This window comes from Lasioglossum baleicum, unplaced genomic scaffold (genome assembly GCF_051020765.1).
Source record: "Lasioglossum baleicum unplaced genomic scaffold, iyLasBale1 scaffold0023, whole genome shotgun sequence".
Taxonomy (NCBI): domain Eukaryota; kingdom Metazoa; phylum Arthropoda; class Insecta; order Hymenoptera; family Halictidae; genus Lasioglossum; species Lasioglossum baleicum.
In genome coordinates, this window is record NW_027469083.1 from 88,996 (window position 1) to 161,084 (window position 72,089).

Here is a 72,089-nt window from a genome sequence, read left to right on the forward strand (position 1 = left end):
GCCGTTAAGGCGCCCCCGAGGTGGACAGGTCGCGGGGGGCGAGGTGGAGCAATAATCCCCTTCCCCCCCTCTCTACAAAGATGCGACCTGCCGGTCGACCCCCCCCTTTTATTGTATAATATTTCATTTTACTCTATATTATAAATTTTATCTTTATCTTTTATTCCCCTTTATTTTGCCACCCTTCTTATTTTTGTTGTGTTTTGTCCATTGTATTTATTTACTTATTATTATTTATTTATTTAATGACTTTTATTTTATCTACACACCTTTTCATTTACTGATTTTATCTTGTATTTTATCATATTTTTAAGTTTTATGCGGGTTGACCAGGGGGCGGGACGGGGGGAGGGGACAGACGCGAGCCGGAACTCGCCTCTGTCCCTTCCTTGTCGCGTGCGGAAAAAAATACAATGCAGCGTGTACGAGTATATGCACATGTATAAAAATCGGATGGCGCGGTAACAAAAATTCTAAATTATACAGCACAAGTTGCAGCAATGCATGCGCATAAGTTAAATTACCTGCATACCTCCGTTTCCTCAAACTGTGTGTTCATAACTGGCACTAGGAGGATCGCAGTGCCACCACTGCGAGGAGGCCCAGGACTCTGCGCGGCATACGCTGGAAGAATGTCCAGCCTGGTCGGCACCGCGTAGAGACCTAAGGGGAGTTATTGGGATGGACCTGCCGTTGCCGGTCGTGGTCGACCACATGATCGGCAGCGAGAGGTCAAGAGCAGCGATTGCCTCCTTCTGCTAGATTGTGATAACGCAGAAGGAGGCAGGGGAGAGGGAGAGGGAAGCCGACCCGCTCTCCGCCAGAAGGCTAGCATCGGCGGGGCAACCCCGACGAGGCCGACGGCCCCCGTAAGGGGCCGCAGACGTAATGGCGGCGGTGGCACTACTTAGTACTTCCACCGCCGCCAAGGGGGGCTGGCCGTTAAGGCGCCCCCGAGGTGGACAGGTCGCGGGGGGGGAGGTGGCGCAATAATCCCCTCCCCCCCTCTCTACAAAGATGCGACCTGCCGGTCCACCCCCCTCCTTTCATTTTATAATATTTCATTTTACTCTATATTATAAATTTTATCTTTATCTTTTATTCCCCTTTATTTTGCCACCCTTCTTATGTTTGTTGTGTTTTGTCCATTGTATTTATTTACTTATTATTATTTATTTATTTATTGACTTTTATTTTATCTATTTTATCTATACACCTTTTCATTTACTGATTTTATCTTTTATTTTATCATATTTTTAAGTTTTATGCGGGTTGACCAGGGTGGTGGGACGGGGGGAGGGGACAGACGCGAGCCGGAACTCGCCTCTGTCCCCTCCTTGTCGCGTGCGGAAAAAAGTACAATGCTGCGTGTACGAGTATTTGCACATGTATAAAAATCGGATGGCGCGGTAACAAAAATTCTAAATTATACAGCACAGGTTGCAGCAATGCATGCGCATAAGTTAAATTACCTGCATACCTCCGTTTCCTCAAACTGTGTGTTCATAACTGGCATTGGGAGGATCGCAGTGCCACCACTGCGAGGAGGCCCAGGACTCTGCGCGGCATACGCTGGAAGAATGTCCAGCCTGGTCGGCACTGCGTAGAGACCTAAGGGGAGTTATTGGGATGGACCTCCCGTTGCCGGTCGTGGTCGACCACATGATCGGCAGCGAGAGGTCAAGAGCAGCGATTGCCTCCTTCTGTGAGATTGTGATAACGCAGAAGGAGGCAGCGGAGAGGGAGAGGGAAGCCGACCCGCTCTCCGCCAGAAGGCTAGCATCGGCGGGGCAACCCCGACGAGGCCGACGGCCCCCGTAAGGGGCCGCAGGCGTAATGGCGGCGGTGGTACTACTTAGTACTTCCACCGCCGCCAAGGGGGGCTGGCCGTTAAGGCGCCCCCGAGGTGGACAGGTCGCGGGAGGCGAGGTGGAGCAATAATCCCCTTACCCCCCTCTCTACAAAGATGCGACCTGCCGGTCGACCCCCCTCCTTTTATTGTATAATATTTCATTTTACTCTATATTATAAATTTTATCTTTATCTTTTATTCCCCTTTATTTTGCCCCCCTTCTTATGTTTGTTGTGTTTTGTCCATTGTATTTATTTACTTATTATTATTTATTTATTTAATGACTTTTATTTTATCTACACACCTTTTCATTTACTGATTTTATCTTGTATTTTATCATATTTTTAAGTTTTATGCGGGTTGACCAGGGGGCGGGACGGGGGGAGGGGACAGACGCGAGCCGGAACTCGCCTCTGTCCCTTCCTTGTCGCGTGCGGAAAAAAATACAATGCAGCGTGTACGAGTATATGCACATGTATAAAAATCGGATGGCGCGGTAACAAAAATTCTAAATTATACAGCACAAGTTGCAGCAATGCATGCGCATAAGTTAAATTACCTGCATACCTCCGTTTCCTCAAACTGTGTGTTCATAACTGGCATTGGGAGGATCGCAGTGCCACCACTGCGAGGAGGCCCAGGACTCTGCGCGGCATACGCTGGAAGAATGTCCAGCGTGGTCGGCACCGCGCAGAGACCTAAGGGGTGTTATTGGGATGGACCTCCCGTTGCCGGTCGTGGTCGACCACATGATCGGCAGCGAGAGGTCAAGAGCAGCGATTGCCTCCTTCTGTGAGATTGTGATAACGCAGAAGGAGGCAGCGGAGAGGGAGAGGGAAGCCGACCCGCTCTCCGCCAGAAGGCTAGCATCGGCGGGGCAACCCCGACGAGGCCGACGGCCCCCGTAAGGGGCCGCAGGCGTAATGGCGGCGGTGGTACTACTTAGTACTTCCACCGCCGCCAAGGGGGACTGGCCGTTAAGGCGCCCCCGAGGTGGACAGGTCGCGGGGGGCGAGGTGGAGCAATAATCCCCTTCCCCCCCTCTCTACAAAGATGCGACCTGCCGGTCGACCCCCCCCCTTTTATTGTATAATATTTCATTTTACTCTATATTATAAATTTTATCTTTATCTTTTATTCCCCTTTATTTTGCCACCCTTCTTATTTTTGTTGTGTTTTGTCCATTGTATTTATTTACTTATTATTATTTATTTATTTATTGACTTTTATTTTATCTATTTTATCTATACACCTTTTCATTTACTGATTTTATCTTGTATTTTATCATATTTTTAAGTTTTATGCGGGTTGACCAGGGGGTGGGACGGGGGGAGGGGACAGACGCGAGCCGGAACTCGCCTCTGTCCCTTCCTTGTCGCGTGCGGAAAAAAATACAATGCAGCGTGTACGAGTATATGCACATGTATAAAAATCGGATGGCGCGGTAACAAAAATTCTAAATTATACAGCACAAGTTGCAGCAATGCATGCGCATAAGTTAAATTACCTGCATACCTCCGTTTCCTCAAACTGTGTGTTCATAACTGGCACTAGGAGGATCGCAGTGCCACCACTGCGAGGAGGCCCAGGACTCTGCGCGGCATACGCTGGAAGAATGTCCAGCCTGGTCGGCACCGCGTAGAGACCTAAGGGGAGTTATTGGGATGGACCTGCCGTTGCCGGTCGTGGTCGACCACATGATCGGCAGCGAGAGGTCAAGAGCAGCGATTGCCTCCTTCTGCTAGATTGTGATAACGCAGAAGGAGGCAGGGGAGAGGGAGAGGGAAGCCGACCCGCTCTCCGCCAGAAGGCTAGCATCGGCGGGGCAACCCCGACGAGGCCGACGGCCCCCGTAAGGGGCCGCAGGCGTAATGGCGGCGGTGGTACTACTTAGTACTTCCACCGCCGCCAAGGGGGGCGGGCCGTTAAGGCGCCCCCGAGGTGGACAGGTCGCGGGGGGCGAGGTGGAGCAATAATCCCCTTCCCCCCCTCTCTACAAAGATGCGACCTGCCGGTCGACCCCCTCCTTTTATTGTATAATATTTCATTTTACTCTATATTATAAATTTTATCTTTATCTTTTATTCCCCTTTATTTTGCCCCCCTTCTTATGTTTGTTGTGTTTTGTCCATTGTATTTATTTACTTATTATTATTTATTTATTTAATGACTTTTATTTTATCTATACACCTTTTCATTTACTGATTTTATCTTTTATTTTATCATATTTTTAAGTTTTCTGCGGGTTGACAGGGGAGCGGGACGGGGGGAGGGGACAGACGCGAGCCGGAACTCGCCTCTGTCCCCTCCTTGTCGCGTGCGGAAAAAAATACAATGCAGCGTGTACGAGTATTTGCACATGTATAAAAATCGGATGGCGCAGGAACAAAAATTCTAAATTATACAGCACAAGTTGCAGCAATGCATGCGCATAAGTTAAATTACCTGCATACCTCCGTTTCCTCAAACTGTGTGTTCATAACTGGCATTGGGAGGATCGCAGTGCCACCACTGCGAGGAGGCCCAGGACTCTGCGCGGCATACGCTGGAAGAATGTCCAGCGTGGTCGGCACCGCGCAGAGACCTAAGGGGCATTATTGGGATGGACCTCCCGTTGCCGGTCGTGGTCGACCACATGATCGGCAGCGAGAGGTCAAGAGCAGCGATTGCCTCCTTCTGCTAGATTGTGATAACGCAGAAGGAGGCAGGGGAGAGGGAGAGGGAAGCCGACCCGCTCCCCGCCAGGAGGCTAGCATCGGCGGGGCAACCCCGACGAGGCCGACGGCCCCCGTAAGGGGCCGCAGACGTAATGGCGGCGGTGGCACTACTTAGTACTTCCACCGCCGCCAAGGGGGGCTGGCCGTTAAGGCGCCCCCGAGGTGGACAGGTCGCGGGGGGGGGGAGGTGGCGCAATAATCCCCTCCCCCCCCTCTCTACAAAGATGCGACCTGCCGGTCCACCCCCCTCCTTTCATTTTATAATATTTCATTTTACTCTATATTATAAATTTTATCTTTATCTTTTATTCCCCTTTATTTTGCCACCCTTCTTATGTTTGTTGTGTTTTGTCCATTGTATTTATTTACTTATTATTATTTATTTATTTATTGACTTTTATTTTATCTATTTTATCTACACACCTTTTCATTTACTGATTTTATCTTGTATTTTATCATATTTTTAAGTTTTATGCGGGTTGACCAGGGGGCGGGACGGGGGGAGGGGACAGACGCGAGCCGGAACTCGCCTCTGTCCCTTCCTTGTCGCGTGCGGAAAAAAATACAATGCAGCGTGTACGAGTATATGCACATGTATAAAAATCGGATGGCGCGGTAACAAAAATTCTAAATTATACAGCACAAGTTGCAGCAATGCATGCGCATAAGTTAAATTACCTGCATACCTCCGTTTCCTCAAACTGTGTGTTCATAACTGGCATTGGGAGGATCGCAGTGCCACCACTGCGAGGAGGCCCAGGACTCTGCGCGGCATACGCTGGAAGAATGTCCAGCGTGGTCGGCACCGCGCAGAGACCTAAGGGGTGTTATTGGGATGGACCTCCCGTTGCCGGTCGTGGTCGACCACATGATCGGCAGCGAGAGGTCAAGAGCAGCGATTGCCTCCTTCTGTGAGATTGTGATAACGCAGAAGGAGGCAGCGGAGAGGGAGAGGGAAGCCGACCCGCTCTCCGCCAGAAGGCTAGCATCGGCGGGGCAACCCCGACGAGGCCGACGGCCCCCGTAAGGGGCCGCAGGCGTAATGGCGGCGGTGGTACTACTTAGTACTTCCACCGCCGCCAAGGGGGACTGGCCGTTAAGGCGCCCCCGAGGTGGACAGGTCGCGGGGGGCGAGGTGGAGCAATAATCCCCTTCCCCCCCTCTCTACAAAGATGCGACCTGCCGGTCGACCCCCCCCCTTTTATTGTATAATATTTCATTTTACTCTATATTATAAATTTTATCTTTATCTTTTATTCCCCTTTATTTTGCCACCCTTCTTATTTTTGTTGTGTTTTGTCCATTGTATTTATTTACTTATTATTATTTATTTATTTATTGACTTTTATTTTATCTATTTTATCTATACACCTTTTCATTTACTGATTTTATCTTGTATTTTATCATATTTTTAAGTTTTATGCGGGTTGACCAGGGGGTGGGACGGGGGGAGGGGACAGACGCGAGCCGGAACTCGCCTCTGTCCCTTCCTTGTCGCGTGCGGAAAAAAATACAATGCAGCGTGTACGAGTATATGCACATGTATAAAAATCGGATGGCGCGGTAACAAAAATTCTAAATTATACAGCACAAGTTGCAGCAATGCATGCGCATAAGTTAAATTACCTGCATACCTCCGTTTCCTCAAACTGTGTGTTCATAACTGGCACTAGGAGGATCGCAGTGCCACCACTGCGAGGAGGCCCAGGACTCTGCGCGGCATACGCTGGAAGAATGTCCAGCCTGGTCGGCACCGCGTAGAGACCTAAGGGGAGTTATTGGGATGGACCTGCCGTTGCCGGTCGTGGTCGACCACATGATCGGCAGCGAGAGGTCAAGAGCAGCGATTGCCTCCTTCTGCTAGATTGTGATAACGCAGAAGGAGGCAGGGGAGAGGGAGAGGGAAGCCGACCCGCTCTCCGCCAGAAGGCTAGCATCGGCGGGGCAACCCCGACGAGGCCGACGGCCCCCGTAAGGGGCCGCAGGCGTAATGGCGGCGGTGGTACTACTTAGTACTTCCACCGCCGCCAAGGGGGGCGGGCCGTTAAGGCGCCCCCGAGGTGGACAGGTCGCGGGGGGCGAGGTGGAGCAATAATCCCCTTCCCCCCCTCTCTACAAAGATGCGACCTGCCGGTCGACCCCCTCCTTTTATTGTATAATATTTCATTTTACTCTATATTATAAATTTTATCTTTATCTTTTATTCCCCTTTATTTTGCCCCCCTTCTTATGTTTGTTGTGTTTTGTCCATTGTATTTATTTACTTATTATTATTTATTTATTTAATGACTTTTATTTTATCTATACACCTTTTCATTTACTGATTTTATCTTTTATTTTATCATATTTTTAAGTTTTCTGCGGGTTGACAGGGGAGCGGGACGGGGGGAGGGGACAGACGCGAGCCGGAACTCGCCTCTGTCCCCTCCTTGTCGCGTGCGGAAAAAAATACAATGCAGCGTGTACGAGTATTTGCACATGTATAAAAATCGGATGGCGCAGGAACAAAAATTCTAAATTATACAGCACAAGTTGCAGCAATGCATGCGCATAAGTTAAATTACCTGCATACCTCCGTTTCCTCAAACTGTGTGTTCATAACTGGCATTGGGAGGATCGCAGTGCCACCACTGCGAGGAGGCCCAGGACTCTGCGCGGCATACGCTGGAAGAATGTCCAGCGTGGTCGGCACCGCGCAGAGACCTAAGGGGCATTATTGGGATGGACCTCCCGTTGCCGGTCGTGGTCGACCACATGATCGGCAGCGAGAGGTCAAGAGCAGCGATTGCCTCCTTCTGCTAGATTGTGATAACGCAGAAGGAGGCAGGGGAGAGGGAGAGGGAAGCCGACCCGCTCCCCGCCAGGAGGCTAGCATCGGCGGGGCAACCCCGACGAGGCCGACGGCCCCCGTAAGGGGCCGCAGACGTAATGGCGGCGGTGGCACTACTTAGTACTTCCACCGCCGCCAAGGGGGGCTGGCCGTTAAGGCGCCCCCGAGGTGGACAGGTCGCGGGGGGGGGAGGTGGCGCAATAATCCCCTCCCCCCCCTCTCTACAAAGATGCGACCTGCCGGTCCACCCCCCTCCTTTCATTTTATAATATTTCATTTTACTCTATATTATAAATTTTATCTTTATCTTTTATTCCCCTTTATTTTGCCACCCTTCTTATGTTTGTTGTGTTTTGTCCATTGTATTTATTTACTTATTATTATTTATTTATTTATTGACTTTTATTTTATCTATTTTATCTACACACCTTTTCATTTACTGATTTTATCTTGTATTTTATCATATTTTTAAGTTTTATGCGGGTTGACCAGGGGGCGGGACGGGGGGAGGGGACAGACGCGAGCCGGAACTCGCCTCTGTCCCTTCCTTGTCGCGTGCGGAAAAAAATACAATGCAGCGTGTACGAGTATATGCACATGTATAAAAATCGGATGGCGCGGTAACAAAAATTCTAAATTATACAGCACAAGTTGCAGCAATGCATGCGCATAAGTTAAATTACCTGCATACCTCCGTTTCCTCAAACTGTGTGTTCATAACTGGCATTGGGAGGATCGCAGTGCCACCACTGCGAGGAGGCCCAGGACTCTGCGCGGCATACGCTGGAAGAATGTCCAGCGTGGTCGGCACCGCGCAGAGACCTAAGGGGTGTTATTGGGATGGACCTCCCGTTGCCGGTCGTGGTCGACCACATGATCGGCAGCGAGAGGTCAAGAGCAGCGATTGCCTCCTTCTGTGAGATTGTGATAACGCAGAAGGAGGCAGCGGAGAGGGAGAGGGAAGCCGACCCGCTCTCCGCCAGAAGGCTAGCATCGGCGGGGCAACCCCGACGAGGCCGACGGCCCCCGTAAGGGGCCGCAGGCGTAATGGCGGCGGTGGTACTACTTAGTACTTCCACCGCCGCCAAGGGGGGCTGGCCGTTAAGGCGCCCCCGAGGTGGACAGGTCGCGGGGGGCGAGGTGGAGCAATAATCCCCTTCCCCCCTCTCTACAAAGATGCGACCTGCCGGTCGACCCCCCCCCTTTTATTGTATAATATTTCATTTTACTCTATATTATAAATTTTATCTTTATCTTTTATTCCCCTTTATTTTGCCACCCTTCTTATTTTTGTTGTGTTTTGTCCATTGTATTTATTTACTTATTATTATTTATTTATTTATTGACTTTTATTTTATCTACACACCTTTTCATTTACTGATTTTATCTTTTATTTTATCATATTTTTAAGTTTTATGCGGGTTGACAGGGGGGCGGGACGGGGGGAGGGGACAGACGCGAGCCGGAACTCGCCTCTGTCCCTTCCTTGTCGCGTGCGGAAAAAATACAATGCAGCGTGTACGAGTATTTGCACATGTATAAAAATCGGATGGCGCAGTAACAAAAATTCTAAATTATACAGCACAAGTTGCAGCAATGCATGCGCATAAGTTAAATTACCTGCATACCTCCGTTTCCTCAAACTGTGTGTTCATAACTGGCATTGGGAGGATCGCAGTGCCACCACTGCGAGGAGGCCCAGGACTCTGCGCGGCATACGCTGGAAGAATGTCCAGCGTGGTCGGCACCGCGCAGAGACCTAAGGGGCGTTATTGGGATGGACCTCCCGTTGCCGGTCGTGGTCGACCACATGATCGGCAGCGAGAGGTCAAGAGCAGCGATTGCCTCCTTCTGTGAGATTGTGATAACGCAGAAGGAGGCAGCGGAGAGGGAGAGGGAAGCCGACCCGCTCTCCGCCAGAAGGCTAGCATCGGCGGGGCAACCCCGACGAGGCCGACGGCCCCCGTAAGGGGCCGCAGGCGTAATGGCGGCGGTGGTACTACTTAGTACTTCCACCGCCGCCAAGGGGGGCTGGCCGTTAAGGCGCCCCCGAGGTGGACAGGTCGCGGGGGGCGAGGTGGAGCAATAATCCCCTTCCCCCCCTCTCTACAAAGATGCGACCTGCCGGTCGACCCCCCTCCTTTTATTGTATAATATTTCATTTTACTCTATATTATAAATTCTATCTTTATCTTTTATTCCCCTTTATTTTGCCCCCCTTCTTATGTTTGTTGTGTTTTGTCCATTGTATTTATTTACTTATTATTATTTATTTATTTAATGACTTTTATTTTATCTATACACCTTTTCATTTACTGATTTTATCTTTTATTTTATCATATTTTTAAGTTTTCTGCGGGTTGACAGGGGGGCGGGACGGGGGGAGGGGACAGACGCGAGCCGGAACTCGCCTCTGTCCCCTCCTTGTCGCGTGCGGAAAAAAATACAATGCAGCGTGTACGAGTATTTGCACATGTATAAAAATCGGATGGCGCGGTAACAAAAATTCTAAATTATACAGCACAGGTTGCAGCAATGCATGCGCATAAGTTAAATTACCTGCATACCTCCGTTTCCTCAAACTGTGTGTTCATAACTGGCATTGGGAGGATCGCAGTGCCACCACTGCGAGGAGGCCCAGGACTCTGCGCGGCATACGCTGGCAGAATGTCCAGCGTGGTCGGCACCGCGCAGAGACCTAAGGGGTGTTATTGGGATGGACCTCCCGTTGCCGGTCGTGGTCGACCACATGATCGGCAGCGAGAGGTCAAGTGCAGCGATTGCCTCCTTCTGTGAGATTGTGATAACGCAGAAGGAGGCAGCGGAGAGGGAGAGGGAAGCCGACCCGCTCTCCGCCAGAAGGCTAGCATCGGCGGGGCAACCCCGACGAGGCCGACGGCCCCCGTAAGGGGCCGCAGGCGTAATGGCGGCGGTGGTACTACTTAGTACTTCCACCGCCGCCAAGGGGGGCTGGCCGTTAAGGCGCCCCCGAGGTGGACAGGTCGCGGGGGGCGAGGTGGAGCAATAATCCCCTTCCCCCCCTCTCTACAAAGATGCGACCTGCCGGTCGACCCCCCCCCCTTTTATTGTATAATATTTCATTTTACTCTATATTATAAATTTTATCTTTATCTTTTATTCCCCTTTATTTTGCCACCCTTCTTATTTTTGTTGTGTTTTGTCCATTGTATTTATTTACTTATTATTATTTATTTATTTATTGACTTTTATTTTATCTATTTTATCTATACACCTTTTCATTTACTGATTTTATCTTGTATTTTATCATATTTTTAAGTTTTATGCGGGTTGACCAGGGGGTGGGACGGGGGGAGGGGACAGACGCGAGCCGGAACTCGCCTCTGTCCCTTCCTTGTCGCGTGCGGAAAAAAATACAATGCAGCGTGTACGAGTATATGCTGTCACGGCGTTTATTTCCCGGCGAACCGAGAGATAACCGCCTTCGAGAAATTATGGCCTTGCGACCGGGCCACGCTCGGTCGCGCGACACGTGGTCCTCTCGAGACAAAAGATCTTCGCAGATTCGAACGGAACGACAAATTTGGACACGAAGTGAACGGGCGCCAGGTACTATACCGTACCACGCGAAACTCTCGAACGATTCGATCGGTTCTCAAAACGACGTCGAATCTGCGAACATCGTTTAGGCCGGTGACGGCCGCGAATGGGTCCAGGGAACCACGTGAGGAAAGGAACGGGGCATTCCCCGCGACGAGAACGTTTCTCACGGTAAATGAAGCTACTCGGTAGATCTCGGGCAAAATATAGTCGTTTATTAAAACGAGATGGTCAGACAATCCGCCGGCCGTTGCCGGCGGTAGTCAATACCTTTGCCGGCGCGAACACGACAGTAACGGCGGCTGTTCGGCCGATCGCGCGGAATAACTTCTATCGCGTCGAGCTCGGTCGTCACAGGACTTCGCGTGAATTTACAAGCCACGAGGGCACGAATTCGACCGAGCTCCGGTGACGTACGCGTTCCTAATTCGAGACTGGGCGAAATGTGCGAACGGTGAACGACACGAAACGAATACGGCGCGTTATCCTCCCGTGGAACGATCCGAGGGTAACCCGAAGAATTACCGGGCGAATATCGTGGGTCCCGAATAGCTCGTGCACGAGGATTCGGCGACACACGATCCGCGGCCTCGCGAGCCTCCCAGGAGAGCGACTCCTGGTCAGCGGTAAACGCGGGGAAACACGCGGTACACCGCGGTACGAACTTTTCGCGAACTCAAATAACGTCCCCGAACCAACACGAACTGGTCACAAAAGATATCGAAATAAAGCCTGACCGGCACTTACCAATATCGCTGGGATGGCGGCTGTCGCAAAATTACTTTGTTATATCGCGGTCTAAAGGTTCGCACGTGTTACCCGTAAGTAGTCCTTCGACCCAGTGGCCCAGTTCGAGATGGTTCGGAACGCGGAAGCGAGTTTTCCCCCCACTCTCGTCTTCGGTGACGCTCGGGCCAATCACGTTGTTTCTTGGCGCAGGGACGACTCGATGACATGTCGGCCCGGGCCTTCGGTATTTTCTATTTTCCGAAGCCCGGCCGATATAAGGCGGTTAGTCGGCATCCATGGATCCGAGCCGTTCCGGTGTAGCTCTCATGGCATTTTCCGGATGAGACGTCGACTAGGGTGGACTGCTGATCGTCCTTATGTTTAACAGCCTCGTCGCTTTCTCCGGGTTGACAGATCCGGGCTCGGTCCAATCCTCGCCGTCTTCCTCGCCAGCGGCGCCCTGTGATTGGTGTTCCGAGCGTCTCCGCTTGCGGCCTTCCGCCAATCGGCGGCCGGAGACAGGTATCGGGCTCCTCGCCGATTTCGGTGGTTTCTGAAAACTCTTGTCGCGCCCGGCGGCGCGACATTCAAATGCGATAATTCTATTCTTTTGGGCGTTCGGATGTCCCAGGGAGAGCGCTCGTTATAACCGTTTCGTTATTATGCCGCTTTCCAGTGACCCGGTCTTTCGTCTAAGGTTCGGAGTGACGTAGGCTAAATCTGCCACGTCACAACTCCTCCCCCCCCGAAAGAGACCGGGGCACCGGTGGCAGTTACCAGCCAGGCTTGTTCGCGAGTTCGGGGACGAACGCTCTTCCTCGGATCCTCCATTACATAGGGACGGACACTGCAGAGACATACACGATTTTTCCCATCACCAATCCAGACGAATATATCCTTAAAATCGTTGTTTTTCCCTGATGTGGGCGGAGCCTGATGACCCGACCGGTACCTAAGGGAGAAAACCGGATTCGCTGACGTTGGGTTCCGCTGAACCCTGAGGGACGTAGGGATCAGGGTCAAAATAACAAAACTACCATTGAGGGCGACAATCGTTTATTTGCGCCCCTCTAGCGCCTATTAATACTGGTGTCCCTCCCACCCTCCGAAACTTCAGTCTTGGAACTAAAATAAACGATATTGCTATCGAAGGGGGGGAGGGACCGATAAACAAAATAATCAGTCTTTTACCTCTTGTTGAGCAAGTAATCACGGGAAGAACAAAAAATATATATATATATATAACACAAAAATGTTTATCTTCGGCCTCGCCACGATCAGGACTGCTGGCGATATTTGGCCGGTACTTTGGTGCTTGGTCGACCTTTAATATCGCCCGTACCGAGTGCCACTGCACTCGGGACAGGTTTCGACCGTGTAAAAAGGGCGACCGCATCTGTAGCAATACGGCCACTTCTGCGCTGCCAGACACTCAGAATGGCAGTGTCCCACTACTCTATAGCGCCAGCAGCCCTCCTCGACCTCTGCTCCCCGCCGCCCCACTTTTCCGCGCCTTTTCGCGGTACCCCTCTGTTGTGGTCTTCCTGTCGGTATTTCCTGCCGTCTCGGGGTCGGCATGGCTCCTTTCTTCGGCGGGACTTGGACGGACACCGAGGTGCCGTTCATAGTCTGGGCCTGTATGTTCAGACCCGCCTTCTTTATTGGCTGGTTGCAAATGTCATTAGATAGGGCCCTCCTTATGCCCCTCTCCAGGGCCTCCGTTGAGGCGCGGTGCTCCTCGCGGATCCGCTGCATCCGTTCCTCGAAGGTTTCGGTATTTAATTGCGGTGGCCGCTTCGGTATCTCCGGTCCTCCTGCTAGTATCTGGGTCGGGATTGCTTTTTCTACCGGTGCCACTGATGGCTCTGTTTTCGGGCCCGGTTTTGCGTTTTCCTCCTGTTCCCTCTCCGACGGTAGTTTACTCCCGCGCCCTACCGTATACCACCTTCCGTCGTTCCCGAGGAGCAGCTCCCTCACTAGGTGGCTTGGTATTTTTAGCGGTTTTGCCGGTATCTTTGCCGGTTTCGCTGTTTCCGGCGTAACCTCCTGCTCTTCTTTCGCCTCGGCAGCGGGGTCGGCCTTCTGCTCCGTTGGTTGGTCTTCTTCCGGCGTTTGTAATTTCGGTTCCGACTCAGCCTGTTTATTCTCTATCTCCTCTTCTATTTTTCCCAACTGGATTGTGGCCGTAGCCACGTACCGAATCTTTGTGGAGGGTGTGCTGGAAAGTTCCCCCCACGGTAGCTCTCCGGTGAACTCCTCTCGTACTTGGACGTACTGCTGTTCCGGGGGTCCGTGCGGCCGGCACGTTATGGACGCCGTTGCCGCGCGGGTGCCCCTCGGTAACGGGTGCAGCCTCTGTAGTCTCTCCACTAACGATTCCATTGTTGATTTCGAGGAATCCATTTTTCCGTTGGCTTCGGTAGTCTGTTGAGAAAAGAAAGGCTCTGGTGTTAGTCCTTGTCAGTCGGCGTATAAGTGGGGAAGTATGGTTTGAGGTCCGATATATGCGCTTTGCCGAGGTTCTTTCCCTCCTTGGTGGCCAAGTTATAGACTCCCGGTGACAGTTTTTTCGTTATTATTACCGGACCAGTGAATTTCGGTGATAGTTTCGCCGCAAAATGGTTGGCGGCCGACGAGAGCACTCTCTGTCGCTTCATAACCCTGTCCCCTACGTTAAATTCTCGGTTTCTCCGACGCAAATTATAATGATGCGATTGTTTCCGATATGCGTCCTCGAGGTTTTCTAACATCCAATGCCGTAGCGTCGGTAATTGCGATACTCGTTTTTTCCAGGTCTCATTGGATGTCACCTCGAGGTCGATCGGAGGCTCGACGTTAGCCCTCGCACATTTTGCCGGTCGCGGCTCTCGCCCGAAATTGAGAAACGCTGGGGAGGCTTGTAGAACGGAATGGTGCGCGGTATTATACGCAAAACGAAACTGTGGTAAATTCAAGTCCCAATCTCGGTGGTCCCTCTCTATATAAGCGACGATCATCGTCTTCAGGATCCTATTCACTCGCTCTACTGGGTTCGCTTGTGGGTGGTACGGGGGGGTGGTACTTAATCGAATGCCGTATTCGTCGGCAAGTTCCCTCAGAGTCTTGTTCGCGAACTCGGTACCATTGTCCGTCAACAAGACATCCGGGGTCCCCCATCGCGAAAAAATTAACCCTTCTAGGGCGTCCGCTATTTTCGGACCGGTTGCACGTCGAAGCGGGGTGCACTCTATCCATTTTGTGAACAGATCCTGTATAACGAGAAGGTACGAGTTGCCGGACCTGCTCGGAGGGAACGGACCCATAATGTCGGCAGCTACTACTGTCCAGGGCATGTCGACTCTGCGCCGACCCATCAACCCCGGTGGGAGTGTTTGTTCCACCTTCGTGAGCTGACAGGTATTACAGCGTCTTACGTATTCTACTGCCGTTCTATACATGCCTGGCCAGTAGTAGCGGGTGGCGATACGATGATAGGTCTTTTCGACCCCTAAATGCCCTGCCTGTGGGTTGTCGTGCGCCTCCTGCAGGATCTCGGTTCTCCGTTCCTCTGGGATTACGAGTTTCCACTCGTTCCCGTCGGAACCCAGCGTTTCCGCGATCAACGGATCCGTTCTTCGACAAAACAGCTCCCCGCCTCGAATTGCCCAGTCCGGAAATTTCTCGGGGTTTTTCTCGACTTCCGCAAATTTTCCCTCGTACCACTTTGGGCGAACCGCGGCCGCGATATGAGTTTCCCTTTCGGTATCCCCCTCCCTCTCGTAAATACGCGAAAGTGCATCTGGCACTTTATTAAGGGCTCCCTGCCGATATACTACTTGGAAATCGTATTCCTGCAGCTGCAGGGCCCAACGCGCTAACCGACCCGTGGGGTTTTTCAAAGTTCTAAGCCACCGTAAACTGTTGTGGTCCGTAATTACCGTAAATGCGTACCCTTCTAAGTATGGTCGAAATTTTTGTACTGCCCAGACAATCGCGAGACATTCGAGCTCTGTAGCGGAATATTTTCGCTCCGGTAATGTGAGTGATCTGCTCGCGAATGCTATTACGCGTTCGACCTCATCGACCTCTTGCGTTAATACCGCGCCTAAACCTACCGTGCTCGCATCCGTCTGCAGGGTAAATGGGGTTTCGAAATTTGGGCACGAGAGGGTAGGTGCCGAAGCGATCGCGTCCCGTAAGGATTCGAAGGCGCTTTGTTGGGCGTCCTTCCACTCCCATTCGCGATCTTTACGTAATAGACGGTTCAGTGGTTCGGCAAGTGTGGCGAATCCCGGAATGAATCTCCTGTACCAGGAGGCCATCCCGAGAAAACGCCGCACCTGCTTCACCGTTTTCGGCGGAGGATACGATAAAACGGGTTGGATTTTCTCCGCGTCCACCTTTAATCCCTCTCGGCTCACCACGAAACCCAAATACCGAACTTCTTGACAGCAGAACTCGCACTTATCAGGATTTATCATTAGACCGGCTCCTTTGATCCTATCTAATACGCGCTTGAGCCATTCGAGATGTTCTTTGAATGTTTTAGTGACGATAATTATATCGTCCAAATACGAAAACGCGTGAGGCTCCATTTCTGGGCCTATTAACCGGTCCAATAATCGCTGAAAGGTTGCGGGTGCTCCTGTCAGACCATACGGCATGCGGCGGAAATGGAAAAGACCTTTTCCCGGTACCGTAAAAGCTGTTATTTCGCGGCTTCCTTCCTCTAACGGAATTTGGAAATACGCTTGACTGAGGTCGATGGTCGAGATATATTTCGCGGCCCGTAACTTGTCTAGGATTTGCGTCATGAGCGGTAACGGATACGCATCTTTCTTCGAGACCTCGTTAACTTTTCGGAAATCGAGACAAAAACGGTATTTACCGTTGGGTTTCTTGACCATCACGATCGGACTTGACCAACCACTTTGCGATGGCTCTATTATGCCGTCGGCCAGTAGCTTATCTACTTCCTTATATATGGCCTCCTGTACTTTCGGGGAGACGGCATAGTATCGCTGTTTAATCGGAGGATGGTCGCCCACATCGATTCTGTGGCTAGTCAAGTTCGTCATTCCGGTCATATCGTTAAATTCCGGTAACGTGGTCTCGAGAAACTCTTTTAATTGCCGTTTTTCGGCTTCCTCCATCGTTTGTAGACCACAACATACGGTGTCGGGGTTAGTATTCTCGAAAGGGAATTTCTCATTTGGCCGTTTCGCAAAATACCACACTGAATTGTGGTATTCGGCTACTATGCCGAACTTCGCGATTGAATCGGTTCCTAATAGCAGGGGTGTCACCAGATTGTCCAGGACTCGCGCAAATATATCGCGTTTCTCTCTGCCTATTCTTAACGAAAAACGTGCCTCCTCGATTGCTCGATCTACTGCGCCGGTGGCGAGGAGGAAATAGCAAGGTTTATCTGTTGTTCTAATTTCGATGATTCTATCCTCGACGTTCTCGAGGGTTTCTCGGCTCACAAAGGTCAGCGATGAGCCCGAGTCTATTAAAGCGCGGGTCGCGAAATTGCTGATGTACGCGTCGACGGTCAGTAGCGGCGGCCGGTATACATCCCCATTTACCATTACGCGGGCCGATATTAATTCGGGTGAAGTCTCTCCTGACCCCTTGATCGACTTCCCCCCTCGTTTCCCGACCGTTTACTGCACCTTCGGCAGCGATTTATCGTAACCCCCTCCGCTCCGCATCCGTAGCAGTGCAGCCGCAGTTCTTCGCGGCAGTCTCGGGACAGGTGGCCAGTCTTACGACAATTCCAACATTGATGCTGGTACCTCCCGGTAGCACGCGGTTTATCGCGTCGCGGCCATTGATGCACCGCCACGGCTGCAGTTTCCTTCGGTGTACGAGCTGGGGTTTCGCGGGATGAGCTACGTGATCTGTTCCCGGGTCGGCATCTGTCGCGTCCCCCCGGCGTCGACGACAGTTGTTTACCTGCCCCCGACTCTCGAGGTTTGCGAAGTGCTGATCCGGTTCGAGATTCTCTACGGAAGGGTCGGGAGAGTCGACCGCCCGACTCGTCACTTTCTCCCCCGCTAGCGGAGGATACCGCGTTCGCGTACCCAAAAGTGACAGACTTACCCCTTCCGGGTGCTTTTACGCGTGAATGTCTACTGGGATCGAATGCTAACCCGGGGTGCACCATTTCCGATGGTTTGGGATTCCCCCGTTTTCTACGCTCTTCGACCCGGTCCGCCTCCACTAACCTATCTGACGCGTCATCGACCGTGCTTAACGACTCTCTTGCTATCGCTTGTCGTAACGATAATTTCGCGCCTTCATACAATATCCTTGCCATTCTCTCCTCTGACCACCGCGGCTGTAATTTATCGAACATCGTGGTCATGGCCATTATGTACTCGCGGACGGGCTCTGTCTCATCCTGGAATCGTTCTCTAATGTTCCGTTCCAGGTTGAATTGGTATTCGGGGTCCCCGAAAAATTCTCGAAACGCGGTCGCGAATTCCGCCCAACTCCCACAACGACTTCCCTTGCGTTTGTGCCAACGCTTTGCTGTGCCCCCGAAACAAACTGCTACGCAGTCGATCAATTCTATATCGTCGATGCCGTGATACTGTTTCTGGTGTTCGAGGTCCTCCAGAAATTCTTCTGGGTCCTCTCCCTCTTCACCGGAGAATTTTAGCCTCCATCGCCTAATTATTTCGGCGATGGGGGTTCCTCTATAATTTAACTCTCGGGGTCTCGCTCCGCGTGGCACTTCCGCGTCGGGGTCGTCGCGTGATTCGGGATTCGCACGGGATTCGGGGTTCGTGCTCGGCATTCTTGGTACCGGACTACGGTGACGCTCGGGAGACCACGGTCTCCACCTTTGATTCTGCGGAACTCTCAAATTAAATTCGCGGGGCGGTGATCTGCCGCCGCTTTCATTTTTCCCTTGCTGATTAATGCGCAAGGCCGCTATATGATCTAACGCGTCCCCGTAGTCCGATTCTCCGCCGTCGTCCCCATGTTCCTTTTTCGGTAAATTTAACGAACTTCTCATTTTGATTCGTGAACCTCGACACCCAATTCGAAACAGAGTTCCCGTAACCGCGGCCGTATGACCCGAAATGGAATTATTCCCGATATATCACGTTTTAGACAGAGAGGGTGCGTTTTCTTTTTCGTATCGCTAATTTTTCTCGTATTTATTACGACGCAAATTTTCCTTTTACCGACACGAATTCCGACTTTACCTCTACTTACTGCCTTTCCCCCAGCCCTTTCTCGTTCTCTCTATCGCGCCAAAAAGGGAAAACAACAACCCAATCCAAACACTAAATCGGACCCTTTTCGTCAATTTCCCACGCACCTGCCCGTCGACAGTATTACTGCGCGGTCGCTAAGATACTACCGGTAGATTTTCGCAAATTATTCGCCAAATTTCCACAAGAAACTCGCTAAGAGGTGACCATTATTTTTCCGCAAATTGTTCGCTAATTTCCGAAAAACAAAGCTCGCAAAGTATCTACTACTAGGATCCCGCAAATCTCTTTATTTCCGACTAGCGCTAGTCGTTTCACCAAAATATTTCATAAAAGGGGTCCGAAAATTTTAATTACTTGTTAAACTCTCTAGAGTTCAATCGCAAATGGGTTATATTCGTCTAGACTACGGACGATATACGGACAACAAACCAACTTCCTCCACCACATGTATAACACAAAAAAAAATTTTATATAAAAAAAAAACCGTTTGCATGTGGGATTAATTTTTGGGAAACAGCATGAACATAATCAAAATATAACAACGAGGTGAAATTATGCGAGAATATCGCAGCCGCGGGTGGATTACGCTATATGCGGTACCTTCCCCGCGACCGAGAGTTTTCTCTCTATTATCAATTCCCAATAATTGCAATTAAACAACCGTGTGCCATTCCAAGAAAAAAAAGAAACAATTTGCATAAATTATGACAATAAGTTCAATGTTTAAATATTAGGAGTTGGTGATTATTGAGGAAAGTGGAATGGTATACAAGAGGAGAATAATATGAGAAAAATGTATCGGTATTGTGGACCTTTACGGGCGGACTACCTCTAGGGGCGATCCTAGTCTCGTAACGGTATTACCCACAATAAACAAATATAAATTGTCCCTCGTATTGGGGATTATTGGGGCGAAACTCAAGATTCCTGGGCGGGTCACACTCGGTGGTGTGTCCCTCTCCCGCGAAATCAAGTGTTACCCCTCCGCCAATAACGAGGTCCAAACACAATTAAATAAACACAGTAAATATGCACAGTATATAATAAAAATTTTTCCAATGAAATACTAAAAAAAAAATCAGACTGCGGAGGAGGCGTGATCGGTATTGATTAACTAACGTAAATTTTCTATTAGTTTTTTGATTTTGTTTAGTCTTGTATAAACTTTAATTATTTTATCTGTACTATGGCCAACGTCGACTAATGCCAATTTGTCAACCTAGAGTTACACTACTAATATCAGCAACAGATTACCCGAAGGTCCGTTAATATTTATTAAATAATGGATTGAAATTGGAATCAATAATGTTATCCAGACGGAACAAAATGAAATTTCCGAAATTATTACTATTATTATTAATACACTGTGTGCAATTGCGTCGAGAGTACGCGCGATCACGTTTCCTTTTCTGACCCTGAATCCTGAAAATAAATTTTGTACACCCGGTATATTGTAACGGCGGAATGGCACACGAAATTCGAAAATATAATGAACAAAGACCCTCGTAGAAGACCTTGAACAGGGAACAGGCTGTTGTAAATACGACGTGACACCGTAATATCTTTTCAACAGCCCGTTGCTGTGTTTACGAGGTGCTGGTTCGTTGGTTCGAGCGAGACAAAGAAAGTACCGCTCAAGGACGGGTCGTGCTTCTCTACTACGCGACCGTTTCGTTCGCCCGATTCAAATTCACACGTTTCGCCTTCGAAATTAGAATTTTCCCGTGAGAGCCTTGAACTTCCTCACGCGTCTCTTTTTTAAAAAGCCTATCTCAAATCGCTTTTTACGGCGAGATTTCCGCAATGTTCGGGCGCCAATTTGCCACGGCGTTTATTTCCCGGCGAACCGAGAGATAACCGCCTTCGAGAAATTATGGCCTTGCGACCGGGCCACGCTCGGTCGCGCGACACGTGGTCCTCTCGAGACAAAAGATCTTCGCAGATTCGAACGGAACGACAAATTTGGACACGAAGTGAACGGGCGCCAGGTACTATACCGTACCACGCGAAACTCTCGAACGATTCGATCGGTTCTCAAAACGACGTCGAATCTGCGAACATCGTTTAGGCCGGTGACGGCCGCGAATGGGTCCAGGGAACCACGTGAGGAAAGGAACGGGGCATTCCCCGCGACGAGAACGTTTCTCACGGTAAATGAAGCTACTCGGTAGATCTCGGGCAAAATATAGTCGTTTATTAAAACGAGATGGTCAGACAATCCGCCGGCCGTTGCCGGCGGTAGTCAATACCTTTGCCGGCGCGAACACGACAGTAACGGCGGCTGTTCGGCCGATCGCGCGGAATAACTTCTATCGCGTCGAGCTCGGTCGTCACAGGACTTCGCGTGAATTTACAAGCCACGAGGGCACGAATTCGACCGAGCTCCGGTGACGTACGCGTTCCTAATTCGAGACTGGGCGAAATGTGCGAACGGTGAACGACACGAAACGAATACGGCGCGTTATCCTCCCGTGGAACGATCCGAGGGTAACCCGAAGAATTACCGGGCGAATATCGTGGGTCCCGAATAGCTCGTGCACGAGGATTCGGCGACACACGATCCGCGGCCTCGCGAGCCTCCCAGGAGAGCGACTCCTGGTCAGCGGTAAACGCGGGGAAACACGCGGTACACCGCGGTACGAACTTTTCGCGAACTCAAATAACGTCCCCGAACCAACACGAACTGGTCACAAAAGATATCGAAATAAAGCCTGACCGGCACTTACCAATATCGCTGGGATGGCGGCTGTCGCAAAATTACTTTGTTATATCGCGGTCTAAAGGTTCGCACGTGTTACCCGTAAGTAGTCCTTCGACCCAGTGGCCCAGTTCGAGATGGTTCGGAACGCGGAAGCGAGTTTTCCCCCCACTCTCGTCTTCGGTGACGCTCGGGCCAATCACGTTGTTTCTTGGCGCAGGGACGACTCGATGACATGTCGGCCCGGGCCTTCGGTATTTTCTATTTTCCGAAGCCCGGCCGATATAAGGCGGTTAGTCGGCATCCATGGATCCGAGCCGTTCCGGTGTAGCTCTCATGGCATTTTCCGGATGAGACGTCGACTAGGGTGGACTGCTGATCGTCCTTATGTTTAACAGCCTCGTCGCTTTCTCCGGGTTGACAGATCCGGGCTCGGTCCAATCCTCGCCGTCTTCCTCGCCAGCGGCGCCCTGTGATTGGTGTTCCGAGCGTCTCCGCTTGCGGCCTTCCGCCAATCGGCGGCCGGAGACAGGTATCGGGCTCCTCGCCGATTTCGGTGGTTTCTGAAAACTCTTGTCGCGCCCGGCGGCGCGACATTCAAATGCGATAATTCTATTCTTTTGGGCGTTCGGATGTCCCAGGGAGAGCGCTCGTTATAACCGTTTCGTTATTATGCCGCTTTCCAGTGACCCGGTCTTTCGTCTAAGGTTCGGAGTGACGTAGGCTAAATCTGCCACGTCACAATGCACATGTATAAAAATCGGATGGCGCGGTAACAAAAATTCTAAATTATACAGCACAAGTTGCAGCAATGCATGCGCATAAGTTAAATTACCTGCATACCTCCGTTTCCTCAAACTGTGTGTTCATAACTGGCACTAGGAGGATCGCAGTGCCACCACTGCGAGGAGGCCCAGGACTCTGCGCGGCATACGCTGGAAGAATGTCCAGCCTGGTCGGCACCGCGTAGAGACCTAAGGGGAGTTATTGGGATGGACCTGCCGTTGCCGGTCGTGGTCGACCACATGATCGGCAGCGAGAGGTCAAGAGCAGCGATTGCCTCCTTCTGCTAGATTGTGATAACGCAGAAGGAGGCAGGGGAGGGGGAGAGGGAAGCCGACCCGCTCTCCGCCAGAAGGCTAGCATCGGCGGGGCAACCCCGACGAGGCCGACGGCCCCCGTAAGGGGCCGCAGGCGTAATGGCGGCGGTGGTACTACTTAGTACTTCCACCGCCGCCAAGGGGGGCGGGCCGTTAAGGCGCCCCCGAGGTGGACAGGTCGCGGGGGGCGAGGTGGAGCAATAATCCCCTTCCCCCCCTCTCTACAAAGATGCGACCTGCCGGTCGACCCCCTCCTTTTATTGTATAATATTTCATTTTACTCTATATTATAAATTTTATCTTTATCTTTTATTCCCCTTTATTTTGCCCCCCTTCTTATGTTTGTTGTGTTTTGTCCATTGTATTTATTTACTTATTATTATTTATTTATTTAATGACTTTTATTTTATCTACACACCTTTTCATTTACTGATTTTATCTTTTATTTTATCATATTTTTAAGTTTTATGCGGGTTGACAGGGGGGCGGGACGGGGGGAGGGGACAGACGCGAGCCGGAACTCGCCTCTGTCCCTTCCTTGTCGCGTGCGGAAAAAATACAATGCAGCGTGTACGAGTATTTGCACATGTATAAAAATCGGATGGCGCAGTAACAAAAATTCTAAATTATACAGCACAAGTTGCAGCAATGCATGCGCATAAGTTAAATTACCTGCATACCTCCGTTTCCTCAAACTGTGTGTTCATAACTGGCATTGGGAGGATCGCAGTGCCACCACTGCGAGGAGGCCCAGGACTCTGCGCGGCATACGCTGGAAGAATGTCCAGCGTGGTCGGCACCGCGCAGAGACCTAAGGGGCGTTATTGGGATGGACCTCCCGTTGCCGGTCGTGGTCGACCACATGATCGGCAGCGAGAGGTCAAGAGCAGCGATTGCCTCCTTCTGTGAGATTGTGATAACGCAGAAGGAGGCAGCGGAGAGGGAGAGGGAAGCTGACCCGCTCTCCGCCAGAAGGCTAGCATCGGCGGGGCAATCCCGACGAGGTCGACGGCCCCCGTAAGGGGCCGCAGGCGTAATGGCGGCGGTGGTACTACTTAGTACTTCCACCGCCGCCAAGGGGGGCTGGCCGTTAAGGCGCCCCCGAGGTGGACAGGTCGCGGGGGGCGAGGTGGAGCAATAATCCCCTTCCCCCCCTCTCTACAAAGATGCGACCTGCCGGTCGACCCCCCTCCTTTTATTGTATAATATTTCATTTTACTCTATATTATAAATTCTATCTTTATCTTTTATTCCCCTTTATTTTGCCCCCCTTCTTATGTTTGTTGTGTTTTGTCCATTGTATTTATTTACTTATTATTATTTATTTATTTAATGACTTTTATTTTATCTATACACCTTTTCATTTACTGATTTTATCTTTTATTTTATCATATTTTTAAGTTTTCTGCGGGTTGACAGGGGGGCGGGACGGGGGGAGGGGACAGACGCGAGCCGGAACTCGCCTCTGTCCCTTCCTTGTCGCGTGCGGAAAAAAATACAATGCAGCGTGTACGAGTATTTGCACATGTATGAAAATCGGATGGCGCAGTAACAAAAATTCTAAATTATACAGCACAAATTGCAGCAATGCATGCGCATAAGTTAAATTACCTGCATACCTCCGTTTCCTCAAACTGTGTGTTCATAACTGGCATTGGGAGGATCGCAGTGCCACCACTGCGAGGAGGCCCAGGACTCTGCGCGGCATACGCTGGAAGAATGTCCAGCGTGGTCGGCACCGCGCAGAGACCTAAGGGGCGTTATTGGGATGGACCTCCCGTTGCCGGTCGTGGTCGACCACATGATCGGCAGCGAGAGGTCAAGAGCAGCGATTGCCTCCTTCTGTGAGATTGTGATAACGCAGAAGGAGGCAGCGGAGAGGGAGAGGGAAGCCGACCCGCTCTCCGCCAGAAGGCTAGCATCGGCGGGGCAACCCCGACGAGGCCGACGGCCCCCGTAAGGGGCCGCAGGCGTAATGGCGGCGGTGGTACTACTTAGTACTTCCACCGCCGCCAAGGGGGGCTGGCCGTTAAGGCGCCCCCGAGGTGGACAGGTCGCGGGGGGCGAGGTGGAGCAATAATCCCCTTCCCCCCCTCTCTACAAAGATGCGACCTGCCGGTCGACCCCCCTCCTTTTATTGTATAATATTTCATTTTACTCTATATTATAAATTCTATCTTTATCTTTTATTCCCCTTTATTTTGCCCCCCTTCTTATGTTTGTTGTGTTTTGTCCATTGTATTTATTTACTTATTATTATTTATTTATTTAATGACTTTTATTTTATCTACACACCTTTTCATTTACTGATTTTATCTTTTATTTTATCATATTTTTAAGTTTTCTGCGGGTTGACAGGGGGGCGGGACGGGGGGAGGGGACAGACGCGAGCCGGAACTCGCCTCTGTCCCCTCCTTGTCGCGTGCGGAAAAAAATACAATGCAGCGTGTACGAGTATTTGCACATGTATAAAAATCGGATGGCGCGGTAACAAAAATTCTAAATTATACAGCACAGGTTGCAGCAATGCATGCGCATAAGTTAAATTACCTGCATACCTCCGTTTCCTCAAACTGTGTGTTCATAACTGGCATTGGGAGGATCGCAGTGCCACCACTGCGAGGAGGCCCAGGACTCTGCGCGGCATACGCTGGAAGAATGTCCAGCGTGGTCGGCACCGCGCAGAGACCTAAGGGGCGTTATTGGGATGGACCTGCCGTTGCCGGTCGTGGTCGACCACATGATCGGCAGCGAGAGGTCAAGAGCAGCGATTGCCTCCTTCTGTGAGATTGTGATAACGCAGAAGGAGGCAGCGGAGAGGGAGAGGGAAGCCGACCCGCTCTCCGCCAGAAGGCTAGCATCGGCGGGGCAACCCCGACGAGGCCGACGGCCCCCGTAAGGGGCCGCAGGCGTAATGGCGGCGGTGGTACTACTTAGTACTTCCACCGCCGCCAAGGGGGGCTGGCCGTTAAGGCGCCCCCGAGGTGGACAGGTCGCGGGGGGCGAGGTGGAGCAATAATCCCCTTCCCCCCCTCTCTACAAAGATGCGACCTGCCGGTCGACCCCCCTCCTTTTATTGTATAATATTTCATTTTACTCTATATTATAAATTCTATCTTTATCTTTTATTCCCCTTTATTTTGCCCCCCTTCTTATGTTTGTTGTGTTTTGTCCATTGTATTTATTTACTTATTATTATTTATTTATTTAATGACTTTTATTTTATCTATACACCTTTTCATTTACTGATTTTATCTTTTATTTTATCATATTTTTAAGTTTTCTGCGGGTTGACAGGGGGGCGGGACGGGGGGAGGGGACAGACGCGAGCCGGAACTCGCCTCTGTCCCCTCCTTGTCGCGTGCGGAAAAAAATACAATGCAGCGTGTACGAGTATTTGCACATGTATAAAAATCGGATGGCGCGGTAACAAAAATTCTAAATTATACAGCACAGGTTGCAGCAATGCATGCGCATAAGTTAAATTACCTGCATACCTCCGTTTCCTCAAACTGTGTGTTCATAACTGGCATTGGGAGGATCGAAGTGCCACCACTGCGAGGAGGCCCAGGACACTGCGCGGCATACGCTGGAAGAATGTCCAGCCTGGTCGGCACCGCGCAGAGACCTAAGGGGCGTTATTGGGATGGACCTCCCGTTGCCGGTCGTGGTCGACCACATGATCGGCAGCGAGAGGTCAAGAGCAGCGATTGCCTCCTTCTGTGAGATTGTGATAAAGCAGAAGGAGGCAGCGGAGAGGGAGAGGGAAGCCGACCCGCTCTCCGCCAGAAGGCTAGCATCGGCGGGGCAACCCCGACGAGGCCGACGGCCCCCGTAAGGGGCCGCAGGCGTAATGGCGGCGGTGGTACTACTTAGTACTTCCACCGCCGCCAAGGGGGGCTGGCCGTTAAGGCGCCCCCGAGGTGGACAGGTCGCGGGAGGCGAGGTGGAGCAATAATCCCCTTACCCCCCTCTCTACAAAGATGCGACCTGCCGGTCGACCCCCCTCCTTTTATTGTATAATATTTCATTTTACTCTATATTATAAATTTTATCTTTATCTTTTATTCCCCTTTATTTTGCCCCCCTTCTTATGTTTGTTGTGTTTTGTCCATTGTATTTATTTACTTATTATTATTTATTTATTTAATGACTTTTATTTTATCTACACACCTTTTCATTTACTGATTTTATCTTGTATTTTATCATATTTTTAAGTTTTATGCGGGTTGACCAGGGGGCGGGGACAGACGCGAGCCGGAACTCGCCTCTGTCCCTTCCTTGTCGCGTGCGGAAAAAAATACAATGCAGCGTGTACGAGTATATGCACATGTATAAAAATCGGATGGCGCGGTAACAAAAATTCTAAATTATACAGCACAAGTTGCAGCAATGCATGCGCATAAGTTAAATTACCTGCATACCTCCGTTTCCTCAAACTGTGTGTTCATAACTGGCATTGGGAGGATCGCAGTGCCACCACTGCGAGGAGGCCCAGGACTCTGCGCGGCATACGCTGGAAGAATGTCCAGCGTGGTCGGCACCGCGCAGAGACCTAAGGGGCGTTATTGGGATGGACCTCCCGTTGCCGGTCGTGGTCGACCACATGATCGGCAGCGAGAGGTCAAGTGCAGCGATTGCCTCCTTCTGTGAGATTGTGATAACGCAGAAGGAGGCAGCGGAGAGGGAGAGGGAAGCCGACCCGCTCTCCGCCAGAAGGCTAGCATCGGCGGGGCAACCCCGACGAGGCCGACGGCCCCCGTAAGGGGCCGCAGGCGTAATGGCGGCGGTGGTACTACTTAGTACTTCCACCGCCGCCAAGGGGGGCTGGCCGTTAAGGCGCCCCCGAGGTGGACAGGTCGCGGGGGGCGAGGTGGAGCAATAATCCCCTTCCCCCCCTCTCAACAAAGATGCGACCTGCCGGTCGACCCCCCCCCTTTTATTGTATAATATTTCATTTTACTCTATATTATAAATTTTATCTTTATCTTTTATTCCCCTTTATTTTGCCACCCTTCTTATTTTTGTTGTGTTTTGTCCATTGTATTTATTTACTTATTATTATTTATTTATTTATTGACTTTTATTTTATCTACACACCTTTTCATTTACTGATTTTATCTTGTATTTTATCATATTTTTAAGTTTTATGCGGGTTGACCAGGGGGCGGGGACAGACGCGAGCCGGAACTCGCCTCTGTCCCTTCCTTGTCGCGTGCGGAAAAAAATACAATGCAGCGTGTACGAGTATATGCACATGTATAAAAATCGGATGGCGCGGTAACAAAAATTCTAAATTATACAGCACAAGTTGCAGCAATGCATGCGCATAAGTTAAATTACCTGCATACCTCCGTTTCCTCAAACTGTGTGTTCATAACTGGCATTGGGAGGATCGCAGTGCCACCACTGCGAGGAGGCCCAGGACTCTGCGCGGCATACGCTGGAAGAATGTCCAGCGTGGTCGGCACCGCGCAGAGACCTAAGGGGCGTTATTGGGATGGACCTCCCGTTGCCGGTCGTGGTCGACCACATGATCGGCAGCGAGAGGTCAAGTGCAGCGATTGCCTCCTTCTGTGAGATTGTGATAACGCAGAAGGAGGCAGCGGAGAGGGAGAGGGAAGCCGACCCGCTCTCCGCCAGAAGGCTAGCATCGGCGGGGCAACCCCGACGAGGCCGACGGCCCCCGTAAGGGGCCGCAGGCGTAATGGCGGCGGTGGTACTACTTAGTACTTCCACCGCCGCCAAGGGGGGCTGGCCGTTAAGGCGCCCCCGAGGTGGACAGGTCGCGGGGGGCGAGGTGGAGCAATAATCCCCTTCCCCCCCTCTCTACAAAGATGCGACCTGCCGGTCGACCCCCCCCCTTTTATTGTATAATATTTCATTTTACTCTATATTATAAATTTTATCTTTATCTTTTATTCCCCTTTATTTTGCCACCCTTCTTATTTTTGTTGTGTTTTGTCCATTGTATTTATTTACTTATTATTATTTATTTATTTATTGACTTTTATTTTATCTATTTTATCTATACACCTTTTCATTTACTGATTTTATCTTGTATTTTATCATATTTTTAAGTTTTATGCGGGTTGACCAGGGGGTGGGACGGGGGGAGGGGACAGACGCGAGCCGGAACTCGCCTCTGTCCCTTCCTTGTCGCGTGCGGAAAAAAATACAATGCAGCGTGTACGAGTATATGCACATGTATAAAAATCGGATGGCGCGGTAACAAAAATTCTAAATTATACAGCACAAGTTGCAGCAATGCATGCGCATAAGTTAAATTACCTGCATACCTCCGTTTCCTCAAACTGTGTGTTCATAACTGGCACTAGGAGGATCGCAGTGCCACCACTGCGAGGAGGCCCAGGACTCTGCGCGGCATACGCTGGAAGAATGTCCAGCCTGGTCGGCACCGCGTAGAGACCTAAGGGGCGTTATTGGGATGGACCTCCCGTTGCCGGTCGTGGTCGACCACATGATCGGCAGCGAGAGGTCAAGAGCAGCGATTGCCTCCTTCTGCTAGATTGTGATAACGCAGAAGGAGGCAGGGGAGAGGGAGAGGGAAGCCGACCCGCTCTCCGCCAGAAGGCTAGCATCGGCGGGGCAACCCCGACGAGGCCGACGGCCCCCGTAAGGGGCCGCAGGCGTAATGGCGGCGGTGGTACTACTTAGTACTTCCACCGCCGCCAAGGGGGGCGGGCCGTTAAGGCGCCCCCGAGGTGGACAGGTCGCGGGGGGCGAGGTGGAGCAATAATCCCCTTCCCCCCCTCTCTACAAAGATGCGACCTGCCGGTCGACCCCCTCCTTTTATTGTATAATATTTCATTTTACTCTATATTATAAATTCTATCTTTATCTTTTATTCCCCTTTATTTTGCCCCCCTTCTTATGTTTGTTGTGTTTTGTCCATTGTATTTATTTACTTATTATTATTTATTTATTTAATGACTTTTATTTTATCTATACACCTTTTCATTTACTGATTTTATCTTTTATTTTATCATATTTTTAAGTTTTCTGCGGGTTGACAGGGGGGCGGGACGGGGGGAGGGGACAGACGCGAGCCGGAACTCGCCTCTGTCCCCTCCTTGTCGCGTGCGGAAAAAAATACAATGCAGCGTGTACGAGTATTTGCACATGTATAAAAATCGGATGGCGCGGTAACAAAAATTCTAAATTATACAGCACAGGTTGCAGCAATGCATGCGCATAAGTTAAATTACCTGCATACCTCCGTTTCCTCAAACTGTGTGTTCATAACTGGCATTGGGAGGATCGCAGTGCCACCACTGCGAGGAGGCCCAGGACTCTGCGCGGCATACGCTGGAAGAATGTCCAGCGTGGTCGGCACCGCGCAGAGACCTAAGGGGCGTTATTGGGATGGACCTCCCGTTGCCGGTCGTGGTCGACCACATGATCGGCAGCGAGAGGTCAAGAGCAGCGATTGCCTCCTTCTGTGAGATTGTGATAACGCAGAAGGAGGCAGCGGAGAGGGAGAGGGAAGCCGACCCGCTCTCCGCCAGAAGGCTAGCATCGGCGGGGCAACCCCGACGAGGCCGACGGCCCCCGTAAGGGGCCGCAGGCGTAATGGCGGCGGTGGTACTACTTAGTACTTCCACCGCCGCCAAGGGGGGCGGGCCGTTAAGGCGCCCCCGAGGTGGACAGGTCGCGGGGGGCGAGGTGGAGCAATAATCCCCTTCCCCCCCTCTCTACAAAGATGCGACCTGCCGGTCGACCCCCTCCTTTTATTGTATAATATTTCATTTTACTCTATATTATAAATTTTATCTTTATCTTTTATTCCCCTTTATTTTGCCCCCCTTCTTATGTTTGTTGTGTTTTGTCCATTGTATTTATTTACTTATTATTATTTATTTATTTAATGACTTTTATTTTATCTACACACCTTTTCATTTACTGATTTTATCTTTTATTTTATCATATTTTTAAGTTTTATGCGGGTTGACAGGGGGGCGGGACGGGGGGAGGGGACAGACGCGAGCCGGAACTCGCCTCTGTCCCTTCCTTGTCGCGTGCGGAAAAAATACAATGCAGCGTGTACGAGTATTTGCACATGTATAAAAATCGGATGGCGCAGTAACAAAAATTCTAAATTATACAGCACAAGTTGCAGCAATGCATGCGCATAAGTTAAATTACCTGCATACCTCCGTTTCCTCAAACTGTGTGTTCATAACTGGCATTGGGAGGATCGCAGTGCCACCACTGCGAGGAGGCCCAGGACTCTGCGCGGCATACGCTGGAAGAATGTCCAGCGTGGTCGGCACCGCGCAGAGACCTAAGGGGCGTTATTGGGATGGACCTCCCGTTGCCGGTCGTGGTCGACCACATGATCGGCAGCGAGAGGTCAAGAGCAGCGATTGCCTCCTTCTGTGAGATTGTGATAACGCAGAAGGAGGCAGCGGAGAGGGAGAGGGAAGCCGACCCGCTCTCCGCCAGAAGGCTAGCATCGGCGGGGCAACCCCGACGAGGCCGACGGCCCCCGTAAGGGGCCGCAGGCGTAATGGCGGCGGTGGTACTACTTAGTACTTCCACCGCCGCCAAGGGGGGCTGGCCGTTAAGGCGCCCCCGAGGTGGACAGGTCGCGGGGGGCGAGGTGGAGCAATAATCCCCTTCCCCCCCTCTCTACAAAGATGCGACCTGCCGGTCGACCCCCCCTCCTTTTATTGTATAATATTTCATTTTACTCTATATTATAAATTCTATCTTTATCTTTTATTCCCCTTTATTTTGCCCCCCTTCTTATGTTTGTTGTGTTTTGTCCATTGTATTTATTTACTTATTATTATTTATTTATTTAATGACTTTTATTTTATCTATACACCTTTTCATTTACTGATTTTATCTTTTATTTTATCATATTTTTAAGTTTTCTGCGGGTTGACAGGGGGGCGGGACGGGGGGAGGGGACAGACGCGAGCCGGAACTCGCCTCTGTCCCCTCCTTGTCGCGTGCGGAAAAAAATACAATGCAGCGTGTACGAGTATTTGCACATGTATAAAAATCGGATGGCGCGGTAACAAAAATTCTAAATTATACAGCACAGGTTGCAGCAATGCATGCGCATAAGTTAAATTACCTGCATACCTCCGTTTCCTCAAACTGTGTGTTCATAACTGGCATTGGGAGGATCGCAGTGCCACCACTGCGAGGAGGCCCAGGACTCTGCGCGGCATACGCTGGAAGAATGTCCAGCGTGGTCGGCACCGCGCAGAGACCTAAGGGGCGTTATTGGGATGGACCTCCCGTTGCCGGTCGTGGTCGACCACATGATCGGCAGCGAGAGGTCAAGAGCAGCGATTGCCTCCTTCTGTGAGATTGTGATAACGCAGAAGGAGGCAGCGGAGAGGGAGAGGGAAGCCGACCCGCTCTCCGCCAGAAGGCTAGCATCGGCGGGGCAACCCCGACGAGGCCGACGGCCCCCGTAAGGGGCCGCAGGCGTAATGGCGGCGGTGGTACTACTTAGTACTTCCACCGCCGCCAAGGGGGGCTGGCCGTTAAGGCGCCCCCGAGGTGGACAGGTCGCGGGGGGCGAGGTGGAGCAATAATCCCCTTCCCCCCCTCTCTACAAAGATGCGACCTGCCGGTCGACCCCCCCCCTTTTATTGTATAATATTTCATTTTACTCTATATTATAAATTTTATCTTTATCTTTTATTCCCCTTTATTTTGCCACCCTTCTTATTTTTGTTGTGTTTTGTCCATTGTATTTATTTACTTATTATTATTTATTTATTTATTGACTTTTATTTTATCTATTTTATCTATACACCTTTTCATTTACTGATTTTATCTTGTATTTTATCATATTTTTAAGTTTTATGCGGGTTGACCAGGGGGTGGGACGGGGGGAGGGGACAGACGCGAGCCGGAACTCGCCTCTGTCCCTTCCTTGTCGCGTGCGGAAAAAAATACAATGCAGCGTGTACGAGTATATGCACATGTATAAAAATCGGATGGCGCGGTAACAAAAATTCTAAATTATACAGCACAAGTTGCAGCAATGCATGCGCATAAGTTAAATTACCTGCATACCTCCGTTTCCTCAAACTGTGTGTTCATAACTGGCACTAGGAGGATCGCAGTGCCACCACTGCGAGGAGGCCCAGGACTCTGCGCGGCATACGCTGGAAGAATGTCCAGCCTGGTCGGCACCGCGTAGAGACCTAAGGGGAGTTATTGGGATGGACCTGCCGTTGCCGGTCGTGGTCGACCACATGATCGGCAGCGAGAGGTCAAGAGCAGCGATTGCCTCCTTCTGCTAGATTGTGATAACGCAGAAGGAGGCAGGGGAGAGGGAGAGGGAAGCCGACCCGCTCTCCGCCAGAAGGCTAGCATCGGCGGGGCAACCCCGACGAGGCCGACGGCCCCCGTAAGGGGCCGCAGGCGTAATGGCGGCGGTGGTACTACTTAGTACTTCCACCGCCGCCAAGGGGGGCGGGCCGTTAAGGCGCCCCCGAGGTGGACAGGTCGCGGGGGGCGAGGTGGAGCAATAATCCCCTTCCCCCCCTCTCTACAAAGATGCGACCTGCCGGTCGACCCCCTCCTTTTATTGTATAATATTTCATTTTACTCTATATTATAAATTTTATCTTTATCTTTTATTCCCCTTTATTTTGCCCCCCTTCTTATGTTTGTTGTGTTTTGTCCATTGTATTTATTTACTTATTATTATTTATTTATTTAATGACTTTTATTTTATCTACACACCTTTTCATTTACTGATTTTATCTTTTATTTTATCATATTTTTAAGTTTTATGCGGGTTGACAGGGGGGCGGGACGGGGGGAGGGGACAGACGCGAGCCGGAACTCGCCTCTGTCCCTTCCTTGTCGCGTGCGGAAAAAATACAATGCAGCGTGTACGAGTATTTGCACATGTATAAAAATCGGATGGCGCAGTAACAAAAATTCTAAATTATACAGCACAAGTTGCAGCAATGCATGCGCATAAGTTAAATTACCTGCATACCTCCGTTTCCTCAAACTGTGTGTTCATAACTGGCATTGGGAGGATCGCAGTGCCACCACTGCGAGGAGGCCCAGGACTCTGCGCGGCATACGCTGGAAGAATGTCCAGCGTGGTCGGCACCGCGCAGAGACCTAAGGGGCGTTATTGGGATGGACCTCCCGTTGCCGGTCGTGGTCGACCACATGATCGGCAGCGAGAGGTCAAGAGCAGCGATTGCCTCCTTCTGTGAGATTGTGATAACGCAGAAGGAGGCAGCGGAGAGGGAGAGGGAAGCCGACCCGCTCTCCGCCAGAAGGCTAGCATCGGCGGGGCAACCCCGACGAGGCCGACGGCCCCCGTAAGGGGCCGCAGGCGTAATGGCGGCGGTGGTACTACTTAGTACTTCCACCGCCGCCAAGGGGGGCTGGCCGTTAAGGCGCCCCCGAGGTGGACAGGTCGCGGGGGGCGAGGTGGAGCAATAATCCCCTTCCCCCCCTCTCTACAAAGATGCGACCTGCCGGTCGACCCCCCTCCTTTTATTGTATAATATTTCATTTTACTCTATATTATAAATTCTATCTTTATCTTTTATTCCCCTTTATTTTGCCCCCCTTCTTATGTTTGTTGTGTTTTGTCCATTGTATTTATTTACTTATTATTATTTATTTATTTAATGACTTTTATTTTATCTATACACCTTTTCATTTACTGATTTTATCTTTTATTTTATCATATTTTTAAGTTTTCTGCGGGTTGACAGGGGGGCGGGACGGGGGGAGGGGACAGACGCGAGCCGGAACTCGCCTCTGTCCCCTCCTTGTCGCGTGCGGAAAAAAATACAATGCAGCGTGTACGAGTATTTGCACATGTATAAAAATCGGATGGCGCGGTAACAAAAATTCTAAATTATACAGCACAGGTTGCAGCAATGCATGCGCATAAGTTAAATTACCTGCATACCTCCGTTTCCTCAAACTGTGTGTTCATAACTGGCATTGGGAGGATCGCAGTGCCACCACTGCGAGGAGGCCCAGGACTCTGCGCGGCATACGCTGGAAGAATGTCCAGCGTGGTCGGCACCGCGCAGAGACCTAAGGGGCGTTATTGGGATGGACCTCCCGTTGCCGGTCGTGGTCGACCACATGATCGGCAGCGAGAGGTCAAGAGCAGCGATTGCCTCCTTCTGTGAGATTGTGATAACGCAGAAGGAGGCAGCGGAGAGGGAGAGGGAAGCCGACCCGCTCTCCGCCAGAAGGCTAGCATCGGCGGGGCAACCCCGACGAGGCCGACGGCCCCCGTAAGGGGCCGCAGGCGTAATGGCGGCGGTGGTACTACTTAGTACTTCCACCGCCGCCAAGGGGGGCTGGCCGTTAAGGCGCCCCCGAGGTGGACAGGTCGCGGGGGGCGAGGTGGAGCAATAATCCCCTTCCCCCCCTCTCTACAAAGATGCGACCTGCCGGTCGACCCCCCCCTTTTATTGTATAATATTTCATTTTACTCTATATTATAAATTTTATCTTTATCTTTTATTCCCCTTTATTTTGCCACCCTTCTTATTTTTGTTGTGTTTTGTCCATTGTATTTATTTACTTATTATTATTTATTTATTTATTGACTTTTATTTTATCTATTTTATCTATACACCTTTTCATTTACTGATTTTATCTTGTATTTTATCATATTTTTAAGTTTTATACGGGTTGACCAGGGGGTGGGACGGGGGGAGGGGACAGACGCGAGCCGGAACTCGCCTCTGTCCCTTCCTTGTCGCGTGCGGAAAAAAATACAGTGCAGCGTGTACGAGTATATGCACATGTATAAAAATCGGATGGCGCGGTAACAAAAATTCTAAATTATACAGCACAAGTTGCAGCAATGCATGCGCATAAGTTAAATTACCTGCATACCTCCGTTTCCTCAAACTGTGTGTTCATAACTGGCACTAGGAGGATCGCAGTGCCACCACTGCGAGGAGGCCCAGGACTCTGCGCGGCATACGCTGGAAGAATGTCCAGCCTGGTCGGCACCGCGTAGAGACCTAAGGGGAGTTATTGGGATGGACCTGCCGTTGCCGGTCGTGGTCGACCACATGATCGGCAGCGAGAGGTCAAGAGCAGCGATTGCCTCCTTCTGCTAGATTGTGATAACGCAGAAGGAGGCAGGGGAGAGGGAGAGGGAAGCCGACCCGCTCTCCGCCAGAAGGCTAGCATCGGCGGGGCAACCCCGACGAGGCCGACGGCCCCCGTAAGGGGCCGCAGGCGTAATGGCGGCGGTGGTACTACTTAGTACTTCCACCGCCGCCAAGGGGGGCGGGCCGTTAAGGGGCCCCCGAGGTGGACAGGTCGCGGGGGGCGAGGTGGAGCAATAATCCCCTTCCCCCCCTCTCTACAAAGATGCGACCTGCCGGTCGACCCCCTCCTTTTATTGTATAATATTTCATTTTACTCTATATTATAAATTTTATCTTTATCTTTTATTCCCCTTTATTTTGCCCCCCTTCTTATGTTTGTTGTGTTTTGTCCATTGTATTTATTTACTTATTATTATTTATTTATTTAATGACTTTTATTTTATCTACACACCTTTTCATTTACTGATTTTATCTTTTATTTTATCATATTTTTAAGTTTTATGCGGGTTGACAGGGGGGCGGGACGGGGGGAGGGGACAGACGCGAGCCGGAACTCGCCTCTGTCCCTTCCCTGTCGCGTGCGGAAAAAATACAATGCAGCGTGTACGAGTATTTGCACATGTATAAAAATCGGATGGCGCAGTAACAAAAATTCTAAATTATACAGCACAAGTTGCAGCAATGCATGCGCATAAGTTAAATTACCTGCATACCTCCGTTTCCTCAAACTGTGTGTTCATAACTGGCATTGGGAGGATCGCAGTGCCACCACTGCGAGGAGGCCCAGGACTCTGCGCGGCATACGCTGGAAGAATGTCCAGCGTGGTCGGCACCGCGCAGAGACCTAAGGGGCGTTATTGGGATGGACCTCCCGTTGCCGGTCGTGGTCGACCACATGATCGGCAGCGAGAGGTCAAGAGCAGCGATTGCCTCCTTCTGTGAGATTGTGATAACGCAGAAGGAGGCAGCGGAGAGGGAGAGGGAAGCCGACCCGCTCTCCGCCAGAAGGCTAGCATCGGCGGGGCAACCCCGACGAGGCCGACGGCCCCCGTAAGGGGCCGCAGGCGTAATGGCGGCGGTGGTACTACTTAGTACTTCCACCGCCGCCAAGGGGGGCTGGCCGTTAAGGCGCCCCCGAGGTGGACAGGTCGCGGGGGGCGAGGTGGAGCAATAATCCCCTTCCCCCCCTCTCTACAAAGATGCGACCTGCCGGTCGACCCCCCTCCTTTTATTGTATAATATTTCATTTTACTCTATATTATAAATTCTATCTTTATCTTTTATTCCCCTTTATTTTGCCCCCCTTCTTATGTTTGTTGTGTTTTGTCCATTGTATTTATTTACTTATTATTATTTATTTATTTAATGACTTTTATTTTATCTATACACCTTTTCATTTACTGATTTTATCTTTTATTTTATCATATTTTTAAGTTTTCTGCGGGTTGACAGGGGGGCGGGACGGGGGGAGGGGACAGACGCGAGCCGGAACTCGCCTCTGTCCCCTCCTTGTCGCGTGCGGAAAAAAATACAATGCAGCGTGTACGAGTATTTGCACATGTATAAAAATCGGATGGCGCGGTAACAAAAATTCTAAATTATACAGCACAAGTTGCAGCAATGCATGCGCATAAGTTAAATTACCTGCATACCTCCGTTTCCTCAAACTGTGTGTTCATAACTGGCATTGGGAGGATCGCAGTGCCACCACTGCGAGGAGGCCCAGGACTCTGCGCGGCATACGCTGGAAGAATGTCCAGCCTGGTCGGCACCGCGTAGAGACCTAAGGGGAGTTATTGGGATGGTCCTCCCGTTGCCGGTCGTGGTCGACCACATGATCGGCAGCGAGAGGTCAAGAGCAGCGATTGCCTCCTTCTGTGAGATTGTGATAACGCAGAAGAAGGCAGCGGAGAGGGAGAGGGAAGCCGACCCGCTCTCCGCCAGAAGGCTAGCATCGGCGGGGCAACCCCGACGAGGCCGACGGCCCCCGTAAGGGGCCGCAGGCGTAATGGCGGCGGTGGTACTACTTAGTACTTCCACCGCCGCCAAGGGGGGCTGGCCGTTAAGGCGCCCCCGAGGTGGACAGGTCGCGGGGGGCGAGGTGGAGCAATAATCCCCTTCCCCCCCTCTCTACAAAGATGCGACCTGCCGGTCGACCCCCCTCCTTTTATTGTATAATATTTCATTTTACTCTATATTATAAATTCTATCTTTATCTTTTATTCCCCTTTATTTTGCCCCCCTTCTTATGTTTGTTGTGTTTTGTCCATTGTATTTATTTACTTATTATTATTTATTTATTTAATGACTTTTATTTTATCTATACACCTTTTCATTTACTGATTTTATCTTTTATTTTATCATATTTTTAAGTTTTCTGCGGGTTGACAGGGGGGCGGGACGGGGGGAGGGGACAGACGCGAGCCGGAACTCGCCTCTGTCCCCTCCTTGTCGCGTGCGGAAAAAAATACAATGCAGCGTGTACGAGTATTTGCACATGTATAAAAATCGGATGGCGCGGTAACAAAAATTCTAAATTATACAGCACAGGTTGCAGCAATGCATGCGCATAAGTTAAATTACCTGCATACCTCCGTTTCCTCAAACTGTGTGTTCATAACTGGCATTGGGAGGATCGCAGTGCCACCACTGCGAGGAGGCCCAGGACTCTGCGCGGCATACGCTGGAAGAATGTCCAGCGTGGTCGGCACCGCGCAGAGACCTAAGGGGCGTTATTGGGATGGACCTCCCGTTGCCGGTCGTGGTCGACCACATGATCGGCAGCGAGAGGTCAAGAGCAGCGATTGCCTCCTTCTGTGAGATTGTGATAACGCAGAAGGAGGCAGCGGAGAGGGAGAGGGAAGCCGACCCGCTCTCCGCCAGAAGGCTAGCATCGGCGGGGCAACCCCGACGAGGCCGACGGCCCCCGTAAGGGGCCGCAGGCGTAATGGCGGCGGTGGTACTACTTAGTACTTCCACCGCCGCCAAGGGGGGCTGGCCGTTAAGGCGCCCCCGAGGTGGACAGGTCGCGGGGGGCGAGGTGGAGCAATAATCCTCTTCCCCCCCTCTCTACAAAGATGCGACCTGCCGGTCGACCCCCCTCCTTTTATTGTATAATATTTCATTTTACTCTATATTATAAATTCTATCTTTATCTTTTATTCCCCTTTATTTTGCCCCCCTTCTTATGTTTGTTGTGTTTTGTCCATTGTATTTATTTACTTATTATTATTTATTTATTTAATGACTTTTATTTTATCTATACACCTTTTCATTTACTGATTTTATCTTTTATTTTATCATATTTTTAAGTTTTCTGCGGGTTGACAGGGGGGCGGGACGGGGGGAGGGGACAGACGCGAGCCGGAACTCGCCTCTGTCCCCTCCTTGTGGCGTGCGGAAAAAAATACAATGCAGCGTGTACGAGTATTTGCACATGTATAAAAATCGGATGGCGCGGTAACAAAAATTCTAAATTATACAGCACAGGTTGCAGCAATGCATGCGCATAAGTTAAATTACCTGCATACCTCCGTTTCCTCAAACTGTGTGTTCATAACTGGCATTGGGAGGATCGAAGTGCCACCACTGCGAGGAGGCCCAGGACTCTGCGCGGCATACGCTGGAAGAATGTCCAGCCTGGTCGGCACCGCGTAGAGACCTAAGGGGAGTTATTGGGATGGACCTCCCGTTGCCGGTCGTGGTCGACCACATGATCGGCAGCGAGAGGTCAAGAGCAGCGATTGCCTCCTTCTGTGAGATTGTGATAACGCAGAAGGAGGCAGCGGAGAGGGAGAGGGAAGCCGACCCGCTCTCCGCCAGAAGGCTAGCATCGGCGGGGCAACCCCGACGAGGCCGACGGCCCCCGTAAGGGGCCGCAGGCGTAATGGCGGCGGTGGTACTACTTAGTACTTCCTCCGCCGCCAAGGGGGGCTGGCCGTTAAGGCGCCCCCGAGGTGGACAGGTCGCGGGGGGCGAGGTGGAGCAATAATCCCCTTACCCCCCTCTCTACAAAGATGCGACCTGCGGGTCGACCCCCCTCCTTTTATTGTATAATATTTCATTTTACTCTATATTATAAATTTTATCTTTATCTTTTATTCCCCTTTATTTTGCCCCCCTTCTTATGTTTGTTGTGTTTTGTCCATTGTATTTATTTACTTATTATTATTTATTTATTTAATGACTTTTATTTTATCTATACACCTTTTCATTTACTGATTTTATCTTTTATTTTATCATATTTTTAAGTTTTCTGCGGGTTGACAGGGGGGCGGGACGGGGGGAGGGGACATACGCGAGCCGGAACTCGCCTCTGTCCCTTCCTTGTCGCGTGCGGAAAAAAATACAATGCAGCGTGTACGAGTATTTGCACATGTATGAAAATCGGATGGCGCAGTAACAAAAATTCTAAATTATACAGCACAAATTGCAGCAATGCATGCGCATAAGTTAAATTACCTGCATACCTCCGTTTCCTCAAACTGTGTGTTCATAACTGGCATTGGGAGGATCGCAGTGCCACCACTGCGAGGAGGCCCAGGACTCTGCGCGGCATACGCTGGAAGAATGTCCAGCGTGGTCGGCACCGCTTAGAGACCTAAGGGGCGTTATTGGGATGGACCTCCCGTTGCCGGTCGTGGTCGACCACATGATCGGCAGCGAGAGGTCAAGAGCAGCGATTGCCTCCTTCTGTGAGATTGTGATAACGCAGAAGGAGGCAGCGGAGAGGGAGAGGGAAGCCGACCCGCTCTCCGCCAGAAGGCTAGCATCGGCGGGGCAACCCCGACGAGGCCGACGGCCCCCGTAAGGGGCCGCAGGCGTAATGGCGGCGGTGGTACTACTTAGTACTTCCTCCGCCGCCAAGGGGGGCTGGCCGTTAAGGCGCCCCCGAGGTGGACAGGTCGCGGGGGGCGAGGTGGAGCAATAATCCCCTTACCCCCCTCTCTACAAAGATGCGACCTGCGGGTCGACCCCCCTCCTTTTATTGTATAATATTTCATTTTACTCTATATTATAAATTTTATCTTTATCTTTTATTCCCCTTTATTTTGCCCCCCTTCTTATGTTTGTTGTGTTTTGTCCATTGTATTTATTTACTTATTATTATTTATTTATTTAATGACTTTTATTTTATCTATACACCTTTTCATTTACTGATTTTATCTTTTATTTTATCATATTTTTAAGTTTTCTGCGGGTTGACAGGGGGGCGGGACGGGGGGAGGGGACATACGCGAGCCGGAACTCGCCTCTGTCCCTTCCTTGTCGCGTGCGGAAAAAAATACAATGCAGCGTGTACGAGTATTTGCACATGTATGAAAATCGGATGGCGCAGTAACAAAAATTCTAAATTATACAGCACAAATTGCAGCAATGCATGCGCATAAGTTAAATTACCTGCATACCTCCGTTTCCTCAAACTGTGTGTTCATAACTGGCATTGGGAGGATCGCAGTGCCACCACTGCGAGGAGGCCCAGGACTCTGCGCGGCATACGCTGGAAGAATGTCCAGCGTGGTCGGCACCGCTTAGAGACCTAAGGGGCGTTATTGGGATGGACCTCCCGTTGCCGGTCGTGGTCGACCACATGATCGGCAGCGAGAGGTCAAGAGCAGCGATTGCCTCCTTCTGTGAGATTGTGATAACGCAGAAGGAGGCAGCGGAGAGGGAGAGGGAAGCTGACCCGCTCTCCGCCAGAAGGCTAGCATCGGCGGGGCAATCCCGACGAGGTCGACGGCCCCCGTAAGGGGCCGCAGGCGTAATGGCGGCGGTGGTACTACTTAGTACTTCCACCGCCGCCAAGGGGGGCTGGCCGTTAAGGCGCCCCCGAGGTGGACAGGTCGCGGGGGGCGAGGTGGAGCAATAATCCCCTTCCCCCCCTCTCTACAAAGATGCGACCTGCCGGTCGACTCCCCTCCTTTTATTGTATAATATTTCATTTTACTCTATATTAAAAATTTTATCTTTATCTTTTATTCCCCTTTATTTTGCCCCCCTTCTTATGTTTGTTGTGTTTTGTCCATTGTATTTATTGACTTTTATTTTATCTATTTTATCTATACACCTTTTCAATTATTGATTTTATTTTTTATTTTATCATATTTTTAAGTTTTATGCGGGTTGACCAGGGGGTGGGACGGGGGGAGGGGACAGACGCGAGCCGGAACTCGCCTCTGTCCCCTCCTTGTCGCGTGCGGAAAAAAATACAATGCAGCGTGTACGAGTATTTGCACGTGTATAAAAATCGGATGGCGCGGTAACAAAAATTCTAAATTATACAGCACAGGTTGCAGCAATGCATGCGCATAAGTTAAATTACCTGCATACCTCCGTTTCCTCAAACTGTGTGTTCATAACTGGCATTGGGAGGATCGCAGTGCCACCACTGCGAGGAGGCCCAGGACTCTGCGCGGCATACGCTGGAAGAATGTCCAGCGTGGTCGGCACCGCGCAGAGACCTAAGGGGTGTTATTGGGATGGACCTCCCGTTGCCGGTCGTGGTCGACCACATGATCGGCAGCGAGAGGTCAAGAGCAGCGATTGCCTCCTTCTGTGAGATTGTGATAACGCAGAAGGAGGCAGCGGAGAGGGAGAGGGAAGCCGACCCGCTCTCCGCCAGAAGGCTAGCATCGGCGGGGCAACCCCGACGAGGCCGACGGCCCCCGTAAGGGGCCGCAGGCGTAATGGCGGCGGTGGTACTACTTAGTACTTCCACCGCCGCCAAGGGGGGCTGGCCGTTAAGGCGCCCCCGAGGTGGACAGGTCGCGGGGGGCGAGGTGGAGCAATAATCCCCTTCCCCCCCTCTCTACAAAGATGCGACCTGCCGGTCGACCCCCCCCCTTTTATTGTATAATATTTCATTTTACTCTATATTATAAATTTTATCTTTATCTTTTATTCCCCTTTATTTTGCCACCCTTCTTATTTTTGTTGTGTTTTGTCCATTGTATTTATTTACTTATTATTATTTATTTATTTATTGACTTTTATTTTATCTATTTTATCTATACACCTTTTCATTTACTGATTTTATCTTGTATTTTATCATATTTTTAAGTTTTATGCGGGTTGACCAGGGGGTGGGACGGGGGGAGGGGACAGACGCGAGCCGGAACTCGCCTCTGTCCCTTCCTTGTCGCGTGCGGAAAAAAATACAATGCAGCGTGTACGAGTATATGCACATGTATAAAAATCGGATGGCGCGGTAACAAAAATTCTAAATTATACAGCACAAGTTGCAGCAATGCATGCGCATAAGTTAAATTACCTGCATACCTCCGTTTCCTCAAACTGTGTGTTCATAACTGGCACTAGGAGGATCGCAGTGCCACCACTGCGAGGAGGCCCAGGACTCTGCGCGGCATACGCTGGAAGAATGTCCAGCCTGGTCGGCACCGCGTAGAGACCTAAGGGGAGTTATTGGGATGGACCTGCCGTTGCCGGTCGTGGTCGACCACATGATCGGCAGCGAGAGGTCAAGAGCAGCGATTGCCTCCTTCTGCTAGATTGTGATAACGCAGAAGGAGGCAGGGGAGATGGAGAGGGAAGCCGACCCGCTCTCCGCCAGAAGGCTAGCATCGGCGGGGCAACCCCGACGAGGCCGACGGCCCCCGTAAGGGGCCGCAGGCGTAATGGCGGCGGTGGTACTACTTAGTACTTCCACCGCCGCCAAGGGGGGCGGGCCGTTAAGGCGCCCCCGAGGTGGACAGGTCGCGGGGGGCGAGGTGGAGCAATAATCCCCTTCCCCCCCTCTCTACAAAGATGCGACCTGCCGGTCGACCCCCTCCTTTTATTGTATAATATTTCATTTTACTCTATATTATAAATTTTATCTTTATCTTTTATTCCCCTTTATTTTGCCCCCCTTCTTATGTTTGTTGTGTTTTGTCCATTGTATTTATTTACTTATTATTATTTATTTATTTAATGACTTTTATTTTATCTATACACCTTTTCATTTACTGATTTTATCTTTTATTTTATCATATTTTTAAGTTTTCTGCGGGTTGACAGGGGGGCGGGACGGGGGGAGGGGACAGACGCGAGCCGGAACTCGCCTCTGTCCCCTCCTTGTCGCGTGCGGAAAAAAATACAATGCAGCGTGTACGAGTATTTGCACATGTATAAAAATCGGATGGCGCGGTAACAAAAATTCTAAATTATACAGCACAGGTTGCAGCAATGCATGCGCATAAGTTAAATTACCTGCATACCTCCGTTTCCTCAAACTGTGTGTTCATAACTGGCATTGGGAGGATCGCAGTGCCACCACTGCGAGGAGGCCCAGGACTCTGCGCGGCATACGCTGGAAGAATGTCCAGCGTGGTCGGCACCGCGCAGAGACCTAAGGGGCGTTATTGGGATGGACCTCCCGTTGCCGGTCGTGGTCGACCACATGATCGGCAGCGAGAGGTCAAGAGCAGCGATTGCCTCCTTCTGTGAGATTGTGATAACGCAGAAGGAGGCAGCGGAGAGGGAGAGGGAAGCCGACCCGCTCTCCGCCAGAAGGCTAGCATCGGCGGGGCAACCCCGACGAGGCCGACGGCCCCCGTAAGGGGCCGCAGGCGTAATGGCGGCGGTGGTACTACTTAGTACTTCCACCGCCGCCAAGGGGGGCTGGCCGTTAAGGCGCCCCCGAGGTGGACAGGTCGCGGGGGGCGAGGTGGAGCAATAATCCTCTTCCCCCCCTCTCTACAAAGATGCGACCTGCCGGTCGACCCCCCTCCTTTTATTGTATAATATTTCATTTTACTCTATATTATAAATTCTATCTTTATCTTTTATTCCCCTTTATTTTGCCCCCCTTCTTATGTTTGTTGTGTTTTGTCCATTGTATTTATTTACTTATTATTATTTATTTATTTAATGACTTTTATTTTATCTATACACCTTTTCATTTACTGATTTTATCTTTTATTTTATCATATTTTTAAGTTTTATGCGGGTTGACAGGGGGGCGGGACGGGGGGAGGGGACAGACGCGAGCCGGAACTCGCCTCTGTCCCTTCCCTGTCGCGTGCGGAAAAAATACAATGCAGCGTGTACGAGTATTTGCACATGTATAAAAATCGGATGGCGCAGTAACAAAAATTCTAAATTATACAGCACAAGTTGCAGCAATGCATGCGCATAAGTTAAATTACCTGCATACCTCCGTTTCCTCAAACTGTGTGTTCATAACTGGCATTGGGAGGATCGCAGTGCCACCACTGCGAGGAGGCCCAGGACTCTGCGCGGCATACGCTGGAAGAATGTCCAGCGTGGTCGGCACCGCGCAGAGACCTAAGGGGCGTTATTGGGATGGACCTCCCGTTGCCGGTCGTGGTCGACCACATGATCGGCAGCGAGAGGTCAAGAGCAGCGATTGCCTCCTTCTGTGAGATTGTGATAACGCAGAAGGAGGCAGCGGAGAGGGAGAGGGAAGCCGACCCGCTCTCCGCCAGAAGGCTAGCATCGGCGGGGCAACCCCGACGAGGCCGACGGCCCCCGTAAGGGGCCGCAGGCGTAATGGCGGCGGTGGTACTACTTAGTACTTCCACCGCCGCCAAGGGGGGCTGGCCGTTAAGGCGCCCCCGAGGTGGACAGGTCGCGGGGGGCGAGGTGGAGCAATAATCCCCTTCCCCCCCTCTCTACAAAGATGCGACCTGCCGGTCGACCCCCCTCCTTTTATTGTATAATATTTCATTTTACTCTATATTATAAATTCTATCTTTATCTTTTATTCCCCTTTATTTTGCCCCCCTTCTTATGTTTGTTGTGTTTTGTCCATTGTATTTATTTACTTATTATTATTAATTTATTTAATGACTTTTATTTTATCTATACACCTTTTCATTTACTGATTTTATCTTTTATTTTATCATATTTTTAAGTTTTCTGCGGGTTGACAGGGGGGCGGGACGGGGGGAGGGGACAGACGCGAGCCGGAACTCGCCTCTGTCCCCTCCTTGTCGCGTGCGGAAAAAAATACAATGCAGCGTGTACGAGTATTTGCACATGTATAAAAATCGGATGGCGCGGTAACAAAAATTCTAAATTATACAGCACGGGTTGCAGCAATGCATGCGCATAAGTTAAATTACCTGCATACCTCCGTTTCCTCAAACTGTGTGTTCATAACTGGCATTGGGAGGATCGCAGTGCCACCACTGCGAGGAGGCCCAGGACTCTGCGCGGCATACGCTGGAAGAATGTCCAGCGTGGTCGGCACCGCGCAGAGACCTAAGGGGCGTTATTGGGATGGACCTCCCGTTGCCGGTCGTGGTCGACCACATGATCGGCAGCGAGAGGTCAAGAGCAGCGATTGCCTCCTTCTGTGAGATTGTGATAACGCAGAAGGTTGCAGCGGAGAGGGAGAGGGAAGCCGACCCGCTCTCCGCCAGAAGGCTAGCATCGGCGGGGCAACCCCGACGAGGCCGACGGCCCCCGTAAGGGGCCGCAGACGTAATGGCGGCGGTGGTACTACTTAGTACTTCCACCGCCGCCAAGGGGGGCTGGCCGTTAAGGCGCCCCCGAGGTGGACAGGTCGCGGGGGGCGAGGTGGAGCAATAATCCCCTTCCCCCCCTCTCTACAAAGATGCGACCTGCCGGTCGACCCCCCTCCTTTTATTGTATAATATTTCATTTTACTCTATATTATAAATTCTATCTTTATCTTTTATTCCCCTTTATTTTGCCCCCCTTCTTATGTTTGTTGTGTTTTGTCCATTGTATTTATTTACTTATTATTATTTATTTATTTAATGACTTTTATTTTATCTATACACCTTTTCATTTACTGATTTTATCTTTTATTTTATCATATTTTTAAGTTTTCTGCGGGTTGACAGGGGGGCGGGACGGGGGGAGGGGACAGACGCGAGCCGGAACTCGCCTCTGTCCCCTCCTTGTCGCGTGCGGAAAAAAATACAATGCAGCGTGTACGAGTATTTGCACATGTATAAAAATCGGATGGCGCAGTAACAAAAATTCTAAATTATACAGCACAAGTTGCAGCAATGCATGCGCATAAGTTAAATTACCTGCATACCTCCGTTTCCTCAAACTGTGTGTTCATAACTGGCATTGGGAGGATCGCAGTGCCACCACTGCGAGGAGGCCCAGGACTCTGCGCGGCATACGCTGGAAGAATGTCCAGCCTGGTCGGCACCGCGTAGAGACCTAAGGGGAGTTATTGGGATGGACCTCCCGTTGCCGGTCGTGGTCGACCACATGATCGGCAGCGAGAGGTCAAGAGCAGCGATTGCCTCCTTCTGTGAGATTGTGATAACGCAGAAGAAGGCAGCGGAGAGGGAGAGGGAAGCCGACCCGCTCTCCGCCAGAAGGCTAGCATCGGCGGGGCAACCCCGACGAGGTCGACGGCCCCCGTAAGGGGCCGCAGGCGTAATGGCGGCGGTGGTACTACTTAGTACTTCCACCGCCGCCAAGGGGGGCTGGCCGTTAAGGCGCCCCCGAGGTGGACAGGTCGCGGGGGGCGAGGTGGAGCAATAATCCCCTTCCCCCCCTCTCTACAAAGATGCGACCTGCCGGTCGACCCCCCTCCTTTTATTGTATAATATTTCATTTTACTCTATATTATAAATTCTATCTTTATCTTTTATTCCCCTTTATTTTGCCCCCCTTCTTATGTTTGTTGTGTTTTGTCCATTGTATTTATTTACTTATTATTATTTATTTATTTAATGACTTTTATTTTATCTATACACCTTTTCATTTACTGATTTTATCTTTTATTTTATCATATTTTTAAGTTTTCTGCGGGTTGACAGGGGGGCGGGACGGGGGGAGGGGACAGACGCGAGCCGGAACTCGCCTCTGTCCCCTCCTTGTCGCGTGCGGAAAAAAATACAATGCAGCGTGTACGAGTATTTGCACATGTATAAAAATCGGATGGCGCGGTAACAAAAATTCTAAATTATACAGCACAGGTTGCAGCAATGCATGCGCATAAGTTAAATTACCTGCATACCTCCGTTTCCTCAAACTGTGTGTTCATAACTGGCATTGGGAGGATCGCAGTGCCACCACTGCGAGGAGGCCCAGGACTCTGCGCGGCATACGCTGGAAGAATGTCCAGCGTGGTCGGCACCGCGCAGAGACCTAATGGGCGTTATTGGGATGGACCTCCCGTTGCCGGTCGTGGTCGACCACATGATCGGCAGCGAGAGGTCAAGAGCAGCGATTGCCTCCTTCTGTGAGATTGTGATAACGCAGAAGGAGGCAGCGGAGAGGGAGAGGGAAGCCGACCCGCTCTCCGCCAGAAGGCTAGCATCGGCGGGGCAACCCCGACGAGGCCGACGGCCCCCGTAAGGGGCCGCAGGCGTAATGGCGGAGGTGGTACTACTTAGTACTTCCACCGCCGCCAAGGGGGGCTGGCCGTTAAGGCGCCCCCGAGGTGGACAGGTCGCGGGGGGCGAGGTGGAGCAATAATCCTCTTCCCCCCCTCTCTACAAAGATGCGACCTGCCGGTCGACCCCCCTCCTTTTATTGTATAATATTTCATTTTACTCTATATTATAAATTCTATCTTTATCTTTTATTCCCCTTTATTTTGCCCCCCTTCTTATGTTTGTTGTGTTTTGTCCATTGTATTTATTTACTTATTATTATTTATTTATTTAATGACTTTTATTTTATCTATACACCTTTTCATTTACTGATTTTATCTTTTATTTTATCATATTTTTAAGTTTTCTGCGGGTTGACAGGGGGGCGGGACGGGGGGAGGGGACAGACGCGAGCCGGAACTCGCCTCTGTCCCCTCCTTGTCGCGTGCGGAAAAAAATACAATGCAGCGTGTACGAGTATTTGCACATGTATAAAAATCGGATGGCGCGGTAACAAAAATTCTAAATTATACAGCACAGGTTGCAGCAATGCATGCGCATAAGTTAAATTACCTGCATACCTCCGTTTCCTCAAACTGTGTGTTCATAACTGGCATTGGGAGGATCGAAGTGCCACCACTGCGAGGAGGCCCAGGACTCTGCGCGGCATACGCTGGAAGAATGTCCAGCCTGGTCGGCACCGCGTAGAGACCTAAGGGGAGTTATTGGGATGGACCTCCCGTTGCCGGTCGTGGTCGACCACATGATCGGCAGCGAGAGGTCAAGAGCAGCGATTGCCTCCTTCTGTGAGATTGTGATAACGCAGAAGGAGGCAGCGGAGAGGGAGAGGGAAGCCGACCCGCTCTCCGCCAGAAGGCTAGCATCGGCGGGGCAACCCCGACGAGGCCGACGGCCCCCGTAAGGGGCCGCAGGCGTAATGGCGGCGGTGGTACTACTTAGTACTTCCTCCGCCGCCAAGGGGGGCTGGCCGTTAAGGCGCCCCCGAGGTGGACAGGTCGCGGGGGGCGAGGTGGAGCAATAATCCCCTTACCCCCCTCTCTACAAAGATGCGACCTGCGGGTCGACCCCCCTCCTTTTATTGTATAATATTTCATTTTACTCTATATTATAAATTTTATCTTTATCTTTTATTCCCCTTTATTTTGCCCCCCTTCTTATGTTTGTTGTGTTTTGTCCATTGTATTTATTTACTTATTATTATTTATTTATTTAATGACTTTTATTTTATCTATACACCTTTTCATTTACTGATTTTATCTTTTATTTTATCATATTTTTAAGTTTTCTGCGGGTTGACAGGGGGGCGGGACGGGGGGAGGGGACATACGCGAGCCGGAACTCGCCTCTGTCCCTTCCTTGTCGCGTGCGGAAAAAAATACAATGCAGCGTGTACGAGTATTTGCACATGTATGAAAATCGGATGGCGCAGTAACAAAAATTCTAAATTATACAGCACAAATTGCAGCAATGCATGCGCATAAGTTAAATTACCTGCATACCTCCGTTTCCTCAAACTGTGTGTTCATAACTGGCATTGGGAGGATCGCAGTGCCACCACTGCGAGGAGGCCCAGGACTCTGCGCGGCATACGCTGGAAGAATGTCCAGCGTGGTCGGCACCGCTTAGAGACCTAAGGGGCGTTATTGGGATGGACCTCCCGTTGCCGGTCGTGGTCGACCACATGATCGGCAGCGAGAGGTCAAGAGCAGCGATTGCCTCCTTCTGTGAGATTGTGATAACGCAGAAGGAGGCAGCGGAGAGGGAGAGGGAAGCCGACCCGCTCTCCGCCAGAAGGCTAGCATCGGCGGGGCAACCCCGACGAGGCCGACGGCCCCCGTAAGGGGCCGCAGGCGTAATGGCGGCGGTGGTACTACTTAGTACTTCCTCCGCCGCCAAGGGGGGCTGGCCGTTAAGGCGCCCCCGAGGTGGACAGGTCGCGGGGGGCGAGGTGGAGCAATAATCCCCTTACCCCCCTCTCTACAAAGATGCGACCTGCGGGTCGACCCCCCTCCTTTTATTGTATAATATTTCATTTTACTCTATATTATAAATTTTATCTTTATCTTTTATTCCCCTTTATTTTGCCCCCCTTCTTATGTTTGTTGTGTTTTGTCCATTGTATTTATTTACTTATTATTATTTATTTATTTAATGACTTTTATTTTATCTATACACCTTTTCATTTACTGATTTTATCTTTTATTTTATCATATTTTTAAGTTTTCTGCGGGTTGACAGGGGGGCGGGACGGGGGGAGGGGACATACGCGAGCCGGAACTCGCCTCTGTCCCTTCCTTGTCGCGTGCGGAAAAAAATACAATGCAGCGTGTACGAGTATTTGCACATGTATGAAAATCGGATGGCGCAGTAACAAAAATTCTAAATTATACAGCACAAATTGCAGCAATGCATGCGCATAAGTTAAATTACCTGCATACCTCCGTTTCCTCAAACTGTGTGTTCATAACTGGCATTGGGAGGATCGCAGTGCCACCACTGCGAGGAGGCCCAGGACTCTGCGCGGCATACGCTGGAAGAATGTCCAGCGTGGAAGGCACCGCTTAGAGACCTAAGGGGCGTTATTGGGATGGACCTCCCGTTGCCGGTCGTGGTCGACCACATGATCGGCAGCGAGAGGTCAAGAGCAGCGATTGCCTCCTTCTGTGAGATTGTGATAACGCAGAAGGAGGCAGCGGAGAGGGAGAGGGAAGCTGACCCGCTCTCCGCCAGAAGGCTAGCATCGGCGGGGCAATCCCGACGAGGTCGACGGCCCCCGTAAGGGGCCGCAGGCGTAATGGCGGCGGTGGTACTACTTAGTACTTCCACCGCCGCCAAGGGGGGCTGGCCGTTAAGGCGCCCCCGAGGTGGACAGGTCGCGGGGGGCGAGGTGGAGCAATAATCCCCTTCCCCCCCTCTCTACAAAGATGCGACCTGCCGGTCGACTCCCCTCCTTTTATTGTATAATATTTCATTTTACTCTATATTAAAAATTTTATCTTTATCTTTTATTCCCCTTTATTTTGCCCCCCTTCTTATGTTTGTTGTGTTTTGTCCATTGTATTTATTGACTTTTATTTTATCTATTTTATCTATACACCTTTTCAATTATTGATTTTATTTTTTATTTTATCATATTTTTAAGTTTTATGCGGGTTGACCAGGGGGTGGGACGGGGGGAGGGGACAGACGCGAGCCGGAACTCGCCTCTGTCCCCTCCTTGTCGCGTGCGGAAAAAAATACAATGCAGCGTGTACGAGTATTTGCACGTGTATAAAAATCGGATGGCGCGGTAACAAAAATTCTAAATTATACAGCACAGGTTGCAGCAATGCATGCGCATAAGTTAAATTACCTGCATACCTCCGTTTCCTCAAACTGTGTGTTCATAACTGGCATTGGGAGGATCGCAGTGCCACCACTGCGAGGAGGCCCAGGACTCTGCGCGGCATACGCTGGAAGAATGTCCAGCGTGGTCGGCACCGCGCAGAGACCTAAGGGGTGTTATTGGGATGGACCTCCCGTTGCCGGTCGTGGTCGACCACATGATCGGCAGCGAGAGGTCAAGAGCAGCGATTGCCTCCTTCTGTGAGATTGTGATAACGCAGAAGGAGGCAGCGGAGAGGGAGAGGGAAGCCGACCCGCTCTCCGCCAGAAGGCTAGCATCGGCGGGGCAACCCCGACGAGGCCGACGGCCCCCGTAAGGGGCCGCAGGCGTAATGGCGGCGGTGGTACTACTTAGTACTTCCACCGCCGCCAAGGGGGGCTGGCCGTTAAGGCGCCCCCGAGGTGGACAGGTCGCGGGGGGCGAGGTGGAGCAATAATCCCCTTCCCCCCCTCTCTACAAAGATGCGACCTGCCGGTCGACCCCCCCCCCTTTTATTGTATAATATTTCATTTTACTCTATATTATAAATTTTATCTTTATCTTTTATTCCCCTTTATTTTGCCACCCTTCTTATTTTTGTTGTGTTTTGTCCATTGTATTTATTTACTTATTATTATTTATTTATTTATTGACTTTTATTTTATCTATTTTATCTATACACCTTTTCATTTACTGATTTTATCTTGTATTTTATCATATTTTTAAGTTTTATGCGGGTTGACCAGGGGGTGGGACGGGGGGAGGGGACAGACGCGAGCCGGAACTCGCCTCTGTCCCTTCCTTGTCGCGTGCGGAAAAAAATACAATGCAGCGTGTACGAGTATATGCACATGTATAAAAATCGGATGGCGCGGTAACAAAAATTCTAAATTATACAGCACAAGTTGCAGCAATGCATGCGCATAAGTTAAATTACCTGCATACCTCCGTTTCCTCAAACTGTGTGTTCATAACTGGCACTAGGAGGATCGCAGTGCCACCACTGCGAGGAGGCCCAGGACTCTGCGCGGCATACGCTGGAAGAATGTCCAGCCTGGTCGGCACCGCGTAGAGACCTAAGGGGAGTTATTGGGATGGACCTGCCGTTGCCGGTCGTGGTCGACCACATGATCGGCAGCGAGAGGTCAAGAGCAGCGATTGCCTCCTTCTGCTAGATTGTGATAACGCAGAAGGAGGCAGGGGAGATGGAGAGGGAAGCCGACCCGCTCTCCGCCAGAAGGCTAGCATCGGCGGGGCAACCCCGACGAGGCCGACGGCCCCCGTAAGGGGCCGCAGGCGTAATGGCGGCGGTGGTACTACTTAGTACTTCCACCGCCGCCAAGGGGGGCGGGCCGTTAAGGCGCCCCCGAGGTGGACAGGTCGCGGGGGGCGAGGTGGAGCAATAATCCCCTTCCCCCCCTCTCTACAAAGATGCGACCTGCCGGTCGACCCCCTCCTTTTATTGTATAATATTTCATTTTACTCTATATTATAAATTTTATCTTTATCTTTTATTCCCCTTTATTTTGCCCCCCTTCTTATGTTTGTTGTGTTTTGTCCATTGTATTTATTTACTTATTATTATTTATTTATTTAATGACTTTTATTTTATCTATACACCTTTTCATTTACTGATTTTATCTTTTATTTTATCATATTTTTAAGTTTTCTGCGGGTTGACAGGGGGCCGGGACGGGGGGAGGGGACAGACGCGAGCCGGAACTCGCCTCTGTCCCCTCCTTGTCGCGTGCGGAAAAAAATACAATGCAGCGTGTACGAGTATTTGCACATGTATAAAAATCGGATGGCGCAGTAACAAAAATTCTAAATTATACAGCACAAGTTGCAGCAATGCATGCGCATAAGTTAAATTACCTGCATACCTCCGTTTCCTCAAACTGTGTGTTCATAACTGGCATTGGGAGGATCGCAGTGCCACCACTGCGAGGAGGCCCAGGACTCTGCGCGGCATACGCTGGAAGAATGTCCAGCGTGGTCGGCACCGCGCAGAGACCTAAGGGGCATTATTGGGATGGACCTCCCGTTGCCGGTCGTGGTCGACCACATGATCGGCAGCGAGAGGTCAAGAGCAGCGATTGCCTCCTTCTGTGAGATTGTGATAACGCAGAAGGAGGCAGCGGAGAGGGAGAGGGAAGCCGACCCGCTCTCCGCCAGAAGGCTAGCATCGGCGGGGCAACCCCGACGAGGCCGACGGCCCCCGTAAGGGGCCGCAGGCGTAATGGCGGCGGTGGTACTACTTAGTACTTCCTCCGCCGCCAAGGGGGGCTGGCCGTTAAGGCGCCCCCGAGGTGGACAGGTCGCGGGGGGCGAGGTGGAGCAATAATCCCCTTACCCCCCTCTCTACAAAGATGCGACCTGCGGGTCGACCCCCCTCCTTTTATTGTATAATATTTCATTTTACTCTATATTATAAATTTTATCTTTATCTTTTATTCCCCTTTATTTTGCCCCCCTTCTTATGTTTGTTGTGTTTTGTCCATTGTATTTATTTACTTATTATTATTTATTTATTTAATGACTTTTATTTTATCTATACACCTTTTCATTTACTGATTTTATCTTTTATTTTATCATATTTTTAAGTTTTCTGCGGGTTGACAGGGGGGCGGGACGGGGGGAGGGGACAGACGCGAGCCGGAACTCGCCTCTGTCCCTTCCTTGTCGCGTGCGGAAAAAAATACAATGCAGCGTGTACGAGTATTTGCACATGTATGAAAATCGGATGGCGCAGTAACAAAAATTCTAAATTATACAGCACAAATTGCAGCAATGCATGCGCATAAGTTAAATTACCTGCATACCTCCGTTTCCTCAAACTGTGTGTTCATAACTGGCATTGGGAGGATCGCAGTGCCACCACTGCGAGGAGGCCCAGGACTCTGCGCGGCATACGCTGGAAGAATGTCCAGCGTGGTCGGCACCGCTTAGAGACCTAAGGGGCGTTATTGGGATGGACCTCCCGTTGCCGGTCGTGGTCGACCACATGATCGGCAGCGAGAGGTCAAGAGCAGCGATTGCCTCCTTCTGTGAGATTGTGATAACGCAGAAGGAGGCAGCGGAGAGGGAGAGGGAAGCTGACCCGCTCTCCGCCAGAAGGCTAGCATCGGCGGGGCAATCCCGACGAGGTCGACGGCCCCCGCAAGGGGCCGCAGGCGTAATGGCGGCGGTGGTACTACTTAGTACTTCCACCGCCGCCAAGGGGGGCTGGCCGTTAAGGCGCCCCCGAGGTGGACAGGTCGCGGGGGGCGAGGTGGAGCAATAATCCCCTTCCCCCCCTCTCTACAAAGATGCGACCTGCCGGTCGACTCCCCTCCTTTTATTGTATAATATTTCATTTTACTCTATATTAAAAATTTTATCTTTATCTTTTATTCCCCTTTATTTTGCCCCCCTTCTTATGTTTGTTGTGTTTTGTCCATTGTATTTATTGACTTTTATTTTATCTATTTTATCTATACACCTTTTCAATTATTGATTTTATTTTTTATTTTATCATATTTTTAAGTTTTATGCGGGTTGACCAGGGGGTGGGACGGGGGGAGGGGACAGACGCGAGCCGGAACTCGCCTCTGTCCCCTCCTTGTCGCGTGCGGAAAAAAATACAATGCAGCGTGTACGAGTATTTGCACGTGTATAAAAATCGGATGGCGCGGTAACAAAAATTCTAAATTATACAGCACAGGTTGCAGCAATGCATGCGCATAAGTTAAATTACCTGCATACCTCCGTTTCCTCAAACTGTGTGTTCATAACTGGCATTGGGAGGATCGCAGTGCCACCACTGCGAGGAGGCCCAGGACTCTGCGCGGCATACGCTGGAAGAATGTCCAGCGTGGTCGGCACCGCGCAGAGACCTAAGGGGTGTTATTGGGATGGACCTCCCGTTGCCGGTCGTGGTCGACCACATGATCGGCAGCGAGAGGTCAAGAGCAGCGATTGCCTCCTTCTGTGAGATTGTGATAACGCAGAAGGAGGCAGCGGAGAGGGGAGGGAAGCCGACCCGCTCTCCGCCAGAAGGCTAGCATCGGCGGGGCAACCCCGACGAGGCCGACGGCCCCCGTAAGGGGCCGCAGGCGTAATGGCGGCGGTGGTACTACTTAGTACTTCCACCGCCGCCAAGGGGGGCTGGCCGTTAAGGCGCCCCCGAGGTGGACAGGTCGCGGGGGGCGAGGTGGAGCAATAATCCCCTTCCCCCCCTCTCTACAAAGATGCGACCTGCCGGTCGACCCCCCCCCTTTTATTGTATAATATTTCATTTTACTCTATATTATAAATTTTATCTTTATCTTTTATTCCCCTTTATTTTGCCACCCTTCTTATTTTTGTTGTGTTTTGTCCATTGTATTTATTTACTTATTATTATTTATTTATTTATTGACTTTTATTTTATCTATTTTATCTATACACCTTTTCATTTACTGATTTTATCTTGTATTTTATCATATTTTTAAGTTTTATGCGGGTTGACCAGGGGGTGGGACGGGGGGAGGGGACAGACGCGAGCCGGAACTCGCCTCTGTCCCTTCCTTGTCGCGTGCGGAAAAAAATACAATGCAGCGTGTACGAGTATATGCACATGTATAAAAATCGGATGGCGCGGTAACAAAAATTCTAAATTATACAGCACAAGTTGCAGCAATGCATGCGCATAAGTTAAATTACCTGCATACCTCCGTTTCCTCAAACTGTGTGTTCATAACTGGCACTAGGAGGATCGCAGTGCCACCACTGCGAGGAGGCCCAGGACTCTGCGCGGCATACGCTGGAAGAATGTCCAGCCTGGTCGGCACCGCGTAGAGACCTAAGGGGAGTTATTGGGATGGACCTGCCGTTGCCGGTCGTGGTCGACCACATGATCGGCAGCGAGAGGTCAAGAGCAGCGATTGCCTCCTTCTGCTAGATTGTGATAACGCAGAAGGAGGCAGGGGAGAGGGAGAGGGAAGCCGACCCGCTCTCCGCCAGAAGGCTAGCATCGGCGGGGCAACCCCGACGAGGCCGACGGCCCCCGTAAGGGGCCGCAGGCGTAATGGCGGCGGTGGTACTACTTAGTACTTCCACCGCCGCCAAGGGGGGCGGGCCGTTAAGGCGCCCCCGAGGTGGACAGGTCGCGGGGGGCGAGGTGGAGCAATAATCCCCTTCCCCCCCTCTCTACAAAGATGCGACCTGCCGGTCGACCCCCTCCTTTTATTGTATAATATTTCATTTTACTCTATATTATAAATTTTATCTTTATCTTTTATTCCCCTTTATTTTGCCCCCCTTCTTATGTTTGTTGTGTTTTGTCCATTGTATTTATTTACTTATTATTATTTATTTATTTAATGACTTTTATTTTATCTATACACCTTTTCATTTACTGATTTTATCTTTTATTTTATCATATTTTTAAGTTTTCTGCGGGTTGACAGGGGGCCGGGACGGGGGGAGGGGACAGACGCGAGCCGGAACTCGCCTCTGTCCCCTCCTTGTCGCGTGCGGAAAAAAATACAATGCAGCGTGTACGAGTATTTGCACATGTATAAAAATCGGATGGCGCAGTAACAAAAATTCTAAATTATACAGCACAAGTTGCAGCAATGCATGCGCATAAGTTAAATTACCTGCATACCTCCGTTTCCTCAAACTGTGTGTTCATAACTGGCATTGGGAGGATCGCAGTGCCACCACTGCGAGGAGGCCCAGGACTCTGCGCGGCATACGCTGGAAGAATGTCCAGCGTGGTCGGCACCGCGCAGAGACCTAAGGGGCATTATTGGGATGGACCTCCCGTTGCCGGTCGTGGTCGACCACATGATCGGCAGCGAGAGGTCAAGAGCAGCGATTGCCTCCTTCTGTGAGATTGTGATAACGCAGAAGGAGGCAGCGGAGAGGGAGAGGGAAGCCGACCCGCTCTCCGCCAGAAGGCTAGCATCGGCGGGGCAACCCCGACGAGGCCGACGGCCCCCGTAAGGGGCCGCAGGCGTAATGGCGGCGGTGGTACTACTTAGTACTTCCTCCGCCGCCAAGGGGGGCTGGCCGTTAAGGCGCCCCCGAGGTGGACAGGTCGCGGGGGGCGAGGTGGAGCAATAATCCCCTTACCCCCCTCTCTACAAAGATGCGACCTGCGGGTCGACCCCCCTCCTTTTATTGTATAATATTTCATTTTACTCTATATTATAAATTTTATCTTTATCTTTTATTCCCCTTTATTTTGCCCCCCTTCTTATGTTTGTTGTGTTTTGTCCATTGTATTTATTTACTTATTATTATTTATTTATTTAATGACTTTTATTTTATCTATACACCTTTTCATTTACTGATTTTATCTTTTATTTTATCATATTTTTAAGTTTTCTGCGGGTTGACAGGGGGGCGGGACGGGGGGAGGGGACAGACGCGAGCCGGAACTCGCCTCTGTCCCTTCCTTGTCGCGTGCGGAAAAAAATACAATGCAGCGTGTACGAGTATTTGCACATGTATGAAAATCGGATGGCGCAGTAACAAAAATTCTAAATTATACAGCACAAATTGCAGCAATGCATGCGCATAAGTTAAATTACCTGCATACCTCCGTTTCCTCAAACTGTGTGTTCATAACTGGCATTGGGAGGATCGCAGTGCCACCACTGCGAGGAGGCCCAGGACTCTGCGCGGCATACGCTGGAAGAATGTCCAGCGTGGTCGGCACCGCTTAGAGACCTAAGGGGCGTTATTGGGATGGACCTCCCGTTGCCGGTCGTGGTCGACCACATGATCGGCAGCGAGAGGTCAAGAGCAGCGATTGCCTCCTTCTGTGAGATTGTGATAACGCAGAAGGAGGCAGCGGAGAGGGAGAGGGAAGCTGACCCGCTCTCCGCCAGAAGGCTAGCATCGGCGGGGCAATCCCGACGAGGTCGACGGCCCCCGTAAGGGGCCGCAGGCGTAATGGCGGCGGTGGTACTACTTAGTACTTCCACCGCCGCCAAGGGGGGCTGGCCGTTAAGGCGCCCCCGAGGTGGACAGGTCGCGGGGGGCGAGGTGGAGCAATAATCCCCTTCCCCCCCTCTCTACAAAGATGCGACCTGCCGGTCGACTCCCCTCCTTTTATTGTATAATATTTCATTTTACTCTATATTAAAAATTTTATCTTTATCTTTTATTCCCCTTTATTTTGCCCCCCTTCTTATGTTTGTTGTGTTTTGTCCATTGTATTTATTGACTTTTATTTTATCTATTTTATCTATACACCTTTTCAATTATTGATTTTATTTTTTATTTTATCATATTTTTAAGTTTTATGCGGGTTGACCAGGGGGTGGGACGGGGGGAGGGGACAGACGCGAGCCGGAACTCGCCTCTGTCCCCTCCTTGTCGCGTGCGGAAAAAAATACAATGCAGCGTGTACGAGTATTTGCACGTGTATAAAAATCGGATGGCGCGGTAACAAAAATTCTAAATTATACAGCACAGGTTGCAGCAATGCATGCGCATAAGTTAAATTACCTGCATACCTCCGTTTCCTCAAACTGTGTGTTCATAACTGGCATTGGGAGGATCGCAGTGCCACCACTGCGAGGAGGCCCAGGACTCTGCGCGGCATACGCTGGAAGAATGTCCAGCGTGGTCGGCACCGCGCAGAGATCTAAGGGGTGTTATTGGGATGGACCTCCCGTTGCCGGTCGTGGTCGACCACATGATCGGCAGCGAGAGGTCAAGAGCAGCGATTGCCTCCTTCTGTGAGATTGTGATAACGCAGAAGGAGGCAGCGGAGAGGGAGAGGGAAGCCGACCCGCTCTCCGCCAGAAGGCTAGCATCGGCGGGGCAACCCCGACGAGGCCGACGGCCCCCGTAAGGGGCCGCAGGCGTAATGGCGGCGGTGGTACTACTTAGTACTTCCACCGCCGCCAAGGGGGGCTGGCCGTTAAGGCGCCCCCGAGGTGGACAGGTCGCGGGGGGCGAGGTGGAGCAATAATCCCCTTCCCCCCCTCTCTACAAAGATGCGACCTGCCGGTCGACCCCCCCCCCCTTTTATTGTATAATATTTCATTTTACTCTATATTATAAATTTTATCTTTATCTTTTATTCCCCTTTATTTTGCCACCCTTCTTATTTTTGTTGTGTTTTGTCCATTGTATTTATTTACTTATTATTATTTATTTATTTATTGACTTTTATTTTATCTATTTTATCTATACACCTTTTCATTTACTGATTTTATCTTATATTTTATCATATTTTTAAGTTTTATGCGGGTTGACCAGGGGGTGGGACGGGGGGAGGGGACAGACGCGAGCCGGAACTCGCCTCTGTCCCTTCCTTGTCGCGTGCGGAAAAAAATACAATGCAGCGTGTACGAGTATATGCACATGTATAAAAATCGGATGGCGCGGTAACAAAAATTCTAAATTATACAGCACAAGTTGCAGCAATGCATGCGCATAAGTTAAATTACCTGCATACCTCCGTTTCCTCAAACTGTGTGTTCATAACTGGCACTAGGAGGATCGCAGTGCCACCACTGCGAGGAGGCCCAGGACTCTGCGCGGCATACGCTGGAAGAATGTCCAGCCTGGTCGGCACCGCGTAGAGACCTAAGGGGAGTTATTGGGATGGACCTGCCGTTGCCGGTCGTGGTCGACCACATGATCGGCAGCGAGAGGTCAAGAGCAGCGATTGCCTCCTTCTGCTAGATTGTGATAACGCAGAAGGAGGCAGGGGAGAGGGAGAGGGAAGCCGACCCGCTCTCCGCCAGAAGGCTAGCATCGGCGGGGCAACCCCGACGAGGCCGACGGCCCCCGTAAGGGGCCGCAGGCGTAATGGCGGCGGTGGTACTACTTAGTACTTCCACCGCCGCCAAGGGGGGCGGGCCGTTAAGGCGCCCCCGAGGTGGACAGGTCGCGGGGGGCGAGGTGGAGCAATAATCCCCTTCCCCCCCCTCTCTACAAAGATGCGACCTGCCGGTCGACCCCCTCCTTTTATTGTATAATATTTCATTTTACTCTATATTATAAATTTTATCTTTATCTTTTATTCCCCTTTATTTTGCCCCCCTTCTTATGTTTGTTGTGTTTTGTCCATTGTATTTATTTACTTATTATTATTTATTTATTTAATGACTTTTATTTTATCTATACACCTTTTCATTTACTGATTTTATCTTTTATTTTATCATATTTTTAAGTTTTCTGCGGGTTGACAGGGGGCCGGGACGGGGGGAGGGGACAGACGCGAGCCGGAACTCGCCTCTGTCCCCTCCTTGTCGCGTGCGGAAAAAAATACAATGCAGCGTGTACGAGTATTTGCACATGTATAAAAATCGGATGGCGCAGTAACAAAAATTCTAAATTATACAGCACAAGTTGCAGCAATGCATGCGCATAAGTTAAATTACCTGCATACCTCCGTTTCCTCAAACTGTGTGTTCATAACTGGCATTGGGAGGATCGCAGTGCCACCACTGCGAGGAGGCCCAGGACTCTGCGCGGCATACGCTGGAAGAATGTCCAGCGTGGTCGGCACCGCGCAGAGACCTAAGGGGCATTATTGGGATGGACCTCCCGTTGCCGGTCGTGGTCGACCACATGATCGGCAGCGAGAGGTCAAGAGCAGCGATTGCCTCCTTCTGCTAGATTGTGATAACGCAGAAGGAGGCAGGGGAGAGGGAGAGGGAAGCCGACCCGCTCTCCGCCAGAAGGCTAGCATCGGCGGGGCAACCCCGACGAGGCCGACGGCCCCCGTAAGGGGCCGCAGACGTAATGGCGGCGGTGGCACTACTTAGTACTTCCACCGCCGCCAAGGGGGGCTGGCCGTTAAGGCGCCCCCGAGGTGGACACGTCGCGGGGGGCGAGGTGGCGCAATAATCCCCTCCCCCCCTCTCTACAAAGATGCGACCTGCCGGTCCACCCCCCTCCTTTCATTTTATAATATTTCATTTTACTCTATATTATAAATTTTATCTTTATCTTTTATTCCCCTTTATTTTGCCACCCTTCTTATGTTTGTTGTGTTTTGTCCATTGTATTTATTTACTTATTATTATTTATTTATTTATTGACTTTTATTTTATCTATTTTATCTATACACCTTTTCATTTACTGATTTTATCTTTTATTTTATCATATTTTTAAGTTTTATGCGGGTTGACCAGGGTGGCGGGACGGGGGGAGGGGACAGACGCGAGCCGGAACTCGCCTCTGTCCCCTCCTTGTCGCGTGCGGAAAAAAGTACAATGCTGCGTGTACGAGTATTTGCACATGTATAAAAATCGGATGGCGCGGTAACAAAAATTCTAAATTATACAGCACAGGTTGCAGCAATGCATGCGCATAAGTTAAATTACCTGCATACCTCCGTTTCCTCAAACTGTGTGTTCATAACTGGCATTGGGAGGATCGCAGTGCCACCACTGCGAGGAGGCCCAGGACTCTGCGCGGCATACGCTGGAAGAATGTCCAGCCTGGTCGGCACTGCGTAGAGACCTAAGGGGAGTTATTGGGATGGACCTCCCGTTGCCGGTCGTGGTCGACCACATGATCGGCAGCGAGAGGTCAAGAGCAGCGATTGCCTCCTTCTGTGAGATTGTGATAACGCAGAAGGAGGCAGCGGAGAGGGAGAGGGAAGCCGACCCGCTCTCCGCCAGAAGGCTAGCATCGGCGGGGCAACCCCGACGAGGCCGACGGCCCCCGTAAGGGGCCGCAGGCGTAATGGCGGCGGTGGTACTACTTAGTACTTCCACCGCCGCCAAGGGGGGCTGGCCGTTAAGGCGCCCCCGAGGTGGACAGGTCGCGGGGGGCGAGGTGGCGCAATAATCCCCTCCCCCCCTCTCTACAAAGATGCGACCTGCCGGTCCACCCCCCTCCTTTCATTTTATAATATTTCATTTTACTCTATATTATAAATTTTATCTTTATCTTTTATTCCCCTTTATTTTGCCACCCTTCTTATGTTTGTTGTGTTTTGTCCATTGTATTTATTTACTTATTATTATTTATTTATTTATTGACTTTTATTTTATCTATTTTATCTATACACCTTTTCATTTACTGATTTTATCTTTTATTTTATCATATTTTTAAGTTTTATGCGGGTTGACCAGGGTGGTGGGACGGGGGGAGGGGACAGACGCGAGCCGGAACTCGCCTCTGTCCCCTCCTTGTCGCGTGCGGAAAAAAGTACAATGCTGCGTGTACGAGTATTTGCACATGTATAAAAATCGGATGGCGCGGTAACAAAAATTCTAAATTATACAGCACAGGTTGCAGCAATGCATGCGCATAAGTTAAATTACCTGCATACCTCCGTTTCCTCAAACTGTGTGTTCATAACTGGCATTGGGAGGATCGCAGTGCCACCACTGCGAGGAGGCCCAGGACTCTGCGCGGCATACGCTGGAAGAATGTCCAGCCTGGTCGGCACTGCGTAGAGACCTAAGGGGAGTTATTGGGATGGACCTCCCGTTGCCGGTCGTGGTCGACCACATGATCGGCAGCGAGAGGTCAAGAGCAGCGATTGCCTCCTTCTGTGAGATTGTGATAACGCAGAAGGAGGCAGCGGAGAGGGAGAGGGAAGCCGACCCGCTCTCCGCCAGAAGGCTAGCATCGGCGGGGCAACCCCGACGAGGCCGACGGCCCCCGTAAGGGGCCGCAGGCGTAATGGCGGCGGTGGTACTACTTAGTACTTCCACCGCCGCCAAGGGGGGCTGGCCGTTAAGGCGCCCCCGAGGTGGACAGGTCGCGGGGGGCGAGGTGGAACAATAATCCCCTTCCCCCCCTCTCTACAAAGATGCGACCTGCCGGTCGACCTCCCTCCTTTTATTGTATAATATTTCATTTTACTCTATATTATAAATTTTATCTTTATCCTTTATTCCCCTTTATTTTGCCCCCTTCTTATGTTTGTTGTGTTTTGTCCATTGTATTTATTTACTTATTATTATTTATTTATTTAATGACTTTTATTTTATCTATACACCTTTTCATTTACTGATTTTATCTTTTATTTTATCATATTTTTAAGTTTTCTGCGGGTTGACAGGGGGGCGGGACGGGGGGAGGGGACAGACGCGAGCCGGAATTCGCCTCTGTCCCCTCCTTGTCGCGTGCGGAAAAAATACAATGCAGCGTGTACGAGTATTTGCACATGTATAAAAATCGGATGGCGCAGTAACAAAAATTCTAAATTATACAGCACAAGTTGCAGCAATGCATGCGCATAAGTTAAATTACCTGCATACCTCCGTTTCCTCAAACTGTGTGTTCATAACTGGCATTGGGAGGATCGCAGTGCCACCACTGCGAGGAGGCCCAGGACTCTGCGCGGCATACGCTGGAAGAATGTCCAGCCTGGTCGGCACCGCGTAGAGACCTAAGGGGAGTTATTGGGATGGACCTCCCGTTGCCGGTCGTGGTCGACCACATGATCGGCAGCGAGAGGTCAAGAGCAGCGATTGCCTCCTTCTGTGAGATTGTGATAACGCAGAAGGAGGCAGCGGAGAGGGAGAGGGAAGCCGACCCGCTCTCCGCCAGAAGGCTAGCATCGGCGGGGCAACCCCGACGAGGCCGACGGCCCCCGTAAGGGGCCGCAGGCGTAATGGCGGCGGTGGTACTACTTAGTACTTCCACCGCCGCCAAGGGGGGCTGGCCGTTAAGGCGCCCCCGAGGTGGACAGGTCGCGGGGGCGAGGTGGAGCAATAATCCCCTTCCCCCCCTCTCTACAAAGATGCGACCTGCCTGTCGACCCCCCTCCTTTTATTGTATAATATTTCATTTTACTCTATATTATAAATTTTATCTTTATCTTTTATTCCCCTTTATTTTGCCCCCCTTCTTATGTTTGTTGTGTTTTGTCCATTGTATTTATTTACTTATTATTATTTATTTATTTAATGACTTTTATTTTATCTATACACCTTTTCATTTACTGATTTTATCTTTTATTTTATCATATTTTTAAGTTTTCTGCGGGTTGACAGGGGGGCGGGACGGGGGGAGGGGACAGACGCGAGCCGGAACTCGCCTCTGTCCCTTCCTTGTCGCGTGCGGAAAAAAATACAATGCAGCGTGTACGAGTATTTGCACATGTATAAAAATCGGATGGCGCAGTAACAAAAATTCTAAATTATACAGCACAAGTTGCAGCAATGCATGCGCATAAGTTAAATTACCTGCATACCTCCGTTTCCTCAAACCGTGTGTTCATAACTGGCATTGGGAGGATCGCTGTGCCACCACTGCGAGGAGGCCCAGGACTCTGCGCGGCATACGCTGGAAGAATGTCCAGCGTGGTCGGCACCGCGCAGAGACCTAAGGGGCGTTATTGGGATGGACCTCCCGTTGCCGGTCGTGGTCGACCACATGATCGGCAGCGAGAGGTCAAGAGCAGCGATTGCCTCCTTCTGCTAGATTGTGATAACGCAGAAGGAGGCAGGGGAGAGGGAGAGGGAAGCCGACCCGCTCTCCGCCAGAAGGCTAGCATCGGCGGGGCAACCCCGACGAGGCCGACGGCCCCCGTAAGGGGCCGCAGACGTAATGGCGGCGGTGGCACTACTTAGTACTTCCACCGCCGCCAAGGGGGGCTGGCCGTTAAGGCGCCCCCGAGGTGGACAGGTCGCGGGGGGCGAGGTGGCGCAATAATCCCCTCCCCCCCCTCTCTACAAAGATGCGACCTGCCGGTCCACCCCCCTCCTTTCATTTTATAATATTTCATTTTACTCTATATTATAAATTTTATCTTCATCTTTTATTCCCCTTTATTTTGCCACCCTTCTTATGTTTGTTGTGTTTTGTCCATTGTATTTATTTACTTATTATTATTTATTTATTTATTGACTTTTATTTTATCTATTTTATCTATACACCTTTTCATTTACTGATTTTATCTTGTATTTTATCATATTTTTAAGTTTTATGCGGGTTGACCAGGGGGTGGGACGGGGGGAGGGGACAGACGCGAGCCGGAACTCGCCTCTGTCCCTTCCTTGTCGCGTGCGGAAAAAAATACAATGCAGCGTGTACGAGTATATGCACATGTATAAAAATCGGATGGCGCGGTAACAAAAATTCTAAATTATACAGCACAAGTTGCAGCAATGCATGCGCATAAGTTAAATTACCTGCATACCTCCGTTTCCTCAAACTGTGTGTTCATAACTGGCACTAGGAGGATCGCAGTGCCACCACTGCGAGGAGGCCCAGGACTCTGCGCGGCATACGCTGGAAGAATGTCCAGCCTGGTCGGCACCGCGTAGAGACCTAAGGGGAGTTATTGGGATGGACCTGCCGTTGCCGGTCGTGGTCGACCACATGATCGGCAGCGAGAGGTCAAGAGCAGCGATTGCCTCCTTCTGCTAGATTGTGATAACGCAGAAGGAGGCAGGGGAGAGGGAGAGGGAAGCCGACCCGCTCTCCGCCAGAAGGCTAGCATCGGCGGGGCAACCCCGACGAGGCCGACGGCCCCCGTAAGGGGCCGCAGGCGTAATGGCGGCGGTGGTACTACTTAGTACTTCCACCGCCGCCAAGGGGGGCGGGCCGTTAAGGCGCCCCCGAGGTGGACAGGTCGCGGGGGGCGAGGTGGAGCAATAATCCCCTTCCCCCCCTCTCTACAAAGATGCGACCTGCCGGTCGACCCCCTCCTTTTATTGTATAATATTTCATTTTACTCTATATTATAAATTTTATCTTTATCTTTTATTCCCCTTTATTTTGCCCCCCTTCTTATGTTTGTTGTGTTTTGTCCATTGTATTTATTTACTTATTATTATTTATTTATTTAATGACTTTTATTTTATCTATACACCTTTTCATTTACTGATTTTATCTTTTATTTTATCATATTTTTAAGTTTTCTGCGGGTTGACAGGGGGCCGGGACGGGGGGAGGGGACAGACGCGAGCCGGAACTCGCCTCTGTCCCCTCCTTGTCGCGTGCGGAAAAAAATACAATGCAGCGTGTACGAGTATTTGCACATGTATAAAAATCGGATGGCGCAGTAACAAAAATTCTAAATTATACAGCACAAGTTGCAGCAATGCATGCGCATAAGTTAAATTACCTGCATACCTCCGTTTCCTCAAACTGTGTGTTCATAACTGGCATTGGGAGGATCGCAGTGCCACCACTGCGAGGAGGCCCAGGACTCTGCGCGGCATACGCTGGAAGAATGTCCAGCGTGGTCGGCACCGCGCAGAGACCTAAGGGGCATTATTGGGATGGACCTCCCGTTGCCGGTCGTGGTCGACCACATGATCGGCAGCGAGAGGTCAAGAGCAGCGATTGCCTCCTTCTGCTAGATTGTGATAACGCAGAAGGAGGCAGGGGAGAGGGAGAGGGAAGCCGACCCGCTCTCCGCCAGAAGGCTAGCATCGGCGGGGCAACCCCGACGAGGCCGACGGCCCCCGTAAGGGGCCGCAGACGTAATGGCGGCGGTGGCACTACTTAGTACTTCCACCGCCGCCAAGGGGGGCTGGCCGTTAAGGCGCCCCCGAGGTGGACAGGTCGCGGGGGGCGAGGTGGCGCAATAATCCCCTCCCCCCCCTCTCTACAAAGATGCGACCTGCCGGTCCACCCCCCTCCTTTCATTTTATAATATTTCATTTTACTCTATATTATAAATTTTATCTTTATCTTTTATTCCCCTTTATTTTGCCACCCTTCTTATGTTTGTTGTGTTTTGTCCATTGTATTTATTTACTTATTATTATTTATTTATTTATTGACTTTTATTTTATCTATTTTATCTATACACCTTTTCATTTACTGATTTTATCTTTTATTTTATCATATTTTTAAGTTTTATGCGGGTTGACCAGGGTGGTGGGACGGGGGGAGGGGACAGACGCGAGCCGGAACTCGCCTCTGTCCCCTCCTTGTCGCGTGCGGAAAAAAGTACAATGCTGCGTGTACGAGTATTTGCACATGTATAAAAATCGGATGGCGCGGTAACAAAAATTCTAAATTATACAGCACAGGTTGCAGCAATGCATGCGCATAAGTTAAATTACCTGCATACCTCCGTTTCCTCAAACTGTGTGTTCATAACTGGCATTGGGAGGATCGCAGTGCCACCACTGCGAGGAGGCCCAGGACTCTGCGCGGCATACGCTGGAAGAATGTCCAGCCTGGTCGGCACTGCGTAGAGACCTAAGGGGAGTTATTGGGATGGACCTCCCGTTGCCGGTCGTGGTCGACCACATGATCGGCAGCGAGAGGTCAAGAGCAGCGATTGCCTCCTTCTGTGAGATTGTGATAACGCAGAAGGAGGCAGCGGAGAGGGAGAGGGAAGCCGACCCGCTCTCCGCCAGAAGGCTAGCATCGGCGGGGCAACCCCGACGAGGCCGACGGCCCCCGTAAGGGGCCGCAGGCGTAATGGCGGCGGTGGTACTACTTAGTACTTCCACCGCCGCCAAGGGGGGCTGGCCGTTAAGGCGCCCCCGAGGTGGACAGGTCGCGGGGGGCGAGGTGGCGCAATAATCCCCTCCCCCCCTCTCTACAAAGATGCGACCTGCCGGTCCACCCCCCTCCTTTCATTTTATAATATTTCATTTTACTCTATATTATAAATTTTATCTTTATCTTTTATTCCCCTTTATTTTGCCACCCTTCTTATGTTTGTTGTGTTTTGTCCATTGTATTTATTTACTTATTATTATTTATTTATTTATTGACTTTTATTTTATCTATTTTATCTATACACCTTTTCATTTACTGATTTTATCTTTTATTTTATCATATTTTTAAGTTTTATGCGGGTTGACCAGGGTGGTGGGACGGGGGGAGGGGACAGACGCGAGCCGGAACTCGCCTCTGTCCCCTCCTTGTCGCGTGCGGAAAAAAGTACAATGCTGCGTGTACGAGTATTTGCACATGTATAAAAATCGGATGGCGCGGTAACAAAAATTCTAAATTATACAGCACAGGTTGCAGCAATGCATGCGCATAAGTTAAATTACCTGCATACCTCCGTTTCCTCAAACTGTGTGTTCATAACTGGCATTGGGAGGATCGCAGTGCCACCACTGCGAGGAGGCCCAGGACTCTGCGCGGCATACGCTGGAAGAATGTCCAGCCTGGTCGGCACTGCGTAGAGACCTAAGGGGAGTTATTGGGATGGACCTCCCGTTGCCGGTCGTGGTCGACCACATGATCGGCAGCGAGAGGTCAAGAGCAGCGATTGCCTCCTTCTGTGAGATTGTGATAACGCAGAAGGAGGCAGCGGAGAGGGAGAGGGAAGCCGACCCGCTCTCCGCCAGAAGGCTAGCATCGGCGGGGCAACCCCGACGAGGCCGACGGCCCCCGTAAGGGGCCGCAGGCGTAATGGCGGCGGTGGTACTACTTAGTACTTCCACCGCCGCCAAGGGGGGCTGGCCGTTAAGGCGCCCCCGAGGTGGACAGGTCGCGGGGGGCGAGGTGGAGCAATAATCCCCTTCCCCCCCTCTCTACAAAGATGCGACCTGCGGGTCGACCCCCCTCCTTTTATTGTATAATATTTCATTTTACTCTATATTATAAATTTTATCTTTATCTTTTATTCCCCTTTATTTTGCCCCCCTTCTTATGTTTGTTGTGTTTTGTCCATTGTATTTATTTACTTATTATTATTTATTTATTTAATGACTTTTATTTTATCTATACACCTTTTCATTTACTGATTTTATCTTTTATTTTATCATATTTTTAAGTTTTCTGCGGGTTGACAGGGGGGCGGGACGGGGGGAGGGGACAGACGCGAGCCGGAACTCGCCTCTGTCCCTTCCTTGTCGCGTGCGGAAAAAAATACAATGCAGCGTGTACGAGTATTTGCACATGTATGAAAATCGGATGGCGCAGTAACAAAAATTCTAAATTATACAGCACAAATTGCAGCAATGCATGCGCATAAGTTAAATTACCTGCATACCTCCGTTTCCTCAAACTGTGTGTTCATAACTGGCATTGGGAGGATCGCAGTGCCACCACTGCGAGGAGGCCCAGGACTCTGCGCGGCATACGCTGGAAGAATGTCCAGCGTGGTCGGCACCGCTTAGAGACCTAAGGGGCGTTATTGGGATGGACCTCCCGTTGCCGGTCGTGGTCGACCACATGATCGGCAGCGAGAGGTCAAGAGCAGCGATTGCCTCCTTCTGTGAGATTGTGATAACGCAGAAGGAGGCAGCGGAGAGGGAGAGGGAAGCTGACCCGCTCTCCGCCAGAAGGCTAGCATCGGCGGGGCAATCCCGACGAGGTCGACGGCCCCCGTAAGGGGCCGCAGGCGTAATGGCGGCGGTGGTACTACTTAGTACTTCCACCGCCGCCAAGGGGGGCTGGCCGTTAAGGCGCCCCCGAGGTGGACAGGTCGCGGGGGGCGAGGTGGAGCAATAATCCCCTTCCCCCCCTCTCTACAAAGATGCGACCTGCCGGTCGACTCCCCTCCTTTTATTGTATAATATTTCATTTTACTCTATATTAAAAATTTTATCTTTATCTTTTATTCCCCTTTATTTTGCCCCCCTTCTTATGTTTGTTGTGTTTTGTCCATTGTATTTATTGACTTTTATTTTATCTATTTTATCTATACACCTTTTCAATTATTGATTTTATTTTTTATTTTATCATATTTTTAAGTTTTATGCGGGTTGACCAGGGGGTGGGACGGGGGGAGGGGACAGACGCGAGCCGGAACTCGCCTCTGTCCCCTCCTTGTCGCGTGCGGAAAAAAATACAATGCAGCGTGTACGAGTATTTGCACGTGTATAAAAATCGGATGGCGCGGTAACAAAAATTCTAAATTATACAGCACAGGTTGCAGCAATGCATGCGCATAAGTTAAATTACCTGCATACCTCCGTTTCCTCAAACTGTGTGTTCATAACTGGCATTGGGAGGATCGCAGTGCCACCACTGCGAGGAGGCCCAGGACTCTGCGCGGCATACGCTGGAAGAATGTCCAGCGTGGTCGGCACCGCGCAGAGACCTAAGGGGTGTTATTGGGATGGACCTCCCGTTGCCGGTCGTGGTCGACCACATGATCGGCAGCGAGAGGTCAAGAGCAGCGATTGCCTCCTTCTGTGAGATTGTGATAACGCAGAAGGAGGCAGCGGAGAGGGAGAGGGAAGCCGACCCGCTCTCCGCCAGAAGGCTAGCATCGGCGGGGCAACCCCGACGAGGCCGACGGCCCCCGTAAGGGGCCGCAGGCGTAATGGCGGCGGTGGTACTACTTAGTACTTCCACCGCCGCCAAGGGGGGCTGGCCGTTAAGGCGCCCCCGAGGTGGACAGGTCGCGGGGGGCGAGGTGGAGCAATAATCCCCTTCCCCCCCTCTCTACAAAGATGCGACCTGCCGGTCGACCCCCCCCCCTTTTATTGTATAATATTTCATTTTACTCTATATTATAAATTTTATCTTTATCTTTTATTCCCCTTTATTTTGCCACCCTTCTTATTTTTGTTGTGTTTTGTCCATTGTATTTATTTACTTATTATTATTTATTTATTTATTGACTTTTATTTTATCTATTTTATCTATACACCTTTTCATTTACTGATTTTATCTTGTATTTTATCATATTTTTAAGTTTTATGCGGGTTGACCAGGGGGTGGGACGGGGGGAGGGGACAGACGCGAGCCGGAACTCGCCTCTGTCCCTTCCTTGTCGCGTGCGGAAAAAAATACAATGCAGCGTGTACGAGTATATGCACATGTATAAAAATCGGATGGCGCGGTAACAAAAATTCTAAATTATACAGCACAAGTTGCAGCAATGCATGCGCATAAGTTAAATTACCTGCATACCTCCGTTTCCTCAAACTGTGTGTTCATAACTGGCACTAGGAGGATCGCAGTGCCACCACTGCGAGGAGGCCCAGGACTCTGCGCGGCATACGCTGGAAGAATGTCCAGCCTGGTCGGCACCGCGTAGAGACCTAAGGGGAGTTATTGGGATGGACCTGCCGTTGCCGGTCGTGGTCGACCACATGATCGGCAGCGAGAGGTCAAGAGCAGCGATTGCCTCCTTCTGCTAGATTGTGATAACGCAGAAGGAGGCAGGGGAGAGGGAGAGGGAAGCCGACCCGCTCTCCGCCAGAAGGCTAGCATCGGCGGGGCAACCCCGACGAGGCCGACGGCCCCCGTAAGGGGCCGCAGGCGTAATGGCGGCGGTGGTACTACTTAGTACTTCCACCGCCGCCAAGGGGGGCGGGCCGTTAAGGCGCCCCCGAGGTGGACAGGTCGCGGGGGGCGAGGTGGAGCAATAATCCCCTTCCCCCCCTCTCTACAAAGATGCGACCTGCCGGTCGACCCCCTCCTTTTATTGTATAATATTTCATTTTACTCTATATTATAAATTTTATCTTTATCTTTTATTCCCCTTTATTTTGCCCCCCTTCTTATGTTTGTTGTGTTTTGTCCATTGTATTTATTTACTTATTATTATTTATTTATTTAATGACTTTTATTTTATCTATACACCTTTTCATTTACTGATTTTATCTTTTATTTTATCATATTTTTAAGTTTTCTGCGGGTTGACAGGGGGCCGGGACGGGGGGAGGGGACAGACGCGAGCCGGAACTCGCCTCTGTCCCCTCCTTGTCGCGTGCG